The following is a 72,089-nucleotide window of genomic DNA, read 5'->3' as shown; positions in this document are numbered from 1 at the left end:
AGGGCTAGATCCGTCAAACCCAGTCGGAGCTCGCTCAGTTCATTTGGAATGGTAAGTGTCCTAGAATGAAGCTTAGGCTGGCAATGTTGCCCCCGGAGAAGGGAGGCCTAGGTCTGCCGGACCTGATGCTATACTATCAGGCGGCCCAACTCCGGACCCTGGTGGAGTGGAGCAGGTTGGAGTCAGAAAAACACTGGCTCTTTCAGGATCAGGCAGTCACAGGCACCCGTTGCAGGAGGTTCCATTCCTCCGTAGGCAGCACCGACCCCCCAACTTGTATGCCTCGTATATCACGAGAGTCCCATTGGAGGTGTGGGACCAGACCAGTACGAAGCACGACTTGATGACATTTCCATACGCCATTGCTGGAGAACCCGGATTTTGGGCCTGGGCGAGACATCCAGGCTTTTGCTCGGTGGTGCCCCGCGGGGTGTAGATTTCTGTTCCACTTATATAGAGGGGAGGGGTGGCTCCCTTTGAGAGTTTGAGTCGGGAATATGGCCTGCCGGAAACAGAACGGCTTCGCTATCTGCAAGTGCGTCACTGGGCACCCGATGGCCAGGTCAGGGAAGGGGCAGATCGGAGACTCAGACCTTATGAATACTGGCTAATCACGCGGAAGGCCGATAAACAGCTCATATCGGATTTATACCGCATGCTACTAGATCGGTACTCACACGTTTATAACTCTGGAAGGGGCCGCTGGGAGAGGGAGCCGGGTCGGGTGTTGAGCAACAAGTAATGGGAAGGCAAGGTTCCCTGCCTACGTCCTGCTGGGTTTGCCTAATGCTATCACCTACCCGTTGAGATCATGCAGGGGCAGATTAATTGCTATTGCTCTGGGTTCCGCCTTTCAGAATGTGTTGACTTTTTGGCGAATCCTGCATATCCCCAAGTTCCGGGGTTGGTTGCATCGCCTTTGGTCAGTTCTGGGTACAGAAAGGTTGTCACTAATTAAGGCAGGGGAAGGTGCCAAGTATGCGGAATTATGGCAGCTATTCCTGTCCTTGTTAGCTACAGAATTTAGAGAGGTGACATGCCCCCGGTATTTGCGTTTGCTACGCCTGTCACAGGTTGATTCTTGAGACACTCTGGAGTGGATGGATGCGTTGACACCGAGGGGTGCTGGACCTGGAACGTGGGTGGTGGGACGGTAGGAGGGGGGGGTGTGGAGGTGGGGGTTTGGGGAGTTGGATCTTGTTCTTGTTTTTTCTTTTGAATGCAGGCTCGCTTTTACAGAACTGTCAGGTGTGGAGAGAGCTTCGTAGGTCAACTGGGCTCAACATAAGTTCTTGTCACTGTGTTTCCATGCCATTTTCTTATGCATTGAATGTCTTCCGATTTATGGGAAGTTCTACTGTCTGTGTGCGAGCTGTTTTTTCAATAAAAAGATTTAATACTAAAAGTTAAGTTTTACAAAACAATTGTCTAGCATGCCCAGCATGTATTTGCACTGCGTAATTATGTTCCAACTCCCAAGACCGTGAACAATCCGGTTTAATTGATGGCTCACCAAGCCTACACTACAATCCCCAGAATTAATTGGGACAATGCTCGGCTGGAGCCTGTGCAGACATTTAAATCACTTCAGCTAATGCTTGCGGTTAGGGCTAAGCTTCCTGAGGGCCCGAGAGGACAAACATCACGTAAGAAAGGCTTGTTTCTAAGGTAAGGAACAAGCGCGATTTAAAGAAAGAGCCACTGAACAAGAAGATGCCCGGCCCTTTTTTCCTAAAACAAGCAAGCTAATATCATACGAGTGAGAAAGAATTACAATTTTATCCCGCCCCCCAACGAGAGAACATTTGCTATGTGTGAGACTCAACAAACGGTAAAATCCAGCATTTTTAAACGTGAAGCGAGGCGCATTAAAATCTTCACCAAAACCAAACGAGGTATCCGCAGGCTGAAAACAATAGAAAAAGGTAGGGGCAACTTTCGTATCCAACGAACAACACCAATTTCACAAAGTCCACACTTTCCTTAAGAAGAAATTTGCGGATGTTCACAAGGCAAGCACAAGGACACATTGCAAATCCAAACGTCTGGCAACTAGTCCGATCAACAAGAAAACAATATAAGAAACTAACCTGGACTGAAAAAAAAACCGAGTCACCGACTTTTGGACCAAAATACTACACAACATAAAAAAATCCGATTCTAGAGCTTTTTAGTTGCAAGTTAATTCATTAAAGACCAGCACAAACAATAAGCATGACCTGCATTACCGAAAATCGATGGGTCCAGTACCTAGTTGACACCTTTTCAGTAAAATCAACGACGCCTCTGATAGCAACTATAGCATATAAAACACCAGGCATAGCGGCCCCGAAGAGCAGTGCTCAGTCAAACATCTCGGGTAACCAACAGGAGGGCTCAGACCAAAGAACACGGACAGATGATGAAACTCAACTATTCCAAATAATTAAAATAAGCCGGCAAGACAGTGCCCCAGGACCAAACCGTGTCCCCCAGGCAATCTACAAGGAAGACCCCGACTACTGGGCCAGCAACTTCAACCTCTTGTTCCAGTCAATTAACACCACAAGTCGGCTCCCAGAAAGTTGGAGAGGGGCTATCATTAATCCCATCTACAAAGGCGGAGATCGTAAAAATCCAGCTAACTACCGCCTGATAGCACTCATCGATGCCGAAGCTAAATATTACGTGTCCTTGGTGTTAGCTGACCTTGCCCAATGGTCCGAAGTCAATAGCAAGATCCCGATAAACCAGACAGGGTTTCCCCGCGGCACGGGTACCTATGCAAATGCTATGGCGATAAGCTTAATAGCTGAAAAAAGTCTACAAAATCACCAAGCACTGTACGCCTGTTTCATATACCTTAAGGCGGCATTCGACCGTGTCAGCAGGCAATTACTCTGGTCTAAATTGAAGTGGGAGGGCCTGCCGGACTCCATCTTAAACCCAATAATGGACCTGTACACCAACACCTGGATGCAGGTAAAGATTGACAATGGACAGCGGCTAACTCGGAAGATCAGTACCTTTGATGGCCTAAAACAAGGCTGCGAGTTGGCCCCCCATCTATTTAAACTGTTCATGGCCGACTTGACACCGAGCCTAGATAGGATCAATGCTCACCCACCGCGGCTAGGAAACCTTCGTTCAACACATCTTTCCTATGCCTACGACGTGGTCCTCCTCAGCCAAATGAAAATAGGCCTGCAGCGTCTCTTGCAAGAACTGGCCAGATACACAATACAGAACCTTCTAGAAATAAATAGCAAGAAATCAAAGGTTATGATAATAACTCGACGCCGTAATGTACCACCAACCTTTACAATAGACAACAATAAATTGGAAGTAGTAGGATGCTATAAGTATCTGGGGATACAACTGGACAAGTGCCTAAATTTTTCCTCGCATTTCAATGCCATCGAAAAGAAGGGAACAGCTTTGTTACACGCATTTATCAGTCTATCAAACCAACTTAAAGGCCCTTTGTACAACCCCCTCTTAAATGTCATGAAAGCCAAGCTACTCCCAACAATACCTTACGGCAGCGTGTTACATCATGGAAGTAGTGCTGAACTTATAGACAAGATCCAAACGAACGTCTACAAGCGTGTATTCGGCTTACCACCTAACGCATCACCAGCGCAGGTGCGACTCGAGTTTGGCCTGCAGTCCCAAGTACTACTAAAAAAATATGAGACAGTTAAATTATGGTACGGCGTCTGGATGAGTCAGGCTATTGAGGTCAATCGTGCCATGTGGGAAACAATGCTTAACATTCCGAACTCCCAGTATGCCAAATACTTGCAACTTTCACTTGAAACTACGGAATTAGTAGCATTGTGGGAAACTAAGCTACCAGTTCCAACGTTCAAACAGGCTGTAAAGGAGGCGGCCAATATGCATTCATTGATTATTGACTAGAAAGCACTGAGCCATCGCTCACATGCCTGGATGACAACAAAATCGTACAAAAGGTCCGCGCCGGCTGCCTATTTAGGACTTGCATTTTCATCACATATTAAACACAGATACCTCAGCCTAAGGATGGGGAACCTGCCAACAAACGCTGATCAACCGAAATTGAGGTTTCAAGACTCCAAGGAGTGCGACTTATGTGGTGCGGGGAAACAAGACTTCATTCATTTGATTTGCATCTGTCCCGCACTTGACCAGGAACGCCAGAACAGGTTAAAAGCGAAGTTCAAGGAATATGGAATTCGCACCTGTCGTTCCGCAATCATCCAAGTCCTGTGCTCGGTCGATCCCCAACTCATATGTAGGGCAGTTACATTTATCACCAACTTCGAGAAAAAAAGAGGAACCATTGTAAAGATCTAACCCACAAACTCAGAATTTTCATCTCTTTTGTGACTGTTCTCGCTCTAACTGTCCCTGCCTTTTTAAGCTTGAAGGACATTTTCACCCTAGGTTTTTAATTATGTATATATCTCTTGTTAGTTTCCAAAATATTATTGTATTTTAACTTTTTGTACTGTTTTTTATTAACTATACAATAAAAGAATTCTTCTTCTTCTTCTTATGGACCCTCATATACTGTGGTTTGATACCCTCTTTGAAACTAATGGGTGATTCTTCTTGTCTTTTCCTCATGTGTGGCCTAGTACTCACGCCGGGAAATTCATGACAAACCCGTGACCCAACGGCTCTCAGTCTCCGACCGACAACCGACACAAATGTAAAAAATATTTCAAACACATACAGTGTAGATTTTTTGACTGATAAAACTAGCGTTCTGGGATTCAAGACTGATATTGTATGATTGTCCATGCAGGAGCACACTGTAGACTGTGTGAAGAGAGAAGAACAGGGATCGGCTGATCTCGCGGCATATAATAAGGTAAGCAGACTTCTTGAAAGGAGATAATTAGAAGCAGCGGTGCCTCTTGTGAATATGGTCAATAACTAAGACACAGTTTTGTGTGTTTTTTCCAGTTTTCTGGTTCTGAGGAGAACCCCGTATGTGGAGGGGTTCGAAATGTGTCAACCTTTTTTTGTGGCAATCAAGTGCGCAAATTACTGTCAAAAATTGAAATTTGTTTATTTTGAGATTTGTTTTCTGTTTGTCTTTTGTGTTTATTGATTTATTTTTGTAGCTGTATAAATATGAAATATTGAAAGGTGAGCAGGGTGTGGGTGTGCTGGTAGGTGTGGGGAGTGTAACGAGTGCATGATTGAGTAGACTGACAGAGATGAGTGTATTGAGGGGGTGTAAAAGAGAAGTTGTTGTGGTTGGGAGGAAGTACTAAATAGTGTATTTTGTGGGTTAAAGGAGTTTGGTGTTTTCCCAAAATTTTAAAATGGATGTAATTGTTTGTTTTTGATTTATATATGTGATTTCTTGAATAAATTCTGATTAATTCATACAAAAAAAGAGGTTCATGGTGACATTGTTTAATTTCGATGCGCCGGTTGAAATGTGAGAATTGTACATCTGTATTGACACTGTTTTTGTTGGAATAGGGCTCAGCTGTGCTGATTAGAGCCAAAACCCTTATTTGTTTTTTGGGGAAATAAGAACAGCGGGAAAATGATTGAGGAAAGAGACAGGAGAGGTGATGCTTCTCAGATGAGTACTGAGATGGGGTTAGATTGAAGGGGACATCCTGGAACAAGCCTGCAAGCAAGGACCATGGCTTGGATGTGTAGGTTCCTGGAAGAGGCGGAACGGCAGAAAGAGATGTATGGGCCAAATGCACGACTTCCACACTAAGGCAAAGAGAGTCTGTCAACGTCCAGAATATTCAGATGTAGTCTTGTATAGCTTTCTATACTTCTAGTAGTTGTTCAGATACAGGACAAGATGAGTACACATTTCCTGTAAATAGGAGCACCACAGCAAGACTAAATACATTTAACCTGTCCACGTGAATTTATGGCCAGTTAATTCAATGTCTGATTTGAGACAGTACATAGATCTGACACTAAATTATACTGATGCGAAATTGTAAATACAAATAAAAACGTACATTGTAAGGAAGCAGCTTAATGAAAAATAAAACAAAGCTTTATTTTGGTGTTAACGGAAACCTTGAGGGGACACTTCATAAGTACGTTTCTTAGACCTACATGCATTTGGGTAGATGGTGATATTTCTCTGGATACCAAAAAATCCTCATGTGTAAGTTGCCAAAATATATTTTTTATTCAGAATCCTCACTTTGTCGGATGCATTGAATAACCCTATGACTATTTAAAATCTACATTTTCATATTTTCATTTCCAATGTGTTATTTGAGATATGTTAGATATTTACCCGGTTCACATATAAACTGTGAAGGGTCGAAGTTCTCAGTTCACTGTTATAGATAGGGGATTACTTTCTTAAATTGATAAGACTATAAATGAAATTGTGGGCAATCGATTATGAAAAAGTAGAATAGGAATTGGAGTCCTGTCCGACTCTACCCAAATGTAAAAAATACCCTGCCATTCATAGATTCATACATATGAGAACCATTCTGAGCTTTGTTTGGCTTTGCATTTTCAATGACATTCCCTTTACCATGCTGAAAGTATTTTATTAAGAGTAGGCATATATTTTACTGACAAGGATATACAATATACAAGTACACAAGGCTCGTAGACAACCTCCAAAGTATCCACACAAAGAAGTGATTACAAAAAAACAATTTTTCTATCTGTTACAGTCTCAAGACACGAGGTTAGTAATTGGCAATCTCAATGCGCTAAACTCTAATAAATAGACACTTGTATAGTGCACTACTCACCCACAAGGGTCTTACGGCGCTTGTACGAATACCGCTGTGGAACCCATCCTGGCTTTCCCTGTGAGGCGTCCGCTCCTGGGCACCCCCAAGGTGGAGGCCAGGCATCCTTAGCGTTGTGGGGGCCGTTGTGGAGATTAAGCAAGCTATTGCCCAGAATTGCAGAGTGGGACTCCATGATTGGAATAGGCACCGAGGCGAGAATTATCAGGTCCGTGGAATTTTGAGCCCAAGACCCGCCGAGGCGCGGAATTGAACCCTGGTCCCGGGCTAGACTTCTGCATCAGGGTCTGCCGCTCTAACCATTGAGCCACACTTCTCCAATCATACATTTTATTTTGATATATTCAAACAATAATATGTTTAAGGTTAAGTTTTACTATGTTCAGAACAGCCAGTAAGAACAAGGCTTTAACCCCTGTCACTGGCTGGGCTCCCTGCTGATGACCAATACTACTTTCCTTCAAAGCTCAGACCTGCTCAGGAGAGATGCTACTCACCCACACATCTAAAGCATCCCTTGAACAAATATTTCCTGACCTCCTGAATCCCTCCTGTTTGACAGCCATCCATAAAAGGCAGTTTTCCACTGATCAAAGCATTGCATGGACAAAGGAATGACAACCAGATGATGTCTTTCATCTCAGGTCTCTATAGCTTCTTCTCCAGGGCAGTTTTACACACGTCAAAGGACAGCTCCACAAAAAGTATCATATACCTCATGGGGCCTATTTATGGGAAAGTCATGCAGTGCAGCAAAGCAAGTCACCTTGCTGCGCTGCGTGACGGGGAGGGGAGGAATGCACTGTACTTACGGGTTATGAAGCGCATTCCTGTCCTTTCCCCAGTGCTGGCACCCTTTTGGCTGAATAATGCCAAGGCAGGTTCCCTTGCTTGATGGTGCAAAAGTGCCTGCACAAAAACAATCCTAGGCATATTCCTCTTTCTTTGTTTGCTGAAAATGCAACAAACATAGAAAGAGGAAGAAACGAGGAGAAATAAAGGTATTTCTCCTTGTTATGCTTACCCTTGAAAGGTGTACGATTTAGGGGCATTCCCAATGTCTTGTAAAACTGGGAATGCATTAAAAAAATGGGAGTTGAGTGGGAGCACCTATGCAACACCCATGGAATGCCTTCCAAGGGCAGAGTAACACATCGCAGCAAATTGCATTGCATTACTCCAGACTTTTGGAGCCACTCAGAGCCTTGCAAAGTGGCTTTGCATGCCTTCAAAATCTGTCTTAAGGTTTGTGTTGCTATTGCACCACGTTGCATGTTGCAAGAGCTACACAAACTGCCTCAAAAATAGGCATGGGCGGAAAATCCGTTCCGCTCGCGGATTTTGCGGATTTTCGGGAAATCCGCAATCCGCGAGATTCGCGAATCTCCCGCAAAATCCGCAAATCCGCGAGCAGCGGATTTTGCTCGCACTGCTCGCACTGTTCGCGTGAGTTCGCGTGAGTTCGCGCCCCGCGAATAAGTGCAAAATTGCAGAAATACGATCTTAGCAAAACTGAAAGTAACTACTTACCAGGTTCAAAAGTTCAGGCTCATCATTAGTAGCCATTTCCTGTAGTGCTTCCTGAGGGGCCCCTCCAGAGTTCAGTTGCCAGTTGAAACTATTATGTGACCCTGCTCTGAACCTCAGAATAGTTACACATATGCCACAAAGGTCCTGAATTACAGCTAAGGGAGACAAGCAGGAGCCAGGCTGGAAGTTAAAATCCATTAATCAGCCCCTAATTCATTATTGTCAGTTGGGGCAGGGCAGGTGTTGTAACTAATTTTGCAACAATGAAAGCACTTAGCAAGTGCAAAAGATCACTAATCAGGGCGCACTAAGGAAGCAGGTGCCAGCTAAAAAAATATTCTGTGACACATTAATCAGCCCCAAATTAATTCAGGTCACTTGAGGCAGGGAAGGTGTGCTTTGCTTTGCCGAAAATAATGTACACTGGACAACCAGAGGGTGTGGTGATGAAACAGAGGGTGGCATGGGTGGGCCAGAGGGTGGCATGAGTAGTCAGAGAGTGGCAGTGGTGACAGAGAGTGGCAGTGATGAAGAAGAGTGTCCCAAACAGGCTGGACACGTAGAAACAACAAGTTCGCAAAACTTGCGACCCGACAGGTAAGTTCGCAAATTGCGAAATTGTGAAAAACCCTCGCGAACTGGCAGAAACACGGGCGAACACAAAAAAAAAAAATCCGGGAATTCGCGGATTTTGCGGATTGCGAATCCGCAAATCCGCAAAATTCGCGAACGCGAGATCCGCAAAATTCGCTCATGCTTACTCAAAAATATGCCCCTATGTGTCTCAGCTATGCATCCAAAGGAAGCCCCATTCCTAGTAAATTCTGAAGCATTGTAATCTCACAGACTGACAGAGACATTACTACCTGAGAAGGGAGCTTTTGCTTTGATCCAAGCGGATTCACTGGAAGAAGGCTAAGGGAGGATCTACATGAGGGAAAGAGACACACACACACACACCACTTTTTTCCACCCTTTTGGTCAACACAGTGATATGAAATGTATTATTACACACCACTCTCAAATTAGACTTCTGCCAGAAACGAATAAATCATCAGAAGACTGCATGTTTGGAAGAATTCATGTCTATCTGGGGTCATATTAGGGATACAATTCTTCGTCTCACTCTGCACACTCTGGCACATTTAAGTCTGTACGCCAGGGGCAAACTTGGACAGTTTGCCTAATCGCAGCAAATGTGCTCTTTCTAATACGCTCTTAGCAGGGCAGGTGCGAGCACCCTTCTGCACTGGGAACAGTGCATTAGGAAAGGGCACAATGGCTGTTTGAAGCCACTAGTATGTATTTCACTGTGCATATAGCAACAGGCCTGACTATCAAAGGGAGGCAAGGATCTTGCCGCAGGCGGGTGTAGTGAGTGACTGCTCCTGGCACCAGCAGGGATGGGGGGTTGTCGCTTATTATGCACCACCTCTATATTGTGCGCAGAAAGTGTGCTTCCTGATGGCCTCTGTTCCCACATCTATAATATGGTGTGGAAACAAAGGCAAAGGATACACTTATTTGAATGGGGCCACACACAGGTATGGATCAATTTACCAGCTTGAAAAGAAGGAATGGGCAAATTATGACGGAGGTAGTTCATATTAGGCACATAACAAACCTGCCAGACTGCCAGATTCTTTGATTTATTATTGTAAGCTCTGGCAAATAGTCATCACAAGTAAGCACACACACAAAACCCACTTTGTTACATCTAAGCATCTATGTTAGGTCAATATTAGTGTACAATAAATATAATAAAATAATTGCAGACATCAATGTTCTTGTAGTAAATGCAAAAGCATTCGATGCAGATTTTATGAAAGCAGACACCATATTACAGAGTGTGTTTTTAAAGGTTCCCTACATGCCTAACCTTTAGCGTCAAAGCTTTGTCATAATGAGGGTTCAGTATTTACATGTCAACACATATACATATCTGAACTTGGAATATTTTTTGCAGTCCGAGGTCTATTTGCAAGGGGAGGTTGCATTATTTCCCTGCAAAAGGACTGATATGAGATGATGACCTTCGAGTGACTCCGCTTGGAGCCACTCTGCTGTTTTGTGTTGTGGAATCAAAGAACCTTCTTCCTCTCTCAGAAAGGACTACAAACTGCCAAATTATAGCTTTCAGATTATATATTTTGAGAAAAATAAACCTCATGATCACGATGCCAGGTGGGAAAAAAACATGAGAATTCTCTTGCACATTCCTTTTACAGACTGCAGTTTATCTACCTGTTCCTAAGCGCCAGCTATTTAAATGAATTTAGGAATATATGAACTACAAACATACTATCATAATATACCATAAATGTGATACACAATATTGCACCAGCCATTGCAAATAAATAATGACTTTTTGTAGCCTGAGGTCTCAATGAGCAAGTAAGCAAGCCGCGACATAGGAGGGCATCTTAGAGAGATATAAGGCAAAATATATGACAATTTGACATTCATGATACTAATCCAAAACGGAGATATAGTGTCTCCTTGAAATGACACAGGTGACGTATTCACCTAAACACCAAATCCTGCATCTAAAAGTAATGCAAGGGCTAAAATATTGTCATTCAGTCAAATGTTGCTCTTGTGAGTCCAAAGGCACCAACATGATTCATTATTTATAGTGCATTATTCAAATGCCTAATATTCCAAGCATATTTAATTTAGATCTATGGCATACTTGATTAAAATACAGACTGTAGGTCGTGATCTAGGACATTGAAAGGTGGCAGTTTACTTTTTTAAATATGTTTGTTAGTGTAATTTATTTGGCACTCCGATGAACAATGTGGAATCATTTAAGTTGTCAAGTGTGAGATACTAAGCAAATATAATCACGGTTTTGAATAAGCAGCACTAAATGAAGTAATGTCTCCTCAATGAACATGCTTTTAGGAAGGATAAGTATACGTTCTCTTCACCGTTAATTGCTGTAGAATTTGCCTCTCTGACTAATTCAGAAGCTCCTCCATTACAAAAACACGTTGTCAATTGGAGCATGGGAAGTCTTTCACATCATTCAATGAGTTTCATTCATACATATACTGTCCTCCGCAGTTACTTCCATTAGTTCATGTTCCTTAAGTTGTGACTACAAAGCAAATAGGGATCTGTAGAACTTGCTTCAGAAGTGACTGCAGCTATGATAGAAAGGAAATGTTGTCCATGACGCCATGCAGTCTTGCAGCCACGAAAGGCGCAGGAGGAACTGGGCCTTGATGCTGCACTGTGGCTGATGTCCTGAAAATTGCACAGCGCCTAAATCAAACTAAATGGAAGGAAACTCTGCGTCAGTTTACCATTTCCTTCTTACGTGTAGTAAAGAGGTGTGCATTTCTGTCTGCTTGCAAGGCAAGGGCAACCAGAATATATACTATGATTGCTGGTGTCTGCATTGCAACTTTCATCTGTACTCTCAGTGCAAGGTGGTGGAAGAGTAGACTCTTTGGGCTTCACGCTTCCAACAACTGTCTTAGGCCTTAGAAGGGTCCGGGTTCTCAGAGAGCGTCACCGACAGCCTGGGTCATTCATGCTCCAATTCCTGCTGTCATGTGAAAGAGAGTGTGTGTTAAATTAACCCCCCACCTGGCTCCAACATGCTGACAGCCCTCCCATTCCTCATCACTACCATGAGGTTCTAATTCCCTGAGTCGGGTACCTGGACGGTAGAAGGAAGATTTTTTCAAAGTCGTGTGATGTCAGCTCTGCCACACAGCTTTGCCATTGGTCCATGGCTATTGTAATCCTGTTCCCAGTCTCTTGTCTTGCTGTCTCCTCCACTCTGGTGAAGCCACTCCTCTGCAATGGTCAGTTCAGTTAACATGAAGCAAAGTGCACCTCATATCAGACATCCCTTTTGGTTCTGTACTATCATGGACCATGGTTATTTGGAGTATATTGTCCTTGTTAGCACCAACATTTTTGGAATGCTCCTTGATGACCGTTGCAAGTTCAAAGCACTTACAACTAGGGCCTCCTATTTTTGGCGGTTCTCCGTCTTCAGGTCAACAGATCCTGGCTGCCATGTCACAACGGAGCTGTAAGAAATTGCCTTTCAAATATAATCATCAACTTTCAGAAACTTAATGTACAGTTAATGATGGGAGGTTTGGAATAGTTTTAAAGTTTTAGTTCTCTTAAGAGATTAGTATTGTTTTTGTCGTTTTGATTCAGATTAGTTAAATCACAGAAATATCGAGAAAAAGTTTCGTTAGAGTCAGCATTCTATTGAGAGTGTTCCATAAAATAAATAGGGGCAGATTTATGAGGCCCTTGCGCCTCTTTGCGCCGCAATTGCGGCACTTTATTTGACGCAACGGCGGTGCAAACAATGCACCCTATTTACAACGTGACGCATCTCGGAGATGCGTCACGTTGTAAGGCCCTACACCATAAGGAGGCGTTCCTGCGCAGGGGGGGCGTTCCTGCGCAGGAACGCCTCCTAAAAGTGGCTGAGTGAAATCTATAAGATTTCACTCAGTCACTTTCAGGCCAATGCTGCGTCAAAACCCTGCGTCTGCTTGAAGCAGGCGTAGGTCTTGACGCAGCATTATGAAGATGGGGCACCCCAAAGCCTTGCTGGAGCTGCGTCACGCTCGTGACGCAACTCCAGCAATGTGCCACCTTTACGGCACAGATGCGTCACGCATCTGTGCCGTTTTTGCCCCATGGTGCGCCGCATTGTAAATGCGGCGCACCATGGGTGGCGGAGATGTGGCGCACTGTGGCGCACATTAACTGGTGCATCCCTGGGGATGCGCCAGTTAACATAAATATGCCCCTTAGTCTCTATCTTACTCTAAGATTCCTAACCGAAATAAGAACCCATACAGAGTTCTCTTTGGAAAAGAGCAAGATTTTGGAGCTTTTAGTTAGTCAAAGAAAGAACATCCCATAAAGAGCAGTTGCAGAAATTCAGCTGAGATCCCCAACAAGTTGCAGTAGCAACTGTTAATGAAATCAAAAAATTAATCACAGCAGAAGCTATGATCAACTGTAGAAGAAAGTCTCACCGCAAAAAGATCAGTGTAAAAGGAAATCGCTGTTAGTAGTAGCACTCAGCAATCTGGGCAAGAATAAGGGAAAAATAATGCATAACGCATCGAGGTAAGGTGGCATGGAAAGGAAGAAAGGTGTAGCCTCTCTAACTAGGGACACATTCATATGAAAACATAAAACATTTACAACATTCAGCACGATTCAATCATCTTTGTGCAATGGAAATGGGTCTTCTGTTGGTCTGTCATCTCTCCCCCCATTTCCCACGGTAAACATTCACGCCGGTGAGCAGTTATCCAAAAGTTTTTAGTACGTCTTGCACTAAATATATGAGTGAAGGTTCTCATGAGAACCTTTGCGGGTCTATTGCGTTAGCTGTTGTCAGTATCCCATTGTGTGGACAAAGGGCTAGTCAAAAGCAATGAAACATTTCCATCAGTAAGTCTTGATGAGACCATTCAAAACAATATCTTCTGTAAGCTCAACATTGCTAATGCTCTATTCATGATAAAATATAGCAGAATACATTATTTAGTAAAATGAGGAAATCATATGGTGTGAGCAAAAATAAAGAAATATATTTCTCATAGAGCAACACATTTTAAAGTGATGAATGATATTGCAGTGAGAGGATTAGATCAACAGTTCTAAACAGCATTTTATTTAAATGTCAAGCAGAAGTTTAGAGGACATTATTTTTCAGGCTTAGTAATAGAAGTACATTAGGTATTAGGGCCTACCACTTATTTAAGGTGCATGTTTGTTTTTACACACCCAAGAAAGCATCCTCTCCTATGGTTTAAAGCTGCATAATTTATTTATCACATTTTAAAGAAACATTTCTCTGTTTTCTCTTTCTCTTCTACAAATAAGAAAAGGGTAAATGTATTTTCTAATGTCAGGCACATTTTCTTCAACGTTAACCAAAGTACATTTTTAAGATAAATTTAGACTTTAATAGTCCTTCCTTTCTCATGATTTTTAAATCATCAATCAATAAGGTTTCACAAGTGAATTTGTTTTGGAATGCACTTTCATCATCAGTTGAGCTCTGTCTTTTCTTTTTGTCCCCCTAAATTATAGAGACTTCATGTAGTCACAATTCATAATACCATGCAGTCCCATATCCTTTTCATTTAATTTCTTTTGAAGATTTTTCTGTCTTTTGCATAAGAAATATTTACAACTCAGTAACAAAACATAAAGAAATATTTTACAAAGACCCACTATTATTATTGGCAATATTATAGTTTTCAGTATACCTTTCTGTGCAGGTGAAAACCAGTTCCCAATGGTGCCTAATCCTTTCCCAAAGTGTTCATACAGTCTTGGTATTTCGAATTCATGTAGTTCGAGTTCTAAACCTGAAATGTTCTTTGCATAATTTTCTATTTCTTTTCTTTCGTCAGTTATGTATGCACAGCAGTGAGTAAACCTAAGCATTTGGCAAACTCGTGTTTTCTCTGCAAGTAGTATGTCTAAAGCAAGGGGGTCCTGAAAAGCCATGGACCTTAAAGCAACTAATTCTGCGTTAATTACAAACAAGGCTCCAGCTGTGCTGGTCGCAATTTTGTCCACTACTATAGCTAATTACTAAATCTTTTTCATTGTTTACAATGATACCTACAGGTGGAATTATCGCTCCGGAGATATCACCTACTAATCCAATGCCAATTTCTACACTCAGGATTCCATAAGGATGTTGGGCGTGTCAGAAGTCAGAAGTGACTGCAGCTATGATAGAAAGGAAATGTTGTCCATGACGCCATGCAGTCTTGCAGCCACGAAAGGCGCAGGAGGAACTGGGCCTTGATGCTGCACTGTGGCTGATGTCCTGAAAATTGCACAGCGCCTAAATCAAACTAAATGGAAGGAAACTCTGCGTCAGTTTACCATTTCCTTCTTACGTGTAGTAAAGAGGTGTGCATTTCTGTCTGCTTGCAAGGCAAGGGCAACCAGAATATATACTATGATTGCTGGTGTCTGCATTGCAACTTTCATCTGTACTCTCAGTGCAAGGTGGTGGAAGAGTAGACTCTTTGGGCTTCACGCTTCCAACAACTGTCTTAGGCCTTAGAAGGGTCCGGGTTCTCAGAGAGCGTCACCGACAGCCTGGGTCATTCATGCTCCAATTCCTGCTGTCATGTGAAAGAGAGTGTGTGTTAAATTAACCCCCCACCTGGCTCCAACATGCTGACAGCCCTCCCATTCCTCATCACTACCATGAGGTTCTAATTCCCTGAGTCGGGTACCTGGACGGTAGAAGGAAGATTTTTTCAAAGTCGTGTGATGTCAGCTCTGCCACACAGCTTTGCCATTGGTCCATGGCTATTGTAATCCTGTTCCCAGTCTCTTGTCTTGCTGTCTCCTCCACTCTGGTGAAGCCACTCCTCTGCAATGGTCAGTTCAGTTAACATGAAGCAAAGTGCACCTCATATCAGACATCCCTTTTGGTTCTGTACTATCATGGACCATGGTTATTTGGAGTATATTGTCCTTGTTAGCACCAACATTTTTGGAATGCTCCTTGATGACCGTTGCAAGTTCAAAGCACTTACAACTAGGGCCTCCTATTTTTGGCGGTTCTCCGTCTTCAGGTCAACAGATCCTGGCTGCCATGTCACAACGGAGCTGTAAGAAATTGCCTTTCAAATATAATCATCAACTTTCAGAAACTTAATGTACAGTTAATGATGGGAGGTTTGGAATAGTTTTAAAGTTTTAGTTCTCTTAAGAGATTAGTATTGTTTTTGTCGTTTTGATTCAGATTAGTTAAATCACAGAAATATCGAGAAAAAGTTTCGTTAGAGTCAGCATTCTATTGAGAGTGTTCCATAAAATAAATAGGGGCAGATTTATGAGGCCCTTGCGCCTCTTTGCGCCGCAATTGCGGCACTTTATTTGACGCAACGGCGGTGCAAACAATGCACCCTATTTACAACGTGACGCATCTCGGAGATGCGTCACGTTGTAAGGCCCTACACCATAAGGAGGCGTTCCTGCGCAGGGGGGGCGTTCCTGCGCAGGAACGCCTCCTAAAAGTGGCTGAGTGAAATCTATAAGATTTCACTCAGTCACTTTCAGGCCAATGCTGCGTCAAAACCCTGCGTCTGCTTGAAGCAGGCGTAGGTCTTGACGCAGCATTATGAAGATGGGGCACCCCAAAGCCTTGCTGGAGCTGCGTCACGCTCGTGACGCAACTCCAGCAATGTGCCACCTTTACGGCACAGATGCGTCACGCATCTGTGCCGTTTTTGCCCCATGGTGCGCCGCATTGTAAATGCGGCGCACCATGGGTGGCGGAGATGTGGCGCACTGTGGCGCACATTAACTGGTGCATCCCTGGGGATGCGCCAGTTAACATAAATATGCCCCTTAGTCTCTATCTTACTCTAAGATTCCTAACCGAAATAAGAACCCATACAGAGTTCTCTTTGGAAAAGAGCAAGATTTTGGAGCTTTTAGTTAGTCAAAGAAAGAACATCCCATAAAGAGCAGTTGCAGAAATTCAGCTGAGATCCCCAACAAGTTGCAGTAGCAACTGTTAATGAAATCAAAAAATTAATCACAGCAGAAGCTATGATCAACTGTAGAAGAAAGTCTCACCGCAAAAAGATCAGTGTAAAAGGAAATCGCTGTTAGTAGTAGCACTCAGCAATCTGGGCAAGAATAAGGGAAAAATAATGCATAACGCATCGAGGTAAGGTGGCATGGAAAGGAAGAAAGGTGTAGCCTCTCTAACTAGGGACACATTCATATGAAAACATAAAACATTTACAACATTCAGCACGATTCAATCATCTTTGTGCAATGGAAATGGGTCTTCTGTTGGTCTGTCATCTCTCCCCCCATTTCCCACGGTAAACATTCACGCCGGTGAGCAGTTATCCAAAAGTTTTTAGTACGTCTTGCACTAAATATATGAGTGAAGGTTCTCATGAGAACCTTTGCGGGTCTATTGCGTTAGCTGTTGTCAGTATCCCATTGTGTGGACAAAGGGCTAGTCAAAAGCAATGAAACATTTCCATCAGTAAGTCTTGATGAGACCATTCAAAACAATATCTTCTGTAAGCTCAACATTGCTAATGCTCTATTCATGATAAAATATAGCAGAATACATTATTTAGTAAAATGAGGAAATCATATGGTGTGAGCAAAAATAAAGAAATATATTTCTCATAGAGCAACACATTTTAAAGTGATGAATGATATTGCAGTGAGAGGATTAGATCAACAGTTCTAAACAGCATTTTATTTAAATGTCAAGCAGAAGTTTAGAGGACATTATTTTTCAGGCTTAGTAATAGAAGTACATTAGGTATTAGGGCCTACCACTTATTTAAGGTGCATGTTTGTTTTTACACACCCAAGAAAGCATCCTCTCCTATGGTTTAAAGCTGCATAATTTATTTATCACATTTTAAAGAAACATTTCTCTGTTTTCTCTTTCTCTTCTACAAATAAGAAAAGGGTAAATGTATTTTCTAATGTCAGGCACATTTTCTTCAACGTTAACCAAAGTACATTTTTAAGATAAATTTAGACTTTAATAGTCCTTCCTTTCTCATGATTTTTAAATCATCAATCAATAAGGTTTCACAAGTGAATTTGTTTTGGAATGCACTTTCATCATCAGTTGAGCTCTGTCTTTTCTTTTTGTCCCCCTAAATTATAGAGACTTCATGTAGTCACAATTCATAATACCATGCAGTCCCATATCCTTTTCATTTAATTTCTTTTGAAGATTTTTCTGTCTTTTGCATAAGAAATATTTACAACTCAGTAACAAAACATAAAGAAATATTTTACAAAGACCCACTATTATTATTGGCAATATTATAGTTTTCAGTATACCTTTCTGTGCAGGTGAAAACCAGTTCCCAATGGTGCCTAATCCTTTCCCAAAGTGTTCATACAGTCTTGGTATTTCGAATTCATGTAGTTCGAGTTCTAAACCTGAAATGTTCTTTGCATAATTTTCTATTTCTTTTCTTTCGTCAGTTATGTATGCACAGCAGTGAGTAAACCTAAGCATTTGGCAAACTCGTGTTTTCTCTGCAAGTAGTATGTCTAAAGCAAGGGGGTCCTGAAAAGCCATGGACCTTAAAGCAACTAATTCTGCGTTAATTACAAACAAGGCTCCAGCTGTGCTGGTCGCAATTTTGTCCACTACTATAGCTAATTACTAAATCTTTTTCATTGTTTACAATGATACCTACAGGTGGAATTATCGCTCCGGAGATATCACCTACTAATCCAATGCCAATTTCTACACTCAGGATTCCATAAGGATGTCGGGCGTGTCAGAAGTCAGAAGTGACTGCAGCTATGATAGAAAGGAAATGTTGTCCATGACGCCATGCAGTCTTGCAGCCACGAAAGGCGCAGGAGGAACTGGGCCTTGATGCTGCACTGTGGCTGATGTCCTGAAAATTGCACAGCGCCTAAATCAAACTAAATGGAAGGAAACTCTGCGTCAGTTTACCATTTCCTTCTTACGTGTAGTAAAGAGGTGTGCATTTCTGTCTGCTTGCAAGGCAAGGGCAACCAGAATATATACTATGATTGCTGGTGTCTGCATTGCAACTTTCATCTGTACTCTCAGTGCAAGGTGGTGGAAGAGTAGACTCTTTGGGCTTCACGCTTCCAACAACTGTCTTAGGCCTTAGAAGGGTCCGGGTTCTCAGAGAGCGTCACCGACAGCCTGGGTCATTCATGCTCCAATTCCTGCTGTCATGTGAAAGAGAGTGTGTGTTAAATTAACCCCCCACCTGGCTCCAACATGCTGACAGCCCTCCCATTCCTCATCACTACCATGAGGTTCTAATTCCCTGAGTCGGGTACCTGGACGGTAGAAGGAAGATTTTTTCAAAGTCGTGTGATGTCAGCTCTGCCACACAGCTTTGCCATTGGTCCATGGCTATTGTAATCCTGTTCCCAGTCTCTTGTCTTGCTGTCTCCTCCACTCTGGTGAAGCCACTCCTCTGCAATGGTCAGTTCAGTTAACATGAAGCAAAGTGCACCTCATATCAGACATCCCTTTTGGTTCTGTACTATCATGGACCATGGTTATTTGGAGTATATTGTCCTTGTTAGCACCAACATTTTTGGAATGCTCCTTGATGACCGTTGCAAGTTCAAAGCACTTACAACTAGGGCCTCCTATTTTTGGCGGTTCTCCGTCTTCAGGTCAACAGATCCTGGCTGCCATGTCACAACGGAGCTGTAAGAAATTGCCTTTCAAATATAATCATCAACTTTCAGAAACTTAATGTACAGTTAATGATGGGAGGTTTGGAATAGTTTTAAAGTTTTAGTTCTCTTAAGAGATTAGTATTGTTTTTGTCGTTTTGATTCAGATTAGTTAAATCACAGAAATATCGAGAAAAAGTTTCGTTAGAGTCAGCATTCTATTGAGAGTGTTCCATAAAATAAATAGGGGCAGATTTATGAGGCCCTTGCGCCTCTTTGCGCCGCAATTGCGGCACTTTATTTGACGCAACGGCGGTGCAAACAATGCACCCTATTTACAACGTGACGCATCTCGGAGATGCGTCACGTTGTAAGGCCCTACACCATAAGGAGGCGTTCCTGCGCAGGGGGGGCGTTCCTGCGCAGGAACGCCTCCTAAAAGTGGCTGAGTGAAATCTATAAGATTTCACTCAGTCACTTTCAGGCCAATGCTGCGTCAAAACCCTGCGTCTGCTTGAAGCAGGCGTAGGTCTTGACGCAGCATTATGAAGATGGGGCACCCCAAAGCCTTGCTGGAGCTGCGTCACGCTCGTGACGCAACTCCAGCAATGTGCCACCTTTACGGCACAGATGCGTCACGCATCTGTGCCGTTTTTGCCCCATGGTGCGCCGCATTGTAAATGCGGCGCACCATGGGTGGCGGAGATGTGGCGCACTGTGGCGCACATTAACTGGTGCATCCCTGGGGATGCGCCAGTTAACATAAATATGCCCCTTAGTCTCTATCTTACTCTAAGATTCCTAACCGAAATAAGAACCCATACAGAGTTCTCTTTGGAAAAGAGCAAGATTTTGGAGCTTTTAGTTAGTCAAAGAAAAAACACCCCATAAAGAGCAGTTGCAGAAATTCAGCTGAGATCCCCAACAAGTTGCAGTAGCAACTGTTAATGAAATCAAAAAATTAATCACAGCAGTAGCTATGATGAACTGTAGAAGAAAGTCTAACCGCAAAAAATCAGTGTAAAAGGAAATCGCTGTTAGTAGTAGCACTCAGCAATCTGGGCAAGAATAAGGGAAAAATAATGCATAACACATCGAGGTAAGGTTGCATGGAAAGGAAGAATGGTGTAGCCTCTCTAACTAGGGACACATTCATATGAAAACATAAAACATTTACAACATTCAGCACGATTCAATCATCTTTGTGCAATGGAAATGGGTCTTCTGTTGGTCTGTCATCTCTCCCCCCATTTCCCATGGTAAACATTCACGCCGGTGAGTAGTTATCCAAAAGTTTTTAGTACGTCTTGCACTAAATATATGAGGGAAGGTTCCCATGAGAACCTTTGCGGGCCTATTGCGTTAGCTGTTGTCAGTATCCCATTGTGTGGGCAAAGGGCTAGTCAAAAGCAATGAAACATTTCCATCAGTAAGTCTTGATGAGACCATTCAAAACAATATCTTCTGTAAGCTCAACATTGCTAATGCTCTATTCATGATAAAATATAGCAGAATACATTATTTAGTAAAATGAGGAAATCATATGGTGTGAGCAAAAAAAAGAAATATATTTCTCTTAGAGCAACACATTTTAAAGTGATGAATGATATTGCAGTGAGAGGATTAGATCAACAGTTCTAAACAGCATTTTATTTAAATGTCAAGCAGAAGTTTAGAGGACATTATTTTTCAGGCTTAGTAATAGAAGTACATTAGGTATTAGGGCCTACTACTTATTTAAGGTGCATGTTTGTTTTTACACATCCAAGAAAGCATCCTCTCCTATGGTTTAAAGCTGCATAATTTATTTATCACATTTTAAAGAAACATTTCTCTGTTTTCTCTTCTACAGATAAGAAAAGGGTAAATGCATTTTCTAATGTCAGGCACATTTTCTTCAATGTTAACCAAAGTACATTTTTAAGATAAATTTAGACTTTAATAGTCCTTCCTTTCTCATGATTTTTAAATCAGCAATCAATAAGGTTTCACAAGTGAATTTGTTTTGGAATGCACTTTCATCATCAGTTGAGCTCTGTCTTTTCTTTTTGTCCCCCTAAATTATAGAGACTTCATGTAGTCACAATTCATAATACCATGCAGTCCCATATCCCTTTCATTTAATTTCTTTTGAAGATTTTCTGTCTTTTGCATAAGAAATATTTACAACTCAGTAACAGAACATAAAGAAATATTTTACAAAGACCCACTATTATTATTGGCATTATTATAGTTTTCAGTATACCTTTCTGTGCAGTTGAAAACCAGTTCCCAATGGTGCCTAATCCTTTCCCAAAGTGTTCATACAGACTTGGTGTTTCGAATTGATGTAGTTCGAGTTCTAAACCTGAAATGTTCTTTGCATAATTTTCTATTTCTTTTCTTTCGTCAGTTATGTATGCACAGCAGTGAGTAAACCTAAGCATTTGGCCAACTCCTGTTTTCTCTGCAAGTAGTATGTCTAAAGCAAGGGGGTCTTGAAAAGCCATGGACCTTAAAGCAACTAATTCTGCGTTACAAGGCTCCAGCTGTGCTGGTCGCAATTTTGTCCACTACTATAGCTAATTTCTAAATCTTTTTCATTGTTTACAATGATACCTACAGGTGGAATTATCGCTCCAGAGATAACACCTACTAATCCAATGCCAATTTCTACACTCAGAAGTCCATAACGATGTCAGGCGTTGGCACCACCCCGGTTCTGGCGGTGCAGTAAAATTTATTTTGCCGCCCGCAAGCAGCGGAACTCACGTCCGCCATGTTAGTATGGCCAAACATAGGCCAATTCCCATCTGCCGCGGAGCGACGTGCACCGCCATCAAAGTGCGCCCACCACCACGGCGGTGGTAGCCAATGGAGAGTCACCGCCGTGTGGAATAACCTCCGCCCGCTCCACAAATTAGGAGGCTCCAAACAAGCAGACGCACCACAGCGGAGACACTGCCCAACCAGAGACAGCGGAAGATCGACAGCAGAGCGGGATGCCAGAGTCCCGGTCAGGACCGCCATGGGCGCTGCCCTACACCTGTTCCCGGTGCTGTACCTGCTACATCACCAGCAACTCATGGCATGCCGCGGACGCCGCTGTAGGTACACAACTTCACAACACAAAACACGTGGGCTGACACAGGGTCCAAATCCCCAACAGACAACCTGCTGGGGACAAGAACACATTCACAAAGGCACCCACACATGACCCACCTGCCACCAAGTCACCCCTCTGCATCCTGGACACACTTCTACTGCAATCTTGCAGCAATGTCCTGGTAACGTCACTGCAGCGGAGATCACAAGGGAATACATTCGCACAATGCAGAAGGCAGGGCCAGTCAATATCATGGGCATGGCACAAAGACCACAGGGATACAGCTCCTCCCACCACACATTATCACACCCCATGAAGGAACATGCCATGTGCCCATCATGTGCACACCCATGTACAACAACAAATAATGTCAAACCACACCCTGCACCACACAACAGATAACAAGGGAGACAGCCACAGCAGCAGTGGCTGCACAGGAACACACAACACACAGCACAGTAGCACAGGGCCAGGGAAACACACACACCACAACAACACTACACTCAGGGAATGAAACATGAGTACAAGCACCAAAAGAACACATACAAGGAACAAACATACAAATGGACACACAGCCAGCATAGTCACACATACATACCACAGACTGACACACAGACACATGCACCAAATTCCAACAGCAAAGGAGCTCAACAAAAAGGAAAGCCAAAGTGACATATACAAAAATGGAAGGCCATGGAGACACACAACAAGCATGTGCACATCACATGCAAGACAATGAACACAGAACACCCCCTCAGACCATGAAACCACACTTGGCTGCTACAGTCAGTGAAGTCAAACCACATGCCCCACAGTGCAACAACACAGGAAAACAGCAAGGCAAACCAGGTAAGGACACAAGGAACAAAGGAAGGCCTGGAAGCCAAACTGGAAACAGCCACATGTGCATACAACCACCTCACAGGAGTACACCAGCAGCACAACACACAGGGCCCATTGACACACTCCATGACTGCCAAACACCAGGAGGAATGTACACACATACTCCCCCATACCAGCAGCACACAACACCAGTGCCAAACACACTGAAGGCTGCCAATACTTGCCAGTCCATACACACACAAAAAAACACACAGCCTGGGTGCAGCCACAAACATCACACACACACACACACAGGGATGCCAGAATAAATGTCAGCATAAAAACAAAACACAACTGAAACACACTGAACCACAAGAAAAACAGATATACCCTGTCAGCCAAACTGTGGCAAGGCAATGGGAGCACAGACACAACAGGAGTGAACAACCTCATCACTCAGGAAAAAAACTCACACAACATACCACAAATCACACAAAACGTTCCTAATCACAGAACAACACAGCCACATCAAACCAACTACAGATGCTCAGGAAAAAACTGAACAAACACTGCAGGACATCAGGGGATGCACACCAGGCAAGACAAGGCCACATACGCACAGCACTGTACGCACAACATGCAGTGTGTGCACATCAAGCATACCAGTCACACACAGACATGAGTGATACAACATCAACCCAGACAACACAATTCAGCACAAACACAACAGCACACCCAGGAAGTGAAGCAATACCGCAGACAACACACATATTTCCAACACAACAACAACAGATGTACAAATCTGGGACACAAAGGTGGAATCCACCTGAACTGGAAAGCATACACAGCTGAAGTGCACATGAGCAACCATGACTGCTAAACAGCACAAGATCATCACATATAACCCATTGGGGAAATGTCCTGAGTGGCACATTTGTCCTGGCCAAAGAACTGCACCACAAAGCACAGTGTCACAAATGAAGTGATGCGGAGGAACACACACATGTAAACCAAGGGGACAGCTGACATCAAAGTTAAATATTTTGCATGTCAGTAGTGGACATGTAAGGAGTGTACCATACACAAATAGAGGGAGTGCAGACTCACAATGGGTAGGCATGAGAAGCACACATAGGGGATGGCATTACATCACACACACCAACACAGCAGAGCAACAGGGCCAGTGGGCAGGGCAAAGTGCACAGCGAGTACACGAGAGGCTGCACAGGGAATAGTCCAACACAGCAGAGCAACAGGGCCAGTGGGCAGGTCAAAGTCCCCAGCAAGTACATGAGAGGCTGCACAGGGAATAGTCCAACACAGCAGAGCAATCGAGCCAGTGTCCTGGGCAAAGTGCACAGCGAGTACATGAAAGGCGGCACAGGGAATAGTCCAACACAGGAGAGCAACAGGGCAGTGTCCAGGGCAAAGTGCACAGCAAGTACATGAGAGGCTGCACAGGGAAAAGTCCAACACAGCAGAGCAACTGGGCCAATGTCCAGGGCAAAGTGCACAGCGAGTACATGCGAGACTGCACAGGGAATAGTCCAACACAGCAGAGCAACAGGCCCAGTATTCAGGCCAAAGTGCACAGCGAGTACATGAGAGGCTGCACAGGGAATAGTCGAACACAGCAGAGCAACAGGGCCAGTGCGCAGGTCAAAGTGCACAGCGAGTCCATGAGAGGCTGCACAGGGAATAGTCCAACACAGCAGAGCAACAGGGCCAGCGTCCAGGGCAAAGTGCACAGCAAGTACATGAGAGGCTGCACAAGGATTAGTCCAACACAGCATAGCAACAGGGCCAGTGGGCAGGGCAAAGTGCACAGTGCACAGCAAGTACATGAGAGGCTGCACAGGGAGTGTGTACGAATGTACCCTTCCATGGCAGCAACACAGTCTGGGGGGTAACAATAGGCAGAACTGGCCCACCTGTGTGAGAGACAGGTGTGTGATGGCGACTAGCACTCACACTTGGCTGCCAGGCGGACTGGGAGCTGGCTGTGTGTCGGGGACAGCAGGAGCACCTGACTGGGGAGAAAGTGGCCCAGGTGAGGTAGGGCTATCGGTGGCTTGGCAAGCCGGAGGGCTGCTTGGACCAGGTGGTGTAGTGGCATGTGGAGGTGTAGTCATGCAGACCTGAGACACAGTGTGGGTGGGAGATGTTTGAGGGGTGCCTTTCTACTTCTTGGGGACTCAGAATGGCTTCCCTGTACTGGGATTAATGGTAACTGGTGTGGCCATAACAGGCACATACACCAACAGATCTGCATCAGGTGTAGACACTGGCACTCCCTCTGGTGATGTTCTGAATCCTGCAGAACGCTTCATCAGGCTTTGCCTCTGGCCCTCCTTCCCCTGTTTGCCAGGTGTACACCCTACAGTCCCTCCTTCCCCTGTTTGTCATGTGTACCCCCTTCAGTGCCCTCCTTCCCCTGCTTCACTGGGCTTGGAATGGGAGTAGAGGTGGTGGGGGAATGTGCCTCTGAGCCCTTCCTAGGTGTACCACCTCCTCAGTGGACACAGAAACTGCATGCCGTGCTTTGCGCAAAGCTTTAGGGACAGGGGAGTCTTTAACTGGGGATACCTCTGAGGCATGTGAGTCAGAGGTCTTCTTTGATTTTTGGGCCTTGTTTTTCACTGACGGGCTTTTGTCTTTGCATTCTGGGCTGGCTTTGCTCTTCTGTGGGGATTGTGTCTGCAGGCGGGACCGCTTGGGTTGTTCCTGCTGGGTGCTTCGTGTGCTGTATCGTGACTGTGACGCATGTGAACTGTGGTCACTATCATCAGATGCGGCCACTAACTGGGAGGTGGAATAAGACCCCGGAGCAGGAATAGGATTATGTGCCTGTTGAAGGGCAGACGTCACTGTGGAGGACAAAGCCTGGACCGTACAGGGCAGCCCACCCACGTCGGAGTGTATACCCTCCATGTAGGCAACCACCTGGGCTAATTTTTTGTCATGGTCACTGAAGGCATTGAGTAGAGATGTCTGGCCCACACAAAGTTGGAGCAGAAGCTCAACAGACTCAGCACTGAGGGCAGCAGGAGGGACAGGTGCAGGGGCAGCGGTGCTAGGTGCGAAGGAAACTCGTCCCCTCTTACTGACACGGACACAGGCAGCACCAGAGGAACTGAATGGCAGGGTGGCCACTGGCCGCTGGGTGGTAGAAGATGATGCAGAGTCTCCATTCCCTGTGCCTGCCAACATGGATGCATCCCGGCTGGCATCAGATGAAGTGGTACTTTGTGTCTAAGGGTGGGATTCCTCCTGAAGACTCCTGTAGCTGTAGTGCTAGTCTCACCCCCACTGGTGTCTGGCTCCTGTCCCTCCGTGACAATTGGTGAATCTGCATGAGAGAGATATGCAGGGTCAGGTTAGTGGCAGCAACAGTACAAAGCAAGGCAATCAATGCAGTACAAAAGAGGTCCAAATCTACATGTTGTACACCACACTCTGTTATGACTGAGCCATGTTAATTCCACACAGCACAGCACCCTGCCTGTGGCTGAGGTCTACTAGACACACAACTAGCTCTGCCCGCACTTATAGACATGATGGGGGCACACAACTTGTTGCCACTGCCAGACCTGGATGGAACAGGAGGGGACAACCCAGACACCGATTACAACATGACAGTCAACAATTGCAAAGAGCCCATGCCAACCACCATGTGGCTCTCTGGGACACAAAGATTAGGGAACATTGTTGTAAGATTTCTAGGCCTCAACATTCATGGTGCATGCAATGGACGCATTGATGAAGTCAAACTTAGATTGTGAACACTGATGTTCACTCCCAATTTGATTCCCTCGACTACCCCAATGCTGAGGAAAGTTGAAGAGCACAACTCAGACTGCAATGGGAATGCACAGCATGGAGGCTTACTTTCGTGAGAACAATTTGGGCAAATACATGAAACTGGCACCCAGCACAGCAGCCACTTACATGGCACTGCACCACTCTACCAAGATCACAAAGGCCAGCGCTGGCACAGGCCCTGTCCACATGCAGCCACTCCCTGCCAAAGTCACCCTCACCAAAAATTCACCCCTTCCTTGCTGCTGATGCTCCCTCAGATGTGCATCCACCTCAGGATGAGTCACCGCCAAGATGCGGCCCTTCAGTGGTGTCATGCTGCACCGTGCCAACCGGCCAGTGTGAGGAAGCAGCCCCAAAGTCATCTCTGCCACGTTCTTTGCCAGCCGGCTGATGTAGTCCCACTTCCTGTGGCAGTGGGTGCGCCATCGGTTAGATACCCCCAGAGCTCACACCCTTGCTGCAATGGCCCTCCACACGGCCTTACGCTGGTGTACCTTGAGCTGCAGGCATGGGAGACAAGAGGGGGAAATTATCAGTGACACAGTGTCATGAACCAACATCTATCAGTACAGTCGCAGGACACAAACTCTTTACCAAATCTACTATCTGTCCATCCCACACTGGGGTACATCTCACATGGGCACTCTGCATGGGCTAAGCTGATGTGATTGCATGCAGTTGTGAGTGGGTACACAGTCCCTGCATATCTCACCCACATGCAGGATGCCAGCACTGAACCCCCTATGTGGCTTGCACACATCTCCAGTCCTTTGCATGTCTGGGCACCACATACATCACATATTAACCTGTGACTGGGGGTGGACTCACTGTGTGCAAGACTGTGCAGCACTCAATGTCCATGCCCTGTGAATATCTCAGTATGTTATTTGTGTGGCATCGAGGGACATGGACTCACAAACATATTATTGGTCCACACAAGTCTGGTCGTGTGCAATCTACAGGGCTGAGATGGTGCAGAGCTGGATTTGACCATTAAACAAACAATTGTGAGGACACAGTAAATGAAGTGATGCAAACTCATCTTGGTGGTTGGGCACTGTGCTGAGCATCTGGGCTCACACTGAGATGGACAACAGGGGCACACACAGCCATTCAGCTAAGCAATCACTGTCCTGGCACTTGCAATACCAACATACTGCGTCACTGTATGGCTGACAATGCAACACACTTCACTCATACCTACAACTGCAGGCAGGGAGACCTGTAACATTGGGACACACACTCCTTCCCCCTGGAGACAGCATGTTTGTCAGTGCATGACACAACCCCACCCCCTCAGGCATATACTGCATCTGTCCAACTAAATGTGTGCCCCCCCTGCCCTACACCTCCTCTTTTGAAGACTTACCACGACATTTGGGGCACCATACAGCCTTGGGTACAGTGTGAGCACCTCGTCCACCAGGACCTCCAGCTCCACACTTGTAAATGGACTGGCACAGATCTTCCCTGTCCATGCCGTCCCTTTGGACATGGAACACCTGTGGCTGAATTGGGTGGTAAGGGGTCTCAGGCAGCAGTCCCTGGAGGCAGCAGCAGGTGAGGGGTCTCTAGCAGCAGGCCCTGGAGGCAGCAGCAGATGAGGGGTCTATCGCAGTAGCCCCTGGAGGCAGCAGCAGATGAGGGGTTTCTGGCAGCAGTCCCTGGAGGCGGCAGCAGGTGAGGGGTCTCTGGCAGCAGTCCCTGGAGGCAGAAGCAGATGAGGGGTCTCTGGAAGCAGCAGCATATGAGGGGTCTCAGGCAGCAGTCCCTGGAGGCAGCAGCAGATGAGGGGTCTCTGGCAGCAGTCCCTGGAGGCAGCAGCAGGTGAGGGGTCTCTGGCAGCAGGCTCTGGGATCATTGAAAATATGAGGCTCACTACCACACATATATAGCCTCCTGGGTTCGTTTCAAAGGTGCCAAGCTGCAATAATTGGTTGTCCTGGTCTACCTCATTCAAAAGCATCCGATGACCGCCTCTGCGGTGGTGGAGCATGCCTACCATGTTTTTAATACTTGCATCATGCCACTGCAGTCATCGTTCCCATTGGCTCTAGGGTATGCTCCATGGCGGTGACACACCTTAAGGGCCCGGTGCGAGCTACCACGATGGGGCCTCATTCAAAAGCATCCAATGACCGGCTCTGCAGTGGCTGAGCACGCCTACCGCGTTTTTCACACTCGCATCATGCCAACGCAGTCATCGTTCCCGTTGGCTCTAGGGCATGCTTCATGGCGGTGACACACTGCAGGGGCCAGGCGGTAGCTACCACAATTTTGGATCCATACAATCACATGAGGCACCACGATTTGGGTGGCAAAGCATGCCCACCACCATTTGGGCATGTCTCCATGCCAATGACTACCTCACCTGTGAGAATGGGGGGTGCTGATGCAACACCGCTGAGGACAGGCTGTAGCTACTACGATTTGGGTAGCGGAGCATGCCCACCGTCATTTGGGCATGTCTCCATGCCAATGACTACCTCACCTGTGAGAATGGGGGGTGCTGATGCAACACCGCTGAGGACAGGCGGTAGCTACTACGATTTGGGTAGCGGAGCATGCCCACCGCCATTTGGGCATGTCTCCATGCCAATGACTACGGCACTGTGTGAATGGGGGGTGCTAATGCCACACCACTGGGGACAGGCGGTAGCTACCACGATTTGGGTGGCGGAGCATGCCCACCGCCATTTGGGCATGTCTCCATGCCAATGACTATTGCACCTGTGTGAATGGGGGGTGCTGATGCCACACCGCTGGGGACAGGCGGTAGCCACCGCTATTTGTGGGACATACATTAGCAAGGGACATTGTACACACTTCAACAGTGCACAGTGGCAACATGGTGAAGGGCACATCATCGTGCACACAATGTCAATGTTCCATTGACTCCACTGGTGACTACGCATGCCATGGTAGTGTATATGTGACGTAGATGGGTCTGCATTTCCTCACATGTCACAAATAAATCAGATTGTCGATGAGGCAGGACAGTGTTGTAGTGGACTCTACAATGTGTACACATATCAATGTGTTGAGGTGCAGTGATTACCTTGGCAATGCTTGTCTCATTGTATGATGTAGTTACTTACATGTGCTCTTCTGTCTGCTCATACACGCAATTGTCAGTTTACCGCCAACTGTAGTTATCGTGTTGTGGATGTGTGCCAATTTTGATAGATGCATTGAGGTGTGACAGGTACAGCAGCTAAATATGAGACAGTGGTGTTGATTTGTTACACATTGACCTTTGTGTTGTTTGAGGGACTTGTGTATTGTAAATAGAGAGGTGTGCACTTTGTGTAGCTCAAACATCGAACCATGTAACCTGGTGGGTCACTCAATTATCAAGTCAGTCTTTGTTTTTGCTGTGTCATCCAGAACGTGATATGCTGTGGCCATCTCATGATGTATTTCATTGACATGTGTCCACTTTCATCTCAACTAGGAGGAGGCCAAATCTGTTTCATCACTTAACAGTGCTGGAGGACATGGAGGATGTGGCGATCATTCGAAAAATCCATCTTGATAGAGCCACTGTGAAAATCCTGTGTTATATGTTGGAGCCCCAACTGCAATCACGCCGGACATATCCAACAGATTTCACACCAACTTGCCACTGGATCGTTCCAGGAGACAGTGGCCAGCACTGGTGGGATGCCGCAACCGATGTTCAGCTTGGTGCTGCGTGAAGTTTTGTCAGTCATGATGATATACAAGGGCAGATATATCCATTTCCCCAGAGGTGCTGAATTGGCAGCTGTGAAGGGGGACTTCTATCCCGTTGAGCAAATCCCCCATGTTGTTGGAGCCATTGATTGCACACATGTCGCTCTTGTGCCACCACAGGCAAGTAAGCACATATTCCGCAATCGCAAACATTACCACTCCATTAATGTGCAAGTGGTGTGCCTGGCAGTATGATCATCTCGCATGTGTGTGTCAGATTCCCCGGGTCTGCCCATGACTCATCCATCCTGCGGAACTGCATTGTGCCCTGGCTGATGGCTAATCTGCTTCCAGAGCGTGCATGGATTGTGGATGAGTATGCCTAGTTGTATTGCAAGCTGGGTGTGTGGCCAGCTGCCCTCTGCCTGCGCAACATTGCAATGTCTATTTGTCATACCTAGGTGACTCTGCATATCCCAACCGTCCATGGCTGCTGAGGCCACTGTGGAATCCCAGTACCCTGGCTGATATCAAATACAATGATGCCCATGGGAGGACACGTCGTGTGGTGGAGCGTATTTTTAGTCTGCTCAAGTCACGTTTTTGCTGCCTGAACAAAAACGGAGGTACACTAGCATACTCGCTCAGGAAGGTGTGTCAGATCATAGTGGCATGCTGCATGCTCCACGACCTGGCTATTCACAAGGAGATTCCCCTGCTCCTGGATGATGATGAGGACCCAAGGTCCCACCTGCACAACAACCTGAGTCTAGTGATGAGGACAATGGAGAGGAGGAAGGTGGTGACATGCGTCAACGGCTCATCACCCGCTACTTCACTTGAAGGTGGTTGACAATGTACCACATACCCATTGTCTGATGATTTTGCTGTTGTCGTGAAGGGCTATGTGCGAATAGTAAAAACTGGCATTTTTCAACTCAGCTGTGGGTGGATATGTTACTGTGACATGTTATCTGAGAACGTATATGGGACTTGTATGTTGACACTAGTTGTCCATTGTGTTGTCTGCATGTTGGCTTATGTAGATGGTCGGTGTTGTGTAATATCTGTAATGCCACACTCACACCAGTGAATGTTGTTCTGTTGTGTTTCCCTAGGTGCCTTGAACTTATCCTTGCCTACATACAGTACATACTCCTGATACATTATGGACATGTTGAAGACTGTACATCCTGCACTAAAGACAAAGCTGACACAAAAAAAGTTTTTAAGATATTTTATTTACAAAGTTCACATGTGAGGGGGGTGTGCAATTTTCCATTGAGTTGGTGGTGGAGCAGTGAGTTGACAGTCATGGAAAATGAGATGAAAGCGTAGATCCCACATTGAAGTGGTGACCCAGTCCAACGGACAGATGCCATTCCCAAGGCAGTGTGGGGCAGGACAGTCCAAACAGTCAATGCAGTGGGAAAGAGGGTTGCCATCAGGGCTGGCTCCGTGACTGGCATTTGGCAGATGCTTTGCCTCCAGAAACTCCCAGCCTCTTACCCTTGGTCGCTTGTCAGGGTTGGGCCCTGCTGTGGTGCCAGTGGCGTCTGAGGACTCACCACTCTCTGTGGGCGCAGGGGGGATGGTGAACTGTCATCCTGCGGCCCACCAGAGGGAGATGGAGGTGTTGGTTGTGACACATGCCTGTCCCTCAGTAACGCCACTTGCTGGCCCATGAGGTCTACCAGTTGTCCAATGTGGGTGTCGATGGACCTCATCAGCAGGATGAGCTCGTGTAACAGGTCATCCGACCGGCAACTTTGTCCCTGGGCCTGTTGGTATGTCCCAAGGACTCTGGTGATGTGGTCCAGGGATTCGGTCCCAGCCTCCTGGTATCTTGGGGTGACCCTGGCCCTCCCACCTCCCACCTACCGTGCTGCCATGGACCTGTTGCCTTGCCACTGTGGGTCCCCGCACACTTTCCCTACTGTCCTCAGTTGGGGGTTTGGGGTGGTCATCTTCTGCGACAGGGAGGGTGTTGCAGGTGGCACTGGTGGTGGTGGTGGGGGTGGACACACAGGCCGTAACAGCAGGGGTCTGCTGTGCAGTTGGTGTTGCAGCAGATGTGGTGGGGAGGATGGTGTCCTAGGACCTGTTGCTTCCTGGCACACCAGATGGGCCGAACTCAAGCTCATCATCCTTAAAATCCTGGAAGTCTACAACCGACAGTCCATGCACCAGGGGTAGACTGGCTCTGCAGGTTGTTGGTGTTGTCCTCTGCAGTAAGTTCTTGGTCACCTGTGGATTAGATGGGAAATGGTCATTGTAGTGCACTCTGCAAGCATTGTGTTATATGTGTGTCATCCACTGTCTGTACACTACACAGTTGACTGATCTTCACATTGTTTACTATGAGCACTACTGTGCCTCCTAACATGATGTAGTGGTACATACATCATGTTCACAGGGACCTGATGCCATATAGGGACCAGCACAACCTTTTGCCATTGTTGACTCCTTGCTGATTTGTCTACCCTTGCAGATGTCACATCTGGCCCTGGACTCGGCATTGTATTGTCCTACATACCTTTGTCCTGTCATGTACATATCTTAATTTGTAACCTCACACATGCTTTCTCTTTTTTGAAATAGTCATTCTCAGTCGGACCACATGGCAATGCACTCATCAGTGTGTGCTGTGCATGATTGTGCCCAGTCTTCCTTGTGCATTTGCATTGGTGTGTGACTCATTGGTAGCTGTGACAGTTCCCTTTGCTTACCTACGTGCACACTGTGCGTGGCAAGTGGGTTTGGTGAGCATATTTGTGCAATGAGAGGGCTGGTGTTGCCATATGGCGCCATTTACTTAGTTTTGAAAACACAAAGGTGCTTAGAGGGTAAAGCTAGTCATAGGTCGCTCTCCACTCTTAGTAACCTAATACACAAAAGACCTAGACCTGGTAGGCATTTATACATTCAACTCTTTTTAGGGTACACTGTATGTTGCATAATCTTTGCAAAGCTTACTCCCCATCCATTAGTTATCAGGGTAGCCAGTGTATCCTAATGATGTGCCTCCTTTAGGAATCACCCATTCCCTGACAGTGAACATCCAGTTGCGAGACAACAACAGTACACACACTCAGTGTCAAATAATAACGCCAGAGAACTAAAAAAGTGTGTGAGAGCGAGAGGGCACCTCATGGGCGCACCACCTACGGGAACCTGGCAGGTACTCGCCAGGATTGCCCTGTTCTCATCATCGGTACCATCAAGTGCTGACGTGCTGAGTGAATGCCGGACACCTTCCACTACAGCGCAAATCGAAGGGGGAAGGATTGCTGACCCACATGCGGGGTTAGAGTTCCATGAGGACATTGCACTCCCGGCTGGTACGAGCTTTGATGGCCGAGTGAGGTTGCTGAGACTGGTTTGTCCTAATGCAGTGCCATTAATATATATGACGCCCTGAAGAAATTGCCAAAGTTTCGATGGCAATGAAACATGTCGGCAAGTAAAGTGGTGTTGGTTTGATAATTAGTAACCACATTCACTTTTTTAGATTCCACACCCAACACAAGAGACAGAATAAAATTGCATATCTATGTTGTCGTGTTGGTTTATATGTTGCTTTTGACACTTTTATGGTTGTCTTGCTATGCTATGCTAGGGATTTGATAAAGCGCAACAGCTGCCCCAGCAAAGAGGCGTCCCGGCGCTGCTAGATCAGAGAAAACAGAAACTCAAGGACAGTCAGGTGAATGGAGAAGCCTATGGAAGTGAAAAAAGGAAGGTCTTAATGGCTTTCTGAAAAGCCAGCAGATTCTCCATTCCACAAATTTGGGCCGGTAGGGAGTTCCACAGTTTGGCCGCTAACAGCCGGAAGGAGCGACCACCCATCCGGCATAGTTTGGTACGTGGTATCTTCACCAGATGTTGCCCCAACGAGCGCAAGCTCCGGGGGGGCAGGTACCAAGTAAGCAGTGGACGCAGTAAAGCCGGTCTCCCGGTTTTAAGAATTTTAAATGCTGTGACAAGGGCTTTGAATTTGATCCGCGAGGCAATCGGGAGCCAATGTAGTCTTCCAATCGTTGCTCTAGCAGAACATCTGCGAGGGAGGCCGACCAGAGTTCTCGCTGCCAGATTTTGGACCCGTTGTAGTCGTAGGATTTCTGCTTTATTCGCACCCAGGAGCAGCACGCTGGCATAGTCCAAGCAAGAGATGATCGTGGCTTGCACTATAAGCTAGCGAACTGGTGGCTCAAAGTACTTCAGGATTGGTTTTAGACCTCTCAGCAAGCCCACACAAGTAACTGCCACTCTCTTTGTATGGGACTGGAAGCTGAGCGAGGAATCCATCCATACTCCCAAGTTCTTCACTAGCGGCTTGGGCGTTAGTATAGTGCCCAGCGATGCCGGCCACCAGTGTTCATTCCAGAGGGCGGTGTTTTTACCTGCCAGCAGAACCTCTGTTTTACTAGTGTTAAGCTGTAAGCAGTTCTCAGCCATCCACTGGGCGACTGCAGCCATACCATCTCTGAACCTTGTAGCAGTCGTAGATGGCCCTTCAGCTAGAGTGATAACAAGCTGGGTATCATCCGCATATGATACCAGCACAAGGTCCCACTCTTTAGCCACCACAGCCAGGGGTTGCACATATAGATTAAACAAAGATGGACTAAGTGCAGAGCCTTGCGGGACTCCCTGGCCGATAGAGTGAGACTGAGAGATGTATGGCGGTGCCGAGACCCGAAAAGATCTCTCCTCAAGGAAGGATCGAAACCACTGTAGGGCCGATCCCGAGATCCCTACCGCCTCCAGTCGGTGCAGAAGGATCTCATGCGAGACCGTGTCAAAGGCAGCGCTGAGGTCTAACAAAATCAGCGCTGCACTCTGACCGGCATCGAGGATCTGCCTTAGGTGTTCAGTAGAGGCGAGAAGAGCGGACTCAGTACTATGGTCAGTCCTGAATCCGTTTTGCGACGGATCCAGAATATCGTTTTGGCTCAAGTACTGAGAGAGAACATTATTAACATGAGCCTCAGCAATCTTAGCCATCCACGGGAGAAGGGAGATTGGCCTAAAATTTTCAGGTTTTTAGGGATCTAGTGAAGGCTTCTTAATAATAGGGGTAACCTGTGCCTGTTTCCAAGTCCTAGGAACTATGGCTGTGGAGAGGGACAAGTTAAGTATTGCACCGATCGGCTGTTGAAAGTGCGCTTGTGGTCTTCTTTCACTGCATTTCTTCACAAAATTCTTTCTGTGGTTCTTGGACACATTTTTCTTTCGAGCTTCATGGTACCGATGATGAGAACAGGGCAATCCTGGCGAGTACCTGCCAGGTTCCCGTAGGTGGTGTGCCCGTGAGGTGCCATTTCGCTCTCACACACTTTTTTTTTAGTTCTCTGGCGTTATTATTTGACACTGAGTGTGTGTATTGTTGTTGTCTCGCAACTGGATGTTCACTGTCAGGGAATGGGCGATTCTTAAAGGAGGCACATTATTAGGATACACTGGCTACCCTGATAACTAATGGATGGGGTGTAAGCTTTGCAAATATTATGCAACATACAGTGTACCCTAAAGAGAGTTGAATGTGTAAATGCCTACCAGGTCTAGGTCTTTTGTGTATTAGGCCATTTATTTAGTGACAAATGTGTGGGTGCACATACTGGCTACTTACCTGTGACGTCCTCGCATTTGACTTTGTGGCTTGGCACATCTGTGTGTGTGTGGGTTAGGACTACATTTTGTTCAATGGTGTCATGTGACCGGAGAATATGTCTACCAGCCCAGTGATTTGGTTGAGGTGGCCCATTAGATGACACATGCATCTTGTGGTATGGTCTGCTCCATCTTGCTGTACTGGGGAACAAGGGAGCATGGTAGGAGTATGATTGCAGGCCTCCCACCCACAAACAGCCCTCTCAGGGAAGATGGCTACCTACCTGTCAGTTCGTTTGATTTACTGCAATGACTGCCAAGTGCTTCTGGGTGGGGTGGGGGAGGGATCCTTCTTGATGATGCTGTGGAACAGGGGGCATGGTGGGAGTAGTGGTACAGGCCTCCCACCCCCAAACAGCCCTCCCAGGTGAGATGGCTACCTACCTCTTAGGTGTTGCTGAGCAATGCAATGGCTGCCAAGTGCTTCTGGGTTGGGTGGAGAGGGATCCATCTTGATGATGCTGTGGGACAGGGGGCATGGTGGGAGTAGTAGTGCAGGCCTCCCACCCCCAAACAGCCTTCCCAGGGAAGCTGGCTACCTACCTGTTAGTTCGTGTTGCGTACTGCAATGGCTGCCTAGTGCTTCTGGGTGGGGTGGGGGATGGATTCTGTTGATGATGCTGTGGGACCTGGGCCATGGTGGAAGTAGTGGTACAGGCCTCCCACCCCCAAACAGCCGTCCCAGGTGAGATGGCTACCTACCTGTTAGTTCGTTTGGTATACTGCAATGGCTGCCAAGTGCTTCTGGGTGGGGTGAGGGAGGGATCGATCCTGCTGTGGTGTGGGCCACGGGGAATGGTGGGAGTAGTATTGCAGGCCTTTCTCACACATACCACACTCCATGGCAAGATGTCTACCTACCTGTTAGTTTGACGTGGGTTGTGTAATGGCTGACACATGCTTCTGGGTGGGATGGGGGGGGCTCCATCTTGCTGATGCTGTGAGACAAGGGTGCATTACTTTGTAATCGGAGCCGTGAGGGAAACGGCAGTACCTTTCGACGGACCGATCCAGGGCAGGAGCGGGCAAGAGCGCTGCAGCCTTCATTCGCAGCCATCACTCACACCGCCATACCGCCACCGCCGAGAGGGCAGGACTCCAAGACCCAGGTGCCCCGGCGGTAGCGGACGCAGCCCCAGTCACACCTGAGCGCCCGGAGGCGCGATAAAACAGCGGTGCGCCGAGCGCACTTCGGGGGCATTACTTTGTAATCGGAGCCGTGAGGGAAACGGCAGTACCTTTCGACGGACCGATCCAGGGCAGGAGCGGGTAAGAGCGCTGCAGCCTTCATTCGCAGCCATCACTCACACCGCCATACCGCCACCGCCGAGAGGGCAGGACTCCAAGACCCAGGTGCCCCGGCGGTAGCGGACGCAGCCCCAGTCACACCTGAGCGCCCGGAGGCGCGATAAAACAGCGGTGCGCCGAGCGCACTTCGGGGGCATTACTTTGTAATCGGAGCCGTGAGGGAAACGGCAGTACCTTTCGACGGACCGATCCAGGGCAGGAGCGGGCAAGAGCGCTGCAGCCTTCATTCGCAGCCATCACTCACACCGCCATACCGCCACCGCCGAGAGGGCAGGACTCCAAGACCCAGGTGCCCCGGCGGTAGCGGACGCAGCCCCAGTCACACCTGAGCGCCCGGAGGCGCGATAAAACAGCGGTGCGCCGAGCGCACTTCGGGGGCATTACTTTGTAATCGGAGCCGTGAGGGAAACGGCAGTACCTTTCGACGGACCGATCCAGGGCAGGAGCGGGCAAGAGCGCTGCAGCCTTCATTCGCAGCCATCACTCACACCGCCATACCGCCACCGCCGAGAGGGCAGGACTCCAAGACCCAGGTGCCCCGGCGGTAGCGGACGCAGCCCCAGTCACACCTGAGCGCCCGGAGGCGCGATAAAACAGCGGTGCGCCGAGCGCACTTCGGGGGCATTACTTTGTAATCGGAGCCGTGAGGGAAACGGCAGTACCTTTCGACGGACCGATCCAGGGCAGGAGCGGGCAAGAGCGCTGCAGCCTTCATTCGCAGCCATCACTCACACCGCCATACCGCCACCGCCGAGAGGGCAGGACTCCAAGACCCAGGTGCCCCGGCGGTAGCGGACGCAGCCCCAGTCACACCTGAGCGCCCGGAGGCGCGATAAAACAGCGGTGCGCCGAGCGCACTTTCGGGGCATTACTTTGTAATCGGAGCCGTGAGGGAAACGGCAGTACCTTTCGACGGACCGATCCAGGGCAGGAGCGGGCAAGAGCGCTGCAGCCTTCATTCGCAGCCATCACTCACACCGCCATACCGCCACCGCCGAGAGGGCAGGACTCCAAGACCCAGGTGCCCCGGCGGTAGCGGACGCAGCCCCAGTCACACCTGAGCGCCCGGAGGCGCGATAAAACAGCGGTACGCCTCTCGCCTCGCGAGTCGCGCGCGGGAGGCGCCCGTGGGAAGCCCGGGACAAGGGCGGGCCCTCTGTGGCCCTCAGAGGCCCGAGGAGACCGGACTGGGCCGGAAACGTTGCTCGGATTGGGTAGGCCCCTTCTACTTTTGTTAGTTGACAATCAGTAGACTCGGAGACTTAATTTTAATATTGTGCCTACATTTTGTAGGGTTCTGCTCTTGCACAGTGTATCTATTTAAAGTGTGTATATATATCCCATGTTCACAATGTCGAAGGCTAAAGCAGGCAACATGCTCCAGGGTCAGAGTGCCATTAATAACTATATGGTAAAAAAAGTCGCCCAGATAAATAATGATCGTCGTGTATCATTAGGAAAAGGAGTTACCTCTGTAGGTATACAGGATGATTCTCTGATTATCGCTCAAGACCCAGATGCCACTTTCAGGGACAGTCTGTCCAACATGGAAATGCCCCCCCCGAGGGAAGCTGTTTCGCTACCAGCTAGCCCATCAACATGTACACGGACACTAACATCTAACTCTGTTAATGTTGTGGCACTGGTACATTCAGGTGAGAGGGAGCAATGTGACTTAATTAATGAATCCAGTAAGGGAGTATCTCCCAAGAGGCAGCCATTAAGGCAGTGTAGAAAGATGGCAACACGCAAGGGGAGAAAACCAACTAGTAAACCAGCGGTAGCTAGTCACACTACAGATAAAATTTGGACAGCCGCTAACAATCCTTTTCTGTTTACGGGAACTGATTCAGGCTCCCAGAAGCAGATTGCCAGTGTAAATACTACTAATGATCAGTTTACTGCCTTATTCTCTAATATGGAGAGCAGCCTGGGGTTGAAGATAGAGGAGTTTCTTAAACCTCTACTGGAAAAAATTGATTTCCTTGTAAAAGAAGTAGATAGGCTTGGGGGGCTTGTCTCCGCGCAATCAAAGTCTGCTGGAGATTCTAGCACTATACTAAAAGAAATAAGGTCCACCCAAGCTGAACAGGGGAAAAATGTGTCAGCTGCTGTTAATCTCACAGGTGCTCAGAGTACTATAGGGAATAGACCTCAGCGGCCACCACCTGTCAATGTCCCTCAACCTAATACAGGAAACTCGCAGCCTCGAGTAGGCTTACACTCAAACAGAGGTAATAAGTTAGCGCCCAGTCCTGATAGAAGAAATCGCTATCTAAACCTTCCTCCGGAGTGTGCACCCTTTGTGGTGGTCTTAAGTAATGTCCCTGCAGTTGGCACGCACCCGGCATCTCCTCTTGGCGAGTCACATGACTCATTAAAAAATAAGACAGTCTCATGGCTGAATAAGAATTGCGGCTTTCCCGTTGGGTACGCAGATCAGATAACGCTAGTTAGAAGGGTTAACTGGGTAGGGCCCTCTAACAAAGTGGGCAATGGGGATTGCATTGTGGCTAATTTTAGACACCCCCAACATGTGGCAACTATACTCCTGAGGGCTGCATCACTAGTATACAATGAGGGTAGTATTTGTGTTCGTCCCTTGGGCTACTTTTATGCTCACCTTTGCAAGGAACCCCCACATCGAAACAGGCCAACACCTCGGCCGGACTCCCAGACTTCGAACAATGGGAATAGTGGGGTGCAATTTACTTACAATGTAGCCAATATAGGTGGACCAGGTTTTTCCACTAACTCAGGGAACAGATTTGATCTCGGTGGGCAACACCAGATGGCTTATAATGTCAACACACCTAACAGATACGAACTTTTGTCCGGTCTCGACATGTGTGACTGACATAAAATTCCTGTGGGTGAGGAGGGACTAATAGCAGCCGATTCAACATGTAATATTGACTCTACCAACCCACAGGAGACTAATAAATGTGTGAACATGGTGTCTTGGAACGTTGCGGGTTTGGCAACCAAAATGGCAGATGAAAGATGGGTCTCTTTTATCAAACAATTTAAGGTCATCTGCCTCCAAGAGACATGGGATGTGGGGTGCGAATTGTTTTTAGAAGGGTACAAAGCATTCTCTGTGCCAGCAACTCCTTCTAATAGAGGAAGACCAAAGGGAGGCTTGGTGATCTTTGTATCTGTGATGATAACCTCGTGTATCTACTCTATTAATGTACAACGATCTTGTGTCCAGGGCATTGTTTTGTCTGTAAAAAGCAATAGGGTTGGGTTGGTTAATTTCTATAATGCCACTAACACCACTCTAGCATGCAATGAACTCAATGTACTTGACGAATATATTAATGTCTCCATGAAGAAACACAGCCATAATATAATGGTCATGGGAGATTTTAATTTGCACCTCTGTGGTGATCCCCTTAGGAAGTGCCTACGTGATTTAAATTGCGACAGAGCTGAAGGGTTACACTTTGCACATACAGCAGAGGGTGAATTTTGTAATACCATGTTGAATGATTTAGTTCTAACAATGGGCATGGAAATTAGAGATCCCAGCAAAAGTTTTGACACTCCAACCTTTAAGGGGCATGGCAGTGGCACGATTATTGACCACATGTTATTTTCTGAAGCTTTGTTGCCTTTCTTAGAATCCTTTGATATTATCACAAGTGAATTCAGCGATCACAATCCCCTTGTGGTCTGTCTTAGGGGTTTTGGTCTCTCAGATGTCATGCTCCCTCGTCCTGAAAGCAACTTGATAACGACTGATGGGAGGCGGCGTATAAAGTGGTCAACTATTACCCCAGACCTTCTATATAATAACATTGAGGAATCTTGTGCAGATGAAATTGTTAAATGTACTGGGACAGACCCGGTGGGGGTGCTCAATGCCTTTCAATCTCTGGCGGGGAAAGTGTCAGGGCTACTAACAAAACCATCTAAGAGTAACTTAGAGAAATGTGGGCCAAGGTGGTTCAACCGAGAGTGTTCAAAAGCAGCCCGTAATTTGAAAGCAGCATTGGCAGAGGTACCGCGGATACATGAAAATATCCGACACTGCCGCAAAGCATATAAGTCCACCATTAAAACACACAAGGAGACTTTGCGTGTGGAGGCCTGGAATGAACTGTTGGACCCAGAGACCCTAAACAATAGCATGAAATTTTGGCAGTTAGTAAAAAAACCATTCTTGTCAGAACAACCTGGGGACGGGTTGGAGTGCTGTATATTGAAAGAGGACTGGTTCCGGCACTTTGAATCACTGTATTTTTCGGCCGACCCTGTTATTAATGCTAGCTTTCCCAGTGACCCTAATGGAGTACTCAGTTTTGTGTGTAGCGAAGTACTGGAAGCTATAGAAGGTTTAACATCAAACAAAGCGCCCGGCCCAGATGGCATCCCACCTGATTTATTTAAGTCCAGACCACTTTTTTGGGCTCCTATCTTACTGGCGGTTTTCAATGCTGCCATTGTGGTAGGATGTCCAGTGTCCTGGGGGGTGTCAACCATTGTCCCGGTATTCAAAAAGGGAGATAGGGGTAGCCCATTGTGCTACCGTCCAATCTCCCTAATTGATTCCAAGGTTAAAGTTATCGGGAGAGTTCTGTTGAAGAGAATCACTAGCTGGGCAACTGCAAATAATGTTATGTCCATATCTCAATATGGATTTTGTGAGGGCAGATCCACGATAACCCAGTGTCTTAATTTATTTCTTATTCTCAGTAAATATACGGTAGCCCAGAAGGGTACGATCCACCTCGCCTTCATGGATCTGTCATCAGCCTTCGACTGTGTCAACAGGGGGAGGCTGTGGCAGTTCATGAGGGCGAGGGGAGTCGACACTGGGATTGTTGATTTCCTGGAGGATATGCACCAACAAACCAGTGCTAATGTTAGATATTCATCTAATGGGGACACCACTGATAAGTTTATGATAAAAAAAGGAGTACGTCAGGGATGTATTCTTGCCCCTTTTCTTTTTAATTTTTATATTAATGATCTGGATGCAGCACTACAATCTATACAGGCTGACTGCCCCAGAATAGGTAGAAGGGGCATCCCCGTGCTGTTATACGCGGATGACGCGGTTTTAATTTCACGTACGGAGAAGGGGCTTCAGGCACTTTTAACTGCTTTTAATGTCTTTATGTCTGACAGGGATCTTATGGTTAACAATTCCAAGTCTTACGTAATGCAGGTTGGCCAACGCCCAAGAAAGACTTATGTATTTAAGCTTGATGATAGTCCTATCCCGGTAACAGAGACTTTTTCTTATCTGGGTGTGCTATTTGATTCGAAGTTATGTTGGGCCCCTCATCTGGTGAAGAAGAAGAATGACATGCTGAGGGTTAATGGAAGCATCCTTAATCTAGCGAAAAAGATAGGAAAGAAACCAATAGCCGCAATGATTAAGTTATATAATGACAAGTCTGTAGCCACGGCGGCTTACGGCAGTGAACTGTGGGCTATGTGCCCAATACTCAACTACAGGTCACTGAAAACACTTTCTTTAAACGATTATTATGTGTCCCTGCTAGTACCCCGAACCTTGTCGTGCATGAGGAGCTAGGGACACCGTTTTTATGTGACAACCTAGCACTGAAGCCATTGATCTGCTGGGTTTCATTGTGGCTTAACAAAGAGATACCACTCACCCATCAGATTGTAAGGGATGTAATTTCCCAGGATAACTGTATGCGCATCCCCTGGCTAAAATATTTGAAATCTTGCTTTGAAATGCTGGGGTGCGCTAATTTGTTTTCACATCCGAGTGGCATCGTGAAGGAGGACTTAACAGCGGTTAAAGGAGCCTTTCTTAAGCACAAATTAGCGGATAGAGAAAGTACGGAAATGCTGAAACCGAGTGTCAGAAAGTTTATTATGCTAAAGTCGTGTGGTGGAATGGAGCCATACCTGGCATGCGCCTTTAGTTCATATGAAAAATTTTTGCTGACTAGGTTCAGATTTAATATATTTCAGCAGCTTTTAATAAGACCCAAATCAGACATTTTTAGCAAACATGTAGCTCCCTGTGGCTGCGACGGGAGGTCTCCTCAGGACATGCTACATTTTATATTTTTATGTAGGTTTTATGATTATCCCAGACGCCACTTTCTTGTTGATTTGCTGAGAACACTGGAATTTAAACAAATTAGACCTGCCCTTATTTATTTGCAGCTTTTGCACCAGAACTGTGTACTCCACATCTTGTCATTTCTAAAAACTGCACTAAGAATAAGAACCTGCCTTGACCTAGGTTCTTAACTACCATGATGAATTTTTGATATCTGTGTATATTGTTTTTATAATGTTTGATGTGTAATATGAAAAAAGTTTTTAATGGATGTACTTTTTATGGTTTGAAATATTAACCGAAATAAAGTCTCTTTTGATTTGATTTGATTTGACAAGGGTGCATGGTGGGAGTTAAAGTGCTAGCTGCCAGTACACATGCCCCCATGGATATGTTGGTGGCTACGTTTGAGGTGAATGGGAGTGGGTGAATGTTAGATCTGTGAGACATGTTTTTGTGAGTGTGTGGTGCAGATGAATGCTGTAGCTTTGTAGTTGTGCAAGACCGTATATATCAGTGTGGTGGTAGTCATTTGTTTGTACTTACCAGCCTCCACTCCCCCAGACTCTCTGGATGCAGTATGGCAAGCACCTCTCCTTCCATGGTGTAAGTTGTGGAATGGGAGGGCCACTGCCAGTCCGGTTGGCCAGCAACCAGTTCTTGCTCCTCTTCTCTTTGATAACCCTCTTCAGGTCATGCCACCGCTTCATGATCTCCTTCTTGGATCGCGGGGTTGTCCCAACTTCATTGACCCTTTGTACTATCATTTCCCACATTTGAGTCCTTGTGGCTAATGGTGTCTGTTGGACCAGGCTACCAAACAGTTTTGGTTCCACTCTGACTCTCTCATTTACCATGACTGACAACTCACTATGTGAATTTGGGCATTTTATGTGTGGAAATGGTGTGTGGTGTGCAAAGTGTTTGTGGCTGCGGGGGTGTGGGTGGTGTGTGTGGTAGTGGTGTGTGAGATGTGCTATGTGCTAGGGGCCTGTTAGTGCTAGTGTTGAGGTGGTGGTGATTTGTGTGTGTTGTGTTCTTTTGCCTCTCCTCTCAGATCTGGTGAATGCCCTTCTCTTCTGGAGTGTTGCAAAGGATCGTGGTCAGGCTTGGGGCTGGTTTTATACTCAGCTTTGTGGGTGTGCCCAAATGGGGTATTCTTGTCAGTTGTGTTGTGGGTGTTGTTGTGGGAATTGTATGTTTCTGTTTGGCATGTGTTTGTTTAATTGGGAAGTGATTTTGTGTTATTGGGGGCATGGCTACTTTGAATAGTTCAATGTTTGGCCTTATTGTGTTTTTTTTGTATCGTCCGCCATGTTTTCCATGCGTCGTCCGTAGCGGTGGGTATGCTGCAGCTCTTCCGCTGGCTCTCCCATTCATTCCAGTGTGTGACCGTGGCGGTCGGAAACAGCGGATCGTACAGTGGGAACATTGGGGATATCATAATTTCTAGTGAGGTGTCTCCGCTATGCTTGCGGCGGGTTGTTGATTTTCCGCTGCCTTTCTGAACGCCGCGGTCGGATTTTGGCCATCACCGCCTGTGACAGGCGGTTTTTCTTGGGCCGGTTCCGCCGCGGTTGGTTTATTGGGGTGGTTGATCCTAATTTGACTGCCGTTTTTCCGCTTCCATGGCGGTCGGGGTGAATTTCCAACCGCCATCCTAATGAGCCCCTCAGTCTCTGTTTATGTGCAGATGTTAAAGTTAGTGCATCTAAGCTTGTAACATGATGCATCTTTGGGATTAGTATACCTAAAAAACAAGTTCCTTTCCAATCAGCTGACAACAGGAAATAATCTTTTTGTCCACAAATGTTGTAAACTCCTGGAACAGTATTTTCATCTCCCTGTAATATCTGCCAAGATCACTCTGTCCATTCTGATTTGTGCTCATAGCTACTAACCCTACTGTTATGTTTCATCTAGGTACCCCAATATAGGCTCAGGTAGTCACCTAACCTTTCACCTATATTCTCATCTACCATTATACTACATAACGATTCTTGGGACTGACCTTTTACCTAGTTACAGTACTGCCTACAGGATGTAGGTTTTTCCTGGAAACTAGCCTCATCCATTATGCATGGGGATTCTTGGAAACCCAGCAGGGCTACCATCTCCTCCATAATAACTATGTATAAGGGTCATTCCTTCCCTCATCCTAAGCCTGACAGGACACAACAAGGTAGAACCCCTGAGGGTACAACTTTGGGTATATAAACAACATTTCTTGCTGGGGTAATGCAGAGGAGAAAAGGACTTCCATGCTGACACACTGACGCGAGACACTGAGGCGCCTGCACTTAGACACTCCAGCTCGCAGTGGTCTGACATACCTTGCAGGTGTCCATCAGGTAATGGGGTTGACTTTATCCTAGAGGATTCTTGTCCTTATACCTACATACATGCTAGGTACACTTAGGTACATCTAGTTAGGGTCGCATCGTAGGAGTACGCATTTTACTGTCATGTATTTTATATACTTGCCTGTATTCATTGTTTTAGCACAATGGTAGAAATCTACCATCCTTTTACTCTGTTGGGGCTTCTAATCATTTATATCTGTTTCTGTCTAATGGTTGTGTCAGCACACCTATTTTACACTAGAATGACGCTGGTTCAATAAATGCTTATCGAAAAAATTCCCCACCATTTATTCTGTGTATCTCTCTGAGACAAAATGAGCACGAGTGACTGAGCGAAAAGTATTGCACTGTTCCCACAATCCTGAGGGATAAGGGTTCTCATGTTTGATAGTTACCATGAGCAATTCTCTCTTTGATAAGAGGGGTTTCTAGTGGCACTGTGAGCTAGCTGGTATACAGGTGAACGTACTCGGTGGGGTTGTCTGGGATCAGTCTAAGCACCAATCCCACAGTCTATGTTGTCTAAATGCACAGATCCTATATAGATTTATAGGAACTATACAACATGGCGACACCAACGTTGTTTTGGTACTTATTTAACGGTTAAATCGGAGTAGTTCAGTCGTTCGGTTCTCAGAGACCCCTACTCACATTACCCCAGAGATGTCTGAGGTTGGAAAGGAACTATCCGCCACAGCTGAGTAGGCATATCCTAGGTGTTGGCTGTAGGTTTATAAAGCTTGAAGGACAAACAGTTCCTATTGTGCATAAAACCTTATCTCAGTTTCCTTGAAACATTCTCCTTTTTTAAAATGATGGTTGACGAAGATGCAGTAGCGCCAGCACAATGTTCTGCAACTAGGAAGGAAGAACAAGGAGGGGAAATAAACATTTCAGAAAATGTCAGAACTGCCTTTCTTTAAAACTAGCAGACTATGGAGTAACAGCTAGGGAAGGGACAGTAACATTCGTTATTGAGGCACACTAATCATATAGAACAGAGGTATTCTATTCATGGGTTAAATTCCCACAAGCAGATGCACAGTCACATACATTTCATTATTACTTTGAAGATGAAAAACCAAATGAATACTGTCCATATGAGGACTTTGAAGTTCCACTCACCTTCAAGGAGCACATAAACTGGTTTAAAGGTGCCCTCCCACATACAAAAGAAAAAGTGAGACTCAGTCCACTTGGAAGAGAAGATGCAACTTGGTCAGTCCTAGCTGCCTACACACCACATCCAGACATTGACACAATGCCAGTAGCAGACTTGCATTCACTTCTTAAAGAAATAATAATACTTTACAGAAACCTGACACAATTCATAATGGGAACACTCACAATTCTGTCAAAAATGGCTACACAAACAGGACAAATTCAGGGATCTACAACTAAAATAACACCACCAACTCTACACACAGTTGTGGATAAAATGCCCACTAGACATGAGCAAATGCCATTTTGGATAGCTCAGAAAATAACACAGCTAGAGGCAGTATTTCCACACACAAGCCCTGAGGAAAAACAAAGAATGCTCACAATCTGCTTGCCAATGGGGATTCCTCCCCAGATAGAGGATTGTACCACTTGGGGTACAGTTTTTGCCGCTATGTATACCAGAACTCCTGGTGTCCCTTCATTAGCAGTAATATCAGATGTGTTTGGACAACTACAGAATGAGTATGGAGCAGAACCTTCTCTGAACTTAGAGATGAAATTATTAGGGAATTTTGCCCAAGTATCAGCTATCATATTAGCTAACATTAAAAAGGATGCAGCAGCAGTGGTAATACGCCAATGCTTGAGGGATTTTACTCCTTTACAACATTAACATGAATTACCTAAGATTATCTTATACACCTTTGCTGAACTAGGTAGAGATAATCTGGCAGCTGGAGCAACAAAACCTCAACTCATGGGGGGTCCTGAAAACGATAACATGAAGCAAGCATCCTATTCTTCCAAGAAGAACTGGGTTGGAAGTCACGAGACGGTCAGTGGGACCTAGCCACTTGCCTGACTCGCGCTGGACTCGCGCTGCCTTCTGCACTACTCGCGCTCATTTAATCCTTTTTTAAAAACCTAATTTTAATCGCGCTGGCATACAACTAACCTTCTTTTGTTGTGCAGGTTGCCGCTACCTTCATCCTGGACAGCCGCCCTCGCAGGAGATTAATTCCCCCCGGGTCGCGCTGTTTGGCCGCCATATTGGGTGAGGACGCTGAGCAGGCGAGCGGTGCAGCGCTCGGCCACTCACGACCTCAGCCCATAAAAACCATTGTGTTGCCCTCACGACTGGTTGGAAGTCACGAGCCGGTCAGTGGGACCTAGCCACTTGCCTGACTCGCGCTGGACTCGCGCTGCTCGCGCTGCCTTCTGCGCTCCTCGCGCACATTTAATCCTTTTTTAAAAACCTAATTTTAATCGCGCTGGCATACAACTAACCTTCTTTTGTTGTGCAGGTTGCCGCTACCTTCATCCTGGACAGCCGCCCTCGCAGGAGATTAATTCCCGCCGGGTCGCGCTGTTTGGCCGCCATATTGGGTGAGGACGCTGAGCAGGCGAGCGGTGCAGCGCTCGGCCACTCACGACCTCAGCCCATAAAAACCATTGTGTTGCCCTCACGACTGGTTGGAAGTCACGAGCCGGTCAGTGGGACCTAGCCACTTGCCTGACTCGCGCTGGACTCACGCTGCTCGCGCTGCCTTCTGCGCTACTCGCGCACATTTAATCCTTTTTTAAAAACCTAATTTTAATCGCGCTGGCATACAACTAACCTTCTTTTGTTGTGCAGGTTGCCGCTACCTTCATCCTGGACAGCGGCCCTCGCAGGAGATTAATTCCCGCCGGGTCGCGCTGTTTGTCCGCCATATTGGGTGAGGACGCTGAGCAGGCGAGCGGTGCAGCGCTCGGCCACTCACGACCTCAGCCCATAAAATGGCGCCCCTTTACAGGGAGCGCAGCGGATGGGCGCAGCGGGCACGCCGTCAGCGCGCCGAAGTCGCGCCTAAGTCCAGCCGTCTGCGCCCGTCCGCGGACGGACGGGCCCAGGGGCCAGTAATGCTGCCACTCCTATATTTTATTCTTCCTCCACTCTTAAGTGCCTACATGCCTCTGCCAGCCCTCTCTCCCCCGACACCTGGACTCGTATTACATCACTCGGCATTGCAGGCATTCCACTCCCTCATCTTGCGCCGAAGCCACCACTTATCGCTCCGGCTCCTACCGAGTCGTCAGTTCAGGTTCTATATCTAAACACCCGCTCAATGGTCAAGCACCAAGTTGACATCCTGCACTTACTTATGTCTGAAAGTCCTGATGTCTTATTGTTATCAGAGACCTGGCTTACCGACGATTCACTCCCAGACATCTTGGCTGCGCTACCCCCAGACTACTTTCTGCTGAACACCAACCGATCAGGGGGTTGCACCGGGGGAGGGGTGGCAGCGGTAATACGCAAGGATCTTAAGATTATTGCCTCCACGGCCATGACCCTACCGGAAGTGGACACCCTGGTCCTCAGCCTTGGGACCGAGGTAGGTGCAGTCACTCTTGTGCTACTTTATCGTCCCCCCCACTCCATGCCGTCCTTCCCCTCATCCTTTATCGATCAGCTGACCAACATTGCTACTTGCTCCCCCCGTATCGTCATCATTGGTGACTTCAATTACTGGTTTCAGCACAAGGACGCTGGCCCACATGCTTCCGAACTGTTCGAGGGTCTCTCGAGCCTGAATTTTATCCAACTAGTCAGGTCTGCCACCCATAAGGGTGGCCACATCCTCGATCATATTTGGACCCATGGAGTCAAGTCCTCTCGCCCACTAATAACACCTTGTGTGTGGTCGGACCACTGTCTGATCGACACCACATTCTCGGCGGTTGGCCAGATCAAGGTCCCCTCACGGGAGTGGAAGGCTGTCGATTCCCCCAAACTGTTGGCTCATCTGTCCCAAACCTGTCCCCTGTTACCCAATGACATTGGTACCGATGAGCTCCATGGGCTCGTGGCAGACTGGCTCACTACAGCCAGTGACATTTTTGCTCCCCCCACTAAGTTCCCCCAATCTCGGCACAGCAATTCCCATAAATGGTTCACCCCCCATCTTAAAGCCCTCCACTTGGAACTTCGCCAACTTGAGCGTAAGTGGAGGAGAGACTACTGCCCTCCAAGCAGAGATGCCTATGTGGCTGCCCGCAATAGGTACAAACTCGCCATTCTTGCTGCAAAAAAAACTTATGCCTCAGGTAAAATCTTATCTGCCCCCTGCCAGTCTAAGGAAATTTTCAAAGTCCTTAATGAATTTACCTCCGACCCTAGGACGCTCCCTACTAAGGCCCCCACACAGGAAGCATGTAATACCCTCAGCATTTTTTTCATCGAAAAAATTGTATTGATTAAGGACACCATCCCTGTCACGTCTCCTGGCGCTGGATCTGTTTCCCCCCCTCACAACACCTCCTCATTCACACAACTTCCTCTTCTAGACTCCACTTCTCTGGCCACTCTTGCCACCCGCATCAAGTCGGGATCCCCAGATGACTGCTGCCCTCCTCTATATTCCGGGACATCTGCCACTCTCTACCTGACTGCATTCTCCCCCTGCTAAACTCTTCTCTTTCCTCCGGTACGGTGCCGGGCTCCTTCAAGGAGGCCGTGTTGGTGCCCCTTTTGAAGAAGCCGGGGGCTGACCCCGCCGTCCCGGCGAACTACCGCCCTATCTCTCTCTTACCTTTCTTTTTAAAAAATCCTGGAAGCCCACGTCACCACCTGTCTCTCACAGTTTATCACAGTTTATCGAGAGCTTCAACTTTCTCGAGGCCAACCAGGCAGGCTTCAGACCCGGCCACTCTACGGAGACAGTGATCTTGGCCGTGCTGGACGCCCTGAGAGACGGTGTCGACAAGGGTGCCCCCCAGGCCTTGGTATTATTAGATCTGTCAGCCGCCTTCGGCACGGTGGATCATAACATCCTTCTCCACCGTGTCGAGCAGGCTGGCATCCAGGGCCTGGCGTTGGCCTGGGTCAAATCCTTCCTGACTGGCAGGTCTCAGACCCTTAGCCTGGGCATCTTCAGGGCTCCTAGGGAGCACTCGCTTTGCGGGGTCCCCCAGGGTTCCTCTTTGTCCCCTCTTCTTTTCAATCTTTATCTTCGCCCCCTTCTTTTCTCCTTGAGGCAGTGGGACGTTACCGTGTTTAACTACGCGGACGACCTGCAACTCATCTTTTCTCTCAATTCCCCCTCTGCTATTCCCAACTTTCAGGCAGTCATGTCCCACATTCTCCAGTGGATGGGCCACAACCAGCTAAAGCTGAACCCCGGTAAGACGGAGCTCCTCCTTCCCGGTACGAGCGCCACCTTCTGGGGGCCACAATTCTGGCCGGCGGAACTTGGCCCCTCCCCCACTCCCGTGGCTTCGGTGAAGAGCCTGGGGGTCACAATTGACTCCGCTCTATCCCTTTGGCCGCAGGTGGGGACTGTGGTCTCGTCCTGTATCTACCAGCTGCGCAGGATCAGGAAAGTGGCATACCTCCTTACACCTGATGCCCTCCTGCAGGTTATCATGGCCCTCGTCCTCTCCCGCCTAGATTTCTCCAACGCGATCTATCATGGTCTGCCTAAAACATCGATGGTCAGACTGCAAGTGGTCCAAAATCAGGCGGCGAGACTGGCCTTAGGGATTCCGAAGTGGCAATCCGCCAGGCCCCTCCTTGCCAAACTCCACTGGCTCCCTGTCATCTCAAGGGCAGCCTTCAAGACCGGCTGCCTTATCTTCAAGTCATTAGCTGGGCCCTGTCCCGCCTTTGTGAAATCCCTCATCAGACCCTACTGCCCACCCCGTAACTTGAGATCCTCTCATCTCCACTTCTTGACCGTCCCCTCTTACAAGCTCTGCAGATCTGGAGGCCAGAGATTTGCATACCTGGCCCCCAAGCTCTGGAACTCTTTCCCCCTTTCTCTTAAAACCTCTAACTCTCTGACCCTTTTTCGTAAGTCTTTAAAAACTTGGCTTTTTCCCCAATCTGGTTAGTCTTTCTGTCCCCTCTACTTCCAACCAGCGCCAGGAAACCCATGGTGTCAGTGCGCTCTACAAGCACCCCTTACAATACAATACAATAATAACAATAAAAAACAAAAGAATAGAGAGAAGACCTCTCAATCCAGCGGTTGTTCTCCTCAACAGGAGCCCTCCGAAAGGAGGTACATCCTTAGGAATAGAGATAACATAAAAAACTGACAGATATCAGGATACTGATACACTTTCCTCTTGTTCCTTTCAGGGTTCCTCAAGAACTCCGAGAGGGAAGGACGGTCAGAACACAGACAAGAAGAGCGTACAAATTCCGGAGACACACAACGCACTTCAGACTTCAGATTAAAAAAAGAAGAAAAACTAAAATCAAAACCTCAATTTAAAAAGAGGAAAGTAGCAGGTTTAAAGTTAGAAATGCCCAGAATTCTGAGGACTCAACTCCTGAATGGGAAATGGGCTGTTACAATGCTAGGCAGCGCAGCAGAAGTAACAATAGCTCACCAGAAAATGATGGAATGTCTGGTGCCAGCGGAGTTGCATAAGCATATCACAGTGGAAACACCTGATACAAGTGTAAGTGTCTCATATAGGTTACATGAAATAGCACTCCAGATGGAGGGGGACAAACCTAGAGAAATAAAAGGTCTCTTTTGGGAGAACCTGACTTACAGATATGATATCCTTTTAGCTAAAAAATATTAGCAGCCTGAAATTTTTATGGATTTCCCAAAGGGAGAAACAGTCATTGTATCAGCTTTTTCTGACCTCGTTCAAATACACTTAAAATGCACATACGCTCAGGAGTGGGTGGTAGCCCTTGCCTCAGCATTATATTGCAACCATGTTGGGTGGGATGCTGAGTCACCTCACCATACAATCCCAGTAAAAACTACTCCAGATCCACAGACACAGTACCCAAAAAAAAAGAAGTGAAAAAACAGGTCACGGAGATCTTAGATCATCTTGAATACCAGGGTGTAATTGAAAGTTTCAACTCTTCAATGAATAATCCTTTGTTTCCCGTAATGAAACTTGATAATTCATTTTGTCTAGTTTTAGACTACAGACATCTGAACACATGCACTAAAATGTTTGCAATACAGAATGCATACAGTGCCGCAATAATGAATACCATTCTGCGGAAAAAAAACAAAACAACACTAGTTATCTCAAATGGATTTTTCTGCCAAAATATAGCTCCTAATAGCAGATATTTGACAGCATTCTGAGCGCTAGGTTCCCAGGGTCAATTTTGTTGACTCCCCCAAGAGTATAAGAATAGCCCTGGTTTGTTCTCCGCTAGGGTAACAGAGTTACTTCAGAATTTGGATGAGAAGGCATTCTCCTATGTAGATGATATTTATCTGGCGATTAATGATTTGAAGGATCACTTGACCAGGGTGAGCAACATAATTCTGGGTTTCACCTCTGAGGGCTACACATCTAACTTTAAAAAATCAAAAATAGCCCACCTCAATGTCCTATTTTTGGGATATGAGTTAACAAGTGAAGGTAAGAGTCTGGCAGCTAACTTTTCAGAAAAGTGTGCTCTGCTCCAACCTACTAAATCTATGAAGAACTTACAATCCATACTGGGATTTTTACATTGTGGCAAAACATACATTTTAAATTACGCAGAAAAAGTAAAACCTTTCTACGACTTAATAAGACCTTATTTTTCAGTTAGGCATTGGACACAGGAGCACACAGATATCCTATGTTCCCTACAAACTGACATAATAGCTTCAAAACACTTACAGACACACTTGAATGTCCGCAACCTGGTGATCCGTGTTATAGCAGGTCAATCTGGGTACACTTACCTAACCTTCAATGAAGGAGAAAAAGTACCCATAGCATACAAATCACACTTGTATACAAATGCTGAAATCGTTGCATCTCCAGAAGAAATTCTGACAGCAGTACAGACCGCCGTAGTGAGAGACTCGCGTTGTCAGTTTCTTGCCGCCTGGGTGCCTGATGTACAGCTCCGATTTACTAGTCCAAAATTTGCCGAACTACCGCGGCGGCTGCCGCTCGTGTTCGCGCATTGAATCTAAATCCTGCAAACAAAGGCACATCAATCGATTTTAGGTGTATCAGCATCCCTTACACGTTCTTGTACTTAAAACATCAAGGTAGCATCCTGATATTTCCAGCATAAGCGACAACGACCTCCCCAATCCTTGTCCTGAGGAGAACCCTTAACCTACTGAACGGGTTCGAAACGCGTCGGCGTCCTGCTCCACCCAGATACTGAACTATCAGGGCACAATAGGAATATAACTCACACACAATTCTACATTGTTGCATAGTTTTGTGTCTTCCTATTTTTTGCACCATTTGATAAATCAATTAATGTGTATCTAGCGGTGGTGAAAACAAGTAGGCTAGTTCGTCATCTTGGTTGTCCACTTGTTTATTTTCATCCAGGATTGGTGCCTCAACAAAGGGAATTCTTTGAGGCATTACACAGTTGTCTATATTCATTGTCATCACAATTGTTATATGTGTGTGTTTTGACTTAATGTATTGTATATGGTTTTTTCAATGTACTTGTGAACCTCTGTAAATGCGGTGTGAATCCTTTGATGCCAAGGCATTTGTTCATAATCTTTTTTCATAAAAATACAAGTGACTAAACACAAATGGTTTGTCAGCATAGCAATTCACTGTACTAGGTGTGCATTTGTTTCTACCAACTTATACTGCCCGGCAATTTGGTTTGTTTGTCTCATAAGAGTGGTCCAGCCGGTCAGAGACAGGACCCAGCCTTTCCCCTTTTTTCCTTGTTTCCGTAGTGAGAGAAAGAGCACTGGCTCAGGGGAAACAAGTAATTGTTGTAACTCTGGTACCAGCCTTAGAGGCTGCTACAAAGGCAAACGTTTCTAATGCTAAAGCCTTACATGCAAGATGAATACATTGGGCTAATTCTCTCACTGCGACAGATGTAGACTACAGATATGACTCTAGTCAAAAAACACAAGCATTTCAGCAATATTAACAAGAAAATTGTTTCCCAAATGAAATAATGCCTCTAGATCAGTATGAATACATAATTTACACTGATGGATCTTCTCAGCTGGACGTAGGAAGTAAACAGCAATACAGCACCGCATGTGCAATTGTGAAGGGTCATATGCAGGACAGCAAGTTCCATCCTAGAGGTACGAAGACACAGTCTCTAGGAGACTGCACGGCTCACCTGGCAGAACTAAAAGCCCTGTTACTGGCACTAATAAATAAGGATCAAGAATTCCCCACACTGATTGTGTGCGATTCTTTTTACTGTGTCCAGTCATACAATGAATATCTACGCCACTGGGTCAAAATGGGTTTAGATACTCAAGAGGTGGCACAATTAAGCATAAAATGCTATGGGAACAGGTAACGAACTACCAAGAGCTCACGTGATACACATGCTGAGACACCCAGATGATGGCATTCATGTTGAAGGGAATTCATTGGCTTACTCGGTGGGGGTGTCTGGAACCAGTCTAAACACCAATCACATAGTCCATGTTGTCTAAACGCACAGATGCTATATAGGTTTATAGGAACTACACAACACTACATGTCTCATCATTTTTGGTGTCATCTTTTTGTAAAAGCAAATTTTCCCTTTGTGTCGCCTGTCTCATCAGATTTCAAGATAAACCATCTTTCTAAACTCATTTTTTTATTTCTTCCATGCATTCTCTAGAACATCACCTTTTGTGTGTAAATGCTCTCAAGTTAATGTACCTCTCTTCTAAAGCCATTATGTATCCCTTTTCTACAGGTCAAAATAGACAGGATAAATTGTGTTTTTAAGTCTTTAAACATCTATAGGTGCATGTAGAAATAAATCATGCAAGGCAGTGTCCATCATTTTTGCTTGCATGTGTAAATTCATGATTAGAATAAATAGTAAGTAAGTAAGCTTTATTTCGATATAAAAACATATCATAAAAGCAATCCATTACATCAGTAAAAACACAATTCAACACTTAAACAGTATAAAAAAGCATACAAATCAACAGTGGCATTTAAAAAGAGTGAATTATTAGCCAGAAAATTTTAAGAGCCGGTGCAGGTATAGACACGTTACTGTAACAACTGTTTCTTTGCAGTTCTTATCCGCCAAACCCAGCCCAGAAATTTGGCCATACCACAGGCAAAGAAAGGGCGGGCATCTGAGCGCAATATGCGTAGAGCTTCCAAATGTGATCTAGTGCCCAAGGTCCTGCATAAAGGCTTCAACCATCTCAGCCTGGGCGCCGTATAAGCCTGACACTCAAATAACAGATGGGCAATGGACTCGACCCTTGAGTCGCAGAAGGGGCAATAAGGTATGGTTTGGAATGGTGGTTTTCAGGTGGAAGTTAGCAACCCTAAGGGAAGGACTCCCTCCCTAAACTTAAAGTACAATGCATGATTAGAATAAATGTATTCAAAATGTCCTCATCTATAAACTAATGATTGTAAAATTCTACAGGAAACAGCATAAGATAAAGGTATCTGATAGTATGTAGCCTCCTTTAAAATAGAAGTAGGTAAATGTGCACAAACCTGGCAATTACTTTCAGCTATAGCATTAGTGTATTTTTGAACTAATCTAGAATCTAGAATCTAAAACGTTAGTTGAATATTCAACCTTTTTATATCTTACCAAAACATAACTAAGAGAATTCCCTCCAGGAACAGATGTGTGTGCATTAGTAAGGGTCCTTGCTTTAAGCTTTGATTCAGATGTCAAAATAAACCCTGTAAATATTATAATGATCCTTATTTAAAATAAAAAATAAAAATGTTTGTCCTCATTTGCCTTTTCTTCAATAAGGGCCATACCAACCACCTTGCACGATTTATAGACGTGATTTGACAAATTGGTAGTAGAGATGTCCCATGACGAGAGGTATAATTGCTTTCAACTCCATCAAGGTATTTTTCAACCTGTTGGACCTTTATCGCAACTTGACTGGCCCTGGTCCAGGAGTAAATAAGGCATAATCATAGGACCCGGGGAAAATAAAAAATAAAAAAATAAAAAAAAACCCGGGTTCATCTCCAATTAATTAGAAGGTCCCAGAAAGCCAAGTTCCGCTTACTCGCTGTTCTTTTAAGGTCCATTTTAGATGTTTCATATAAGGAGGAAAGCCACCGAGAATGTAGTGGGGGTGTTTTCTCTACCCAATGTATGCAAATTTGTCTTCTCGCTAATAGAATTGCGTAGAAGAGAAAGATTTCGCCTTCCCTTTGATATTATCTTCCAACCCAAAGATGACTAATGAGATGGTAATTTCTAAGGATGTGTTTAGGATAGCGTTTAGAGTTTCTTTCACATCTACCCAAAATTTTTGGATGTCAGGACATTCAAAAAACCTATGTTTGTCGCAAGCATCTACCAAGTTGCATTTGTTACATTTTTTATTTGGTAGAAATTTAGATAATTTCAAAGGGGTTATATACGCACGATGTGCAGAGAAGAGGTGGTTTCGTCTTAGCCATGAAGGCTTTACGATTTTATATAATAAACCGAAAGATTTTTGCCATCTCTCCTCACATGGGGTGCCAATCTCCGTTCCCTATAATTCGTCTGGGAGTTTGAATTCTTCGTCAATTTCTTCCAACAGCTGCCAGTACCAAGTGGCTACCACCTTTCCTCCCATAGCTCTTTCCACCAACTTTTGTTCCGTTATGCTTGTTTTCCCTAAGTTGGCATCAGTACGGGTCTGAGAGCTTACCCAGCTGTTTAGTTGAATATATTTAAATCTTGACAGCCCTACGCCAACTAATTCCTGTAACTCATCCCATGTTATAAGGTTACCATCTTTGAATAGTTGACCTCATCTTGTAATACCCGCTTGTTCTATTATCGTGGAGAGACTATCACGCAGACACAATGGTAACCTGGTTGAGTCCCAGATTGGAGAGTAGTTGGAATAATATGACAGACCCAGTTTTTTTTTATGTTGTACCAATTTTTAGCCCATGATTGTGCTATTTTGAGTTTAATGTTTTTAAAGAATTTCTGACATCCAAATTTAAACATAAGGCCATCCACTGCTAGATTAGCCCCCATTAACATAGCCTTATACATAGAGTCAGTCGCGAGATTAGATGGCATCTTTAGGAGCATTCTTGAATGTGACAGTTGGAAGGCCCATGAGTAATACAGTAAATCCGGCAATGCAAGACCACCTTTCTCTCTTCTTCTTCTTAACTTTTTCCACGCGATTCTTGTGGTTTTATAGTTCCATATGAAAGAATTAATTTCTCTTTGGGATTTTTCAATCATTTTCGGGTCAAAGGCAGTCGGAATAGTGTTGAAAACAAAGGTGAATTTTGGAAGGATACACATTTTAACTAAATTCACTCTACCTAAAATTGAGAGTGGTAGATGTGACCAAGATTTTAGGGGCCTTTTGCTCTCAGTGTGTACCCTATCCAAGTTAATTTGCGCAATGCTGGCCACATCTTGAGTTATTCTTATTCCTAAGTAGCGCATTGATGAGGATATTTTTGCCCCCAGCTGAATGTTTGGTATATTCCAAGCCATTATCTCACTTTTACTGGAATTGATATCGTACCCCGATATTCAACCAAATTCCTCCGCCCGTTGGATGATTACTGGGTATGCTCTGGATGGGTCAGATGTAAAAATCAGAATGTCATCTGCATACATGCTACCCGTCTTTCCCACTCTCCAAAGCTAAAAGATGGAATATTAGCCTCGTCCCTTAAAAGCTGAGCGAACGGTTCTATGTATAGGTTAAATAGGAGAGAGGAAAGCGGGCAGCCGTGTCTTGTACCTCTGGTTATATTAAATGCTTCGGTAAGAGACCCATTAACCAGTAACCTAGCTGAGGGAGCACTATATAGCTGTTTAATGGTCCTGCAGAAATTCTCCTCACAATTAAATTTTCTCAAAACATCATTAAGGTATAACCAGTTAACTCTGTCAAACGCTTTGGTTGCGTCCAGAGTTAAAATGGTCAGAGGTAATGAAAAGGCAGTAGCGATGTCTATTGCGCCTACAGCTTCATATGTTAGCTCAGCTAGTTGTCTGCTCTTAATGAAGCCTTTTTGGTCGGGGTGAACGATTTTTCCGATGACACTGGCCAGTCTTGTAGAGATAATTGCTGTGAAAAGTTTATAGTCGTTGTTGAGTAATGATATTGGTCTGTATGACCCACACTCTAATTGTGTTTTCCCCGGTTTCGAGATAAGTACAATTGTAGCTTCTCCCCACGTTTTTGGGGGCTGACTCCCATGTATTAAAATGCCATTGAAGAGTATTGTAAGCACGGGGGCAATAATCCCCTCAAGAGATCTGTAGATTTCTCCAGGCAGACTGTCCGGTCCAGCCGCCTTTCCTTTTTTTGATTGGCGGATTGCTTTCTTGACCTCGTCTTCAGTAATCTCGGCCTCCAAGAGATTGGTCTGACTTGTTGATAAAGTTGGAAGGGTTATGTTATCCAGCCAGCTATCCCTTGCTTTCTGGTCATTAGGGAGGTCTTCTTTGTAAATCTCCTCAAAGAAGTCAAAGAAAGCTCTCCCTATCTCTGAATTAGTAGATCTTGCTTCTAACGCTCAAGGTAGCTGAGACAGGGAAACTCCCCGCCAACCGCCATTGACGCTCGAAGGGTAGACACGCCCACTTCGAGGCCACGCCCCCTTCCCTCCACCTCAAATGTGCCGGCCATACTAGCGCAGCGGGTGCTCCGTTTGCGCGCCGAAGGCGCGCCTAAGGCAAGCCCGTCTGCGCTCGTCCGCGCACGACCGGGCCTAGGGCCAGTCTCTATGCCGGACCCTACCGTCACAAGGATAAGCTACTCTCGTCGAGATCTTCTCAGCCTCAGACCTACTAGAAACAGCACCTGCCATGTAATGTACGACCCCAATGTACCTCTCACTAGATGTAATATCTGTAAACCAGGAAACTTACTCCTTCCCAGTCGGGCTGTCCCACTCCCAGGCCTCAAAATAGCGACACTCAACTGTAGATCGCTCCCCAAGCACGCCCTACTCATCAACCATCTGATCGTCGATCTCGAGCTGGACATACTCTTCCTAACCGAAACTTAGATCACTGGACATTCGAACTCCGACATAGTCTTGGCCTTACCCCCGGGCTTTCTTATCATGTCCCAACCCCGCCCTCTTGGTCGAGGAGGGGGATTAGCCATCATTTATCGTGACTACTTCACCTGTCGATCCAGCGATATTCAGAGCCAGGAGTCGGAGAGCTGCCTCTTTACGCTACTGCTTTCCCCGACCAACTCCCTGTCAGGCCTCCTGGTTTATCGGCCCCCAGGGCATTTCGGCCCCTTCTCTGCCGCTCTCCTGGAAACCGTTTCATCCCTGGCCCATTTAACATCTAACTTCCTGATAACAGGAGACCTCAATATACATTTTGATGATCCACTAGATACAGGGGCTTCTGATTTAATCTGTGACCTGGGAGCCCTTGGCCTCTCCCTTCTTAATTCAGGAGCCACGCACTCGAAAGGACACCTGCTCGACCCTGTGTTCTCGAACATTACCTCCCTTCAGTTCACTAATTCCCTCCCCCTCCCGTGGACGGATTATTTCCTGGTCTTGGCCCACCTTCCTGGGTCTTTCAAGAAACCCCTAAAACCCACAACTTACACCAAGGACAGATCCTGGGCCAGACTCTCGGTGGAAAACTGGGCCATTGCTCTGGACGCCACTACCCCCAGTCTCACAGCTGACCCCTCCATTGCTGATACTCAGTTCAGAGACTGGATTTCCTCTTCCCTTGACAGCATCATCCCTATCAAAAATCGAGAGAACAAAAATAGGACTAAGGACCATGCTCCATGGTATAACTCCGAACTCAGAGCGCTCCGTAAAGAGTGTAAAAAGGCCGAGAGACTGTGGAGAAAAGACTGGCTCCATAGTAACAAAGACATGTACCATAGCGCGGTAAGACGCTACAAAGCAGCCTTAAAGCTAGCCAAAGCTGCATTCTATGACAACAGAATAAAAACCGCGACAAACTCCTCAAAAGAATCATACCTGATAGTCAAAGAACTTCTAAACATCCCAATAGCACCTTCCTCTCACTCCCCCCCTCCAGACAGAAGCAAGGATCTGGCCAACTACTTCGACTCTAAAATCCTGCGGATACTTGACTCCCTCCCAACCATCAGTCCACCTACCCCCACGGACACAGTGGCCTGCAACAACAGCCCACAGCTGGACACTTTTAGAGCAGTCTCCCTCACCGAGGTAACCTCCACGCTGGATAAAATGAAAAGCGGTTCTCCCCTTGACCCAGCCCCGGTTAGATTCCTAAAAACTGTGTCCCCCAACATAGCCCCCACCATCAGGGACCTTATCAACACATCTCTCTCCCAAGGAACGGTGCCCCCCCAACTGGAAGAACGCAGTCGTCACGGCCCTGTTGAAAAAGCCCCATCTCAACCCGGACGACATGGCTAACTACAGACCTATCTCGCTGCTCCCATGTATCAGCAAGATGGCGGAAAAGCTAGTGAACTCGCAACTGTCTCAATTTCTTGAGACAAACAATCTGTTGCGTCAATCCCAAACAGGATTCCGTCCCGGCCATGGCACGGACACTGCCCTCCTCTCCGCCATCGAGGAGGCAAGGTGTATCCTGGACTCAGGAGGATCAGTGGCAGTGATCCTCCTGGACCTCAGTGGCGCCTTTGATACGGTGGATCACGGTGTCCTTTTACACCGCTTGGCCAAGGCAGGATTTGTGGGAACTGCGCGAGCATGGATCGAATCCTTTCTATCCAACCGCTCCTTTCAAGTGTGGGACGGCAACTCACGTTCTGAACCACTATCACTCAAGAACGGAGTTCCCCAGGGGTCATCGCTCAGCCCCACCCTGTTTAATGTATACATGGCCCCCCTGGAAGATGTAGTGGCCCCCTACGGGATAAAAATAATAAACTATGCAGACGACACTCAACTAGTCGTCTCCTTGTCTCACCTGGATAATCACCCAGACAGCCTGCTGAACTGTCTCCAGGACATCCACACCTGGATGTGTGATTCCTCCCTGAAGCTGAATGGTGCAAAAACCGAGATCATGCTCCTGGGAAACAAATGGACGTCCATCCCTCCATCAGTTTGGCCGGACGCCTTTGGTGAAATTCCCTCACCAAAAAAAGAGATCAAAACACTAGGAGTATGGTTGGAACCTGACCTCACAATGAAAACTCAGGCTGCCAAAACAGCAGGCACCTGCTTTGGGCTCCTGCGATCCGTTCGCAAGATTCTCCCTCTTCTCCCCCCTCTATCCAGAAAATTACTGGTCCAGGGACTTATCTTAGCCTGGCTCGACTACAGCAACGCCATATATCTTGGGGCACCAGAATTCACCCTGGCCAAACTCCAACGCACCCAAAATGCGGCGGCCAGGCTCATTATGAACCTCCCACCCAGAGCTTCAGCCAAGCCTGCCCTCAAAGCCCTACACTGGCTCCTTGTCCGCCAGAGAGTAGAGTTTAAAGCCCTGTGCACCACCCATAAGCTCATCAATGGTGTTGGTCCAGCCGCTCTGAGAGACATTGTTACTCCATATAAAGCCCTCAGACCCCTTCGTTCCGACGCCGAACATCTTGCCACTGTACCAAAATTCAGGAAGGCTCGCACCGGAGGTCGTCGTTTTTCGGTCAGAGCTTCCACAGGATGGAACTCACTCCCACGCAGTCTACGTCTGGAACCCTCTCACGCCTTATTCCGAAAAAAACTCAAAACCCTCCTGTTTCCCAAATAGCTCATTTCCTCTCCCCCCTCCCCTGGTCTTCACAGATTTACAGCGCGGGGATGCCTACGGGTCACCAGGCGCTTTAGAAATCGCAAAATAAATAAATAAATAAATATCTTAATTTCCCTGATATAGTTGAGGGTTTTTTCTGCTCTTATTTTCCACGCAAGAACCTTCCCTGCAGCTTCTCCAAATTCAAATTGAGAGGATTTACTCACTTCCCATCTTTTGTTTATTCGCTCTTGTAAGGTGTTTTCCAATTGGGATTTTAATTTGGCCAATTTCTCATGATCACTAGATGTTACTAAAGAGGGGTCAGTATTAGATTCCAGGAGTTTCATGTGTTGTTCGAGAAATTTTATATTTTGAGTATATATTTTCCGCCTATAAGAGGCTCTGCTAGTAATCTGCCCCCTTAGAAAGGCTTTGAAGGTTTCCCAGACGACTGTTGGGCTTGCAGACTCTCTATTTATATTAAAAAAACTAGAGATTCAGTTGACAGAAAATTGACCTCTTCCTCCTCAAGCAGTAATGTCCGATCGAAAGACCAGGATGGATGGTTGACCAGATTATTAGATTCTAAAGTGAATTATATTGCAGAGTGATCTGAGAGATGTGATGGTATATAATCGATTGACACCAATGTGTCCTTTAGACAGTAGCTAAAAAAGACATAATCAATTCTAGATTTATGTTTGAATCGACTATTTCTAAAGGAGACGCCTGGTTTATTGCCGACTCGTTCTCTCCATAAGTCTGCCAGGCCCAAATGTGTCATGATGTTTTTAAGGGTATCTCTGGATTTAACAGAACTGCAAATTCTAGATTTGGTTGACTTATCTAATTTAGGATCTAGAACAATATTAAAGTCTCCCATCCAAATTATTGGATCCTGGACTGAAACTAGTTGATCTCTTACAGTGTCCAAATGTGATGGATCATCTGAGTTGGGGCCATAGTATCCTATCAATGTCCTCATTTGACCATCAAGAGAGACTCTAACTATTAACCACCTCCCTGAGTTGTCTTCCTTACATTCCTGTATTTGCCCTCTTGCAGATTTTTAAAAAATGAATATTACCCCTCTAATATTCGCATTATGATCTGTGGTACAGAATTTGTCTATCCGCCTTTGTTTCTTCAATATATTAGTCGACTCTGTCCTAAGAAGATGTGTTTCCTGCAATGCAATGATCTGCGCCTGTGAGTCTTTCAAATATTGTAAAATATGCTCTCTTCTCCCTCTCACGCGCAGACCATTTACATTCCAGGACATGTAGTTAACTATTGTCATGTTTTAAACTCATCCCTTTGTAACTTCATTCTTTCAGTAATTTCTTTAACATTCTTGACTTTGTTATTGTTTCCTGATTTTAAACTGTCAAATGTTTGATTGTACATACAGATGAAGGCTAGAACACCAAAGTGAACTTTCAAATGAGGATTTTTCATAATTTTTCCACCCAAACCCCCCACCCACCCCCTTGGAAACCCTCCCTTATTTATTCTGGCTTGGTGTTAAGCCAGATGTTTGCCGTTCCGCAGCCTTCTTTATCATCGTTATTGTTATTAAAAACAAAGCTGATCCCACAATACACTTACACTTATTTCTAATGCAACACATTTCTCGATAAGTCACACAAAAGCATACTTTTGTTGTTTTAGAGTATGGTTTCCCCAACACAGGTAGTGTTCTTTTTTTTTGCTTTGCAGTTCAGATTTCTAAATAGACAATCCTTAAAACTACTCCGTGTTCTTCTAGAATATTATCCCTAACTCTCCTGAAGCTTTTTAGCGGGCCTAGGTTAATCTTCTGTAAAACAAGTAACAAAAATAATGAACCTTTCAATTTTCATTCAGAGTTCCTTCTCACTTCCCAATTTCTTTTTGCTTGTTCAAATTAATCGGTGACATCCTTTGACTTTCAGGAGGGCTGTAATAGTGAAGGATTCAAGTTGCATAAGTCTTCTAGTGTAACGTTCAGAGCTGTGTTCACATAATAGGACCATTCAGGTGCAGAGTATCTGACAGAGACAAAGAACTCTTACTCTTTTGGATCTTCATATTACTTGTTTTGTTGATTTGGATCTATACCACTTTCGTTGTCTCTTTTGTCTTCTTCAGGTATGAGCTCTAATCCAAGCTATTGAAATACTTCTCCGAGGGTGCTTATTTTCAGAACTCTTTGGCCATTCTGCTTGTCGATTTGTTCTCCTTGCTCTGGTACTCATTCCTTCTGTTGGTCTTTTTAAGATTCTTGAACTGTACCCTGTGTACTTTCAACTTGGGTTTCGATCTCTGCCTACATTTTGTTAGAGAGCTCAATGAGACTTTGTCTTACTTCTTGTACTTGTCTTTTTGTTTGCTGAACTTCTACCCACATGCATCAAAGTAAGTGTTTGCGATTCTTAAATTGCAAAATTTACCGAATCGCAAATTACGAATCGCAAAATGGTATGCATCATGTTTTTCGCAATTTTTTTGCGATTCGGTAAAAATCGCAATTTTTACCGAATCGCCAGAAAAAAGCAAATTTTGAATTGCGAATTCGCAAATTGGGATATCGCAATTTGCGAATTCGCAATTTGATGCATATCAATGAGGACACACCCAGTAAGCCAGTACACTGATTACACACACCTGAAGCCCAGTTCAAACTGCAGGAGTGGCTTTTGGCAGTTGGAGCTCTGCTTGCAGCAACAGGAGGAGTGTGTTTGGTATGCTCTTGAAGGAGTAATGGCTACTGAAAGTGCTGTGGAAGAACTGCATGCCAGAAAACGAAAATTAAAGTTTAGTGACCAGGAACTTGAGATTTTAATAGAAGAGGTCACTCTGAGGCATGATCAGCTTTTTGGCAAAGATTCCCTTAAGGTCCCTGAAGGAGTGAAGAGAAGACTGTGGCTGGCTATTCAATCCAAAGTGAATGCTGTTGGGGTTGCCCACAGAGACATTACAAATCTACAAAAACGCTGGTATGATTTACACAGCCGTGCTAAGGAGAAAATTGCGTGCAGGATAAAAAGTGCAAAGAGAACTGGTGGAGGACCCCCAAAGGATAAACCAAATACCCCAATGGAGGACATGGTTGAGGGGACCCTGGTCACTGAAGCAGTGATTGGAGTGATTGACATAGACACCTCTGAACATGCTGGTACTTGGCAAGGTAAGTGTGTAATTGTCTTATTTTGCTGTGCAAATGTGTGTCAGATACTTGCCTTTTGTTTCAACCTCAAATTATATAAGTAATCCTCAGCATTTAACCTCAAGCGCATACAAAAAGGTTGAAGTAATAGTAATAAGTAAGCATTGAAGCAATGCATCATGGGAGATGTAGTTTTCTCCAAAATTACAAAAAATGATTTCATGATGAAAATGATTTCCAAATGCAAAATAAGTGATCACATATGTGAGTAAATTGATTGTTAAGCAAAGTAGATGTTTATTCAGACTCACAAAAGCATACTTGCACAATGAATTAAAAATTCAAAGACATTTTAAAAGTAAACTCTATATACATTTTTCTTTTGTAGATTTTGAAAAAGAGGTTGAAACTATTGATTTGGACAACACAGTTAATACTGACATAGAGAACACACAAGCCCAAAATGAAAAGATATCCTCACCAACAGTAGGAAAGAAAGAAACTAGTAAAAGGGTTCAGTAACTGCAGGACTCAGACACTGATGAAGAGCCCAATCCACATGCACATTTGCAACAAGCAGATCAAATGAATGTCATTCCAAAGAGAAATATAAGTCAACGTAGTTGGCTGCAACAATTTTACAGAAGAAGGGCACGTCCTGCAAACCAGAGGTCATCCTCACAAGATGAGTGCCAGGCTAGTGTAGTTGAAAATAAGCTCCTCAAAGTGCAAAGGCTGCAAGGCAAAGATATCAGGGTCATGAAGGGCAAACTGAACAATATTAGTAACAACATCAGTACCATGAGTAACAGTCTTGTGAGAATGACAAATGTGATGGAAAGTGCACATATGGCGTCAAGTAATAAACTGGAGCGAATGGCAACAGCCATGGAAAGTTTGTGTGAAGCAATACAAGCACAGAACATTGCCAATTGCAATAGGCACTTGAGATTAATGTCAAGCATACACACTTATACCAGAGCTATACATCGCTTGTGCAATAGCAATGCTTAAATTATAACAACTACACTGTGCATGCAAAAGGAATTAAGTAAATGTTGTAATAAGCTGTCTGAAGGAATGGTTGCCAACACAACTACCAAGGATGTCATGCAGGAAGACATGAGTGTGCTTCCATCAATACATGGGGAAAATAAAAATGAAGGTGCAAAACCCACTTGTGATTCAAAATCAGATACAGTTGTTGGACGCCGCAGCTCAAGACATGTCGCACTGCAAAGCAACACATCTTCAGCTCAGAGAAATTCAAAAAGCAAAGCTTTAGGTGTGAGAGGGAAGAAATGAATGGACAGCCTCTTAAAGGATTGACATCATGCCAATACTGAAAAGACTGCTGAAAGTCATAAGCTACATGTTGATTTCATTTCCATTGTTTTGCATTAATGTGACCTTTGTTTAACATTACTCTTTTTTTGATTTCAAATAAATGTCAATCAGATTCACTGAATAAGAACTGGCTTCTTACCTCTTTTAAAAATAATGCTCTGTGATTTCTGCTCGCCTTCGCCTTCCTTCAGCTGCATCTGGTCCATGAATTCTTGCTTGTGGTTGTTGTGGCTGGTTGTCATTGTTTGGTAGCATGTCATCTACATCCAGTTCCAACCCTCTCCGTGTGGCAATGCTGTGCAGGATGGCACATGCAGCTACTATTTTGCAGCACAAATCAGGGTGATATTGCAGTGCTCCACCAGTTTTGTGCAGTATCCGGAACCTAGACTTCATGACCCCAAAGGTCCTCTCTACGACATTTCTGGTGGATATATGGGCATGGTTGTAGTTTTGCTCTTTACGGGTTGATGGATTAAGGTATGCTGTAAGTATATATGATCTCACAGCATATGCACTGTCTCCTATGGGGGTGTAAAAAGGTACAATTGAAGTTAACATATCATGCAACAGCATGTGAGTGAAATGTAGTTTGGGAAACAAAACATTATTTACCAAGCAAATATCCATCTCCAAATTCACCAGACAACAGTCGCCCATGGATGGCACTATGTTTGAAAATGAGGGAGTCATGGGCACTCCCAGGGTTGACTGACTTGACCCCACTCCTGAGGCAAAAGCCGGGAGAGCACAATTTTTTTTTAAATTGTTTATCTTGTTCACTGCTACTTTGTGATATCTTTTTAAAACTCACCACTTCCAGGGCACTTGCGAGCAGAACACTAGTCACGGGGAGCGGATCCTAACGCTATCGCGCTGCCTGACATTGTTCACTCCCCTTGACGAGCACCGCGAGGATGCAGGCCATGCCCCTTTTTAGGCCACGCCCCCAACAAACCAGGATAAAAACGCTGAATACGAGCGCCGGGCACTAGACTTGACCCCACTCCTGAGGCGGAAGCCGGAAGAGCACAATTGTTTTTAAAATTGTTTATCTTGTTCACTGCTACTTTGTGATATCTTTTTAAAACTCACCACTTCCAGGGCACTTGCGAGCAGAACACTAGGCACGGGGAGCGGATCCTAACGCTACCGCGCTGCCTGACATTGTTCACTCCCCTCGACGAGCACCGTGAGGACGCAGGCCACGCCCCTTTTAGGCCACGCCCCCAACAAACCAGGATAAAAATGCTGAATACGAGCGCCGGGCACTACATTGACCCCACTCCTGAGGCGGAAGCCAGGAGAGCACAATTGTTTTTAAAATTGTTTATCTTGTTCACTGCTACTTTGTGATATCTTTTTAAAACTCACCACTTCCAGGGCACTTGCGAGCAGAACACTAGGCACGGGGAGCGGATCCTAACGCTACCGCGCTGCCTGACATTGTTCACTCCCCTCGACGAGCACCGCGAGGATGCAGGCCACGCCCCTTTTTAGGCCACGCCCCCTCACCGTTCGCCACCAGCAAGCACCTATAAAATGTGCCTAGGCCGGAAGCGCAGCGGACGAGCGCAGCGGGAGCGCCTAAGGCAAGCCCGTCTGCGCCCGTCCGCGCCAGACCGAGCCCAGAGCCCATAACCCCTGCCTCCCCCACTCAAACAAACTTCAAATACTCTAAGGATACCCTGCATAGACTAAGAGGCCTACCAGCTACCCTAAGTAACGGTTCTATTGCCCTAGAGGAAGGACACTCTCGATGCTCAAACTGCCCCTACAGGTTCAGTCCTCCCCCCCCCTCAAAACCTATTTGCCTCGACATGGCCCTGCTGAACTGCAGATCCCTCCCGAGGCACCAAACTGAAATCAATTTACTCTTGAAGGACTCAGACATAGAGGCCCTCTTCCTTACGGAAACCTGGCTCACGTCAGGTTCGAAGCCAGACATTATCCAAACACTCCCACCGGGCTACCTCATAAAATTTCACAACAGACCCGCAGGTATTGGAGGGGGAATAGCGATCATATATCGAGATTACCTGTCCTGCCAATTCAAAGAAAGCCCTATTTTAGACTGCGAAAATGTTCTTTTCTCCATCCACCGGCCGCCTTCGACCACCCTTTCAGGGTTACTAGTGTATCGCCCACCGGGGCCGGTACGACGCTTTAATGACTCCCTAATTGAATTCATCTCCTCCCTCGCTTGCTTATCCCCGAACTTCACGATCCTGGGAGACTTAAATCTCCACTTTGACGACCCCTCTAGCAAGCCAGCAGCAGACTTGGGCTCCATTAGGCTCGAACTACAAAGCAACCTACCTACTCATGTCAAAGGACATCTGTTGGACCCCGTATTTTCCAATCTCACGAGACTTACAATTCAGTCCCCCATTCCTCTTCCCTGGTCAGACCACTTCTTAGTCCCTTTCAAACTAAAACTCTCGGTTAAGGCTCTCCAAAGACATCCACCCCAACCTCCTTCTCGCCCATGGAAAAACTTGGACATAAACTCCTGGGCCCAAGCCCTATCCTCCACTATACCTGTACTGGACCCACATCCCTCCAGAGCTGATGTCCAACTACACGAGTGGATCAACCAATCCCTAGACATCACCCTGCCACTCAAACCCCTCCCCAGTATCAAGAAAATGGCTAAATCACCATGGTTCACCCAGGAACTACGAAATAAAAACAAAAGATGCAAAAAACTTGAGCGCTTATGGAGAAAAAACTGGACGACGGAATGCAAAAAGAGTACAGAGCCGCCATTAAGCTCTATAAAAAAACACAGGCTACCTTCTTTGAAGGAAAGATAGCAGCAGCAGCCAACTCTGCGAAGGAAACCTACCGCATTGTACGTCTCCTCACAAAAATTCAAGACCCCTTACCCCCTCCGGACCCAGAGGGCGCCACATGCAATCAGATGGCCGAATTTTTCTCTTCAAAAATCAAGAAAATTCTGACCTCACTCCCGGCCCCCACTCCCCCACAAACTGCTACTTCTTCAACCCCCCTCCCAGAGGTTCCATGCCTACGAACCTTTTTCCCAGATTATCACTGAGACTTTCCTGTCCACCTTACAAACTGTAAAAAGTGGTTCCCCTTCAGACCCAGCTCTCATCAGTAAGTTAAAACTGGTCGCCCCCACGGTAGCCCCACCCATCACCAACCTCATTAATGCCTCCTTTAAAATGGGCTCTGTTCCGGCCAACTGGAAGAAAGCTACTGTTAAAGCTCTCTTGAAAAAACGCCACCTAGATCCCATGGATCCCACCAACTTCAGACCCATCTCGCTTCTCCCTGGGACCAGCAAAGTGGCCGAACTTATCGCAAACCATCAACTTTCCAATTTCTTGGAGGCTAATCACCTGTTACGTCACTCCCAGACCGGGTTCAGACCGGGACAAGGTACCGACACCGCCCTGCTAGCCGTGGTCGAAGAGGCTAAAAGCATCATAGACGCAGGAGGATCAGTGGCAGTGATCCTCCTAGACCTGAGTGCCGCCTTCGACACGGTAGACCACGCTATCCTTGTCCACCGGCTAAGTCTGATTGGAATCGCCGACTCCACCCTGGCCTGGATTAAATCCTTCCTGGAGGAAAGATCCTTCCAAGTGTCGGATGGCACCACCACGTCCAAGGCCCTGCCCCTACAGTGTGGGGTCCCTCTGGGCTCCTCCCTGAGCCCCACACTTTTTAACGTTTACATGTCCCCTCTTGAGGACATTGTTACTCCCTTTGGCATCAAAACAGTAATGTACGCCGACGACACCCAGCTGGTGGTCTCTATCAACCAGTCGAGTAATAGCCTAGACAATCTGGCCATGTGCCTAGATAGGGTCTTCCAATGGATGTGTGAATCTCGACTAAAACTAAATGGAGACAAATCGGAGATTCTTCTCCTGGGTAACCCTAACAAGCTTCCTACAAACCTCTCCTGGCCACCATGCATGGGAACTCCCCCAACCCCCAAAACCGAGGTCAAAAGTCTTGGCATTTGGTTGGACCAGGACCTTAATTTTAAAACCCAGGCCAGAAAAACCTCAGGCACCTTTTTTGGCCTCATCCGCATGTCCCGAAAGATTCTCCACCGGATCCCCTTCCAGTCTAGGAAGCTACTGATGCAGGGGCTGGTGAACTCCAGATTGGACTATGGCAACGTCTTGTACCTGGGGGCCCCGGCATCAGTTGTTCATAGACTACAGGTGGCTCAGAACGCGGCGGCCAGAATCCTAACGGGAACTAATGCAAGATGCTCGGCGAAACCAGCTCTCAAAAGCCTTCACTGGCTCCCAGTGAAAGAGCGAATTACCTTCAAAACCCTGTGCATCTCCCACAAGATAATGCACGACAAAGCCCCCCCAATTCTCAGACCTCTGATGAAACCACATCAGTTCAACAGACAACTAAGATCTGACTCTCTCGCCCTTGCCAGTATCCCAAGAATAAGAAAGTCCAGATCCGGCGGCCTCTTGGTCTCCTATAACGCCCCAAAACTCTGGAACACCCTCCCACTGGCCATGAGGAGAGAACATAACCTCCTCACTT

Source organism: Lissotriton vulgaris, chromosome 3_1 (genome assembly GCF_964263255.1).
Source record: "Lissotriton vulgaris chromosome 3_1, aLisVul1.2, whole genome shotgun sequence".
NCBI classification, from domain to species: domain Eukaryota; kingdom Metazoa; phylum Chordata; class Amphibia; order Caudata; family Salamandridae; genus Lissotriton; species Lissotriton vulgaris.
The sequence above is the reverse complement of the archived record's forward strand: the minus strand, read 5'-3'. Positions refer to the sequence as shown.